The sequence below is a fragment of the Zingiber officinale genome, chromosome 3A, assembly GCF_018446385.1.
Source record: "Zingiber officinale cultivar Zhangliang chromosome 3A, Zo_v1.1, whole genome shotgun sequence".
Lineage (NCBI taxonomy): Eukaryota > Viridiplantae > Streptophyta > Magnoliopsida > Zingiberales > Zingiberaceae > Zingiber > Zingiber officinale.
The window spans coordinates 163,399,290-163,466,601 of NC_055990.1; the positions used below are offsets into that span (position 1 = coordinate 163,399,290).

At 38.6% G+C, this 67,312-nt stretch overlaps 5 protein-coding genes and 1 pseudogene across 11 annotated transcripts; 5 read left to right on the forward strand and 1 right to left on the reverse strand.

Moving 5' to 3' along the window:
* The first annotated feature begins 1,551 nt into the window (after positions 1 to 1,551).
* Positions 1,552 to 6,376, forward strand: LOC122053278 (probable UDP-arabinose 4-epimerase 3). 4 transcript variants are annotated; one of them, XM_042615267.1, is made up of 11 exons: positions 1,869 to 2,099; positions 2,274 to 2,337; positions 2,808 to 2,932; positions 4,041 to 4,154; positions 4,253 to 4,360; positions 4,451 to 4,542; positions 4,632 to 4,773; positions 5,245 to 5,339; positions 5,410 to 5,539; positions 5,618 to 5,762; positions 5,851 to 6,376. In XM_042615267.1, the coding sequence occupies exons 2-11, from the start codon at positions 2,313 to 2,315 to the stop codon at positions 6,075 to 6,077; spliced, it is 1,203 nt and encodes a 400-aa protein (XP_042471201.1). In that variant the 5' UTR covers positions 1,869 to 2,099; positions 2,274 to 2,312; the 3' UTR covers positions 6,078 to 6,376. The 4 variants fall into 4 exon arrangements, with proteins under 4 accessions (XP_042471200.1, XP_042471201.1, XP_042471203.1 ...); XM_042615266.1 differs by lacking the exons at positions 1,869 to 2,099; positions 2,274 to 2,337 and adding an exon at positions 1,552 to 1,779; XM_042615269.1 differs by lacking the exon at positions 2,274 to 2,337 and having other exon boundaries at positions 1,874 to 2,099.
* Positions 6,377 to 12,183: 5,807 nt separating this feature from the next.
* On the forward strand, positions 12,184 to 21,212 carry LOC122053279 (spliceosome-associated protein 130 A). Its single transcript, XM_042615270.1, has 3 exons — positions 12,184 to 15,297; positions 20,193 to 20,684; positions 20,882 to 21,212. Exons 1-3 carry the CDS (start codon positions 12,280 to 12,282, stop codon positions 21,017 to 21,019), a joined length of 3,648 nt encoding a protein of 1,215 aa, XP_042471204.1. The 5' UTR covers positions 12,184 to 12,279; the 3' UTR covers positions 21,020 to 21,212.
* A 495-nt stretch (positions 21,213 to 21,707) lies between these two features.
* Positions 21,708 to 28,756, forward strand: LOC122053280 (protein PUTATIVE RECOMBINATION INITIATION DEFECT 1). Of its 2 annotated transcripts, XM_042615272.1 has the most exons (10): positions 21,708 to 22,339; positions 22,543 to 22,655; positions 22,740 to 22,921; positions 23,980 to 24,288; positions 24,380 to 24,991; positions 25,178 to 25,343; positions 25,413 to 26,109; positions 26,449 to 26,729; positions 26,797 to 27,466; positions 27,644 to 28,756. In XM_042615272.1, the coding sequence occupies exons 1-10, from the start codon at positions 21,857 to 21,859 to the stop codon at positions 27,866 to 27,868; spliced, it is 3,738 nt and encodes a 1,245-aa protein (XP_042471206.1). In that variant the 5' UTR covers positions 21,708 to 21,856; the 3' UTR covers positions 27,869 to 28,756. The 2 variants fall into 2 exon arrangements, with proteins under 2 accessions (XP_042471206.1, XP_042471205.1); XM_042615271.1 differs by having other exon boundaries at positions 24,380 to 25,343.
* A 9,118-nt stretch (positions 28,757 to 37,874) lies between these two features.
* On the forward strand, positions 37,875 to 38,047 carry LOC122054277 (annotated as a pseudogene).
* A 1,923-nt stretch (positions 38,048 to 39,970) lies between these two features.
* On the reverse strand, positions 39,971 to 42,283 carry LOC122054225 (terpene synthase 10-like). Of its 2 annotated transcripts, none has more exons than XM_042616038.1 (7): positions 42,082 to 42,283; positions 41,690 to 41,969; positions 41,228 to 41,615; positions 40,933 to 41,151; positions 40,776 to 40,866; positions 40,419 to 40,664; positions 39,971 to 40,323 (listed from the first exon to the last, which is right to left on the reverse strand). In XM_042616038.1, exons 1-7 carry the CDS (start codon positions 42,259 to 42,261, stop codon positions 40,027 to 40,029), a joined length of 1,701 nt encoding a protein of 566 aa, XP_042471972.1. In that variant the 5' UTR covers positions 42,262 to 42,283; the 3' UTR covers positions 39,971 to 40,026. The 2 variants fall into 2 exon arrangements, with proteins under 2 accessions (XP_042471972.1, XP_042471971.1); XM_042616037.1 differs by having other exon boundaries at positions 39,975 to 40,323; positions 40,728 to 40,866.
* A 3,716-nt stretch (positions 42,284 to 45,999) lies between these two features.
* LOC122053282 (probable galacturonosyltransferase 10) lies at positions 46,000 to 48,016 on the forward strand. Of its 2 annotated transcripts, none has more exons than XM_042615273.1 (2): positions 46,000 to 46,428; positions 46,563 to 48,016. In XM_042615273.1, the coding sequence occupies exons 1-2, from the start codon at positions 46,258 to 46,260 to the stop codon at positions 47,994 to 47,996; spliced, it is 1,605 nt and encodes a 534-aa protein (XP_042471207.1). In that variant the 5' UTR covers positions 46,000 to 46,257; the 3' UTR covers positions 47,997 to 48,016. The 2 variants fall into 2 exon arrangements, with proteins under 2 accessions (XP_042471207.1, XP_042471208.1); XM_042615274.1 differs by having other exon boundaries at positions 46,338 to 46,471; positions 46,539 to 48,016.
* Positions 48,017 to 67,312: the final 19,296 nt, after the last annotated feature.

The following is a 67,312-nucleotide window of genomic DNA, read 5'->3' on the forward strand; positions in this document are numbered from 1 at the left end:
CGTCTCTCCGTCAACGCCGACGCCACCTTCGCCAGCCTTCATCTAACTAAATTTTTGGACAGGATACGAGTACAATAATATTTATTTTTTGAAAAATAGCAAACTCAATTCAATCAAACAAAAAAAAATATAACACTCCTTAGGAATTTTTATTAAAAAAAGTTTTATAAACACTTTGATAATCTCTACATATTGTTAATTATATAATATAAAAATAAAAAAAAAATAGAATAGAATAATTTAGGAAAACAATAGATTTGTTTTTCATTTTTTTAAACCTTAAGGCACTCCTATAATTGTTCGCATATGATATTAATAAATTCATGTCAAATGGAAAAGCAACAAATCACCTATTCTTCCTCAATTACCATTATATTATTTTTTTCATTACAAATATGTAAACTACAACAGAAATTATATATTTTTTGAGAAAACATATATATAAATTAGTGAAGGAGAAGAAGATGACAAGACCAATCACTTTCTGAGCAAAGTGCACGGGCTCAGGGCTCAGTGCTCAGTCAGTGCTCAGTGCCCTCTTTCTTCCCAAGTCATCTTTGAATTCTTCTTCCACAGAATCCTATTCACTTCACTTCACTTCACTACCAGTAGTAGTTGCAGCAACTCCAGTCTCATAATTCTGCATTAATTATATATTCGTGTTTTAAATTTAGTTTTGCTAGAACAAAAACTACATAATTTTTTTAATATATTTTATGTTTCTGTGTCAGTACTGTGACTTTACAACTCAGGGGAAAAAAAGGAAACAATGATGTAGGAAAAGGGGGCAAAAAATGCACACTTGCAGTAATCTCGCAGCCCCCCTCCATCAGTAAGCTTTGGCATGGTCACTTGTGTTGTGCCTCAAAATATATGAAGGCACGCATTAGGCCAGCATCCACTCGCCATTAATGTCTCAAAATTTATTGGACGACAAAACACAAAATTTGGAGTACTGAAAGAGAGAAAGAGTGTGGCAACAAATGGTGGTGGAATGAAAAAGTTTCATGGCCACTTAAATGAATGGGCCACTATAAACAACTACTAGTCCTCGATCATTCAAGGTGTGCTTTAGGTTTTTGACCTCTTCTTCCAGACAAGTAAGCAAAGTTTCTGCTCTGTTCAAATCCATGGACAAGCCAAGCCCAGTGATTGATGTTTGTCTTCATTCTATTTCTATCAAGCTGTGTGGGCCAAAAAGATTTGATTAATAATAAAAAAAGGGTTAGATATATATTGAATGGTAGCTGTATGCGTGGCTTGTGGTTGACCAGAACTCATCTAGTTTTATCTAGTCTTCGTTTGAGTATAGTAAAGTTTAAAAGAAGTAAGAACTGATTACACTGCGAAATCCTTTTCAGATCATACTTGCAAAAGTTGCAGGGTGACACAATTCCTCTCCGTTCATCGCCGAACTCCTAAAAGCTCGCAGAGTACCATAAACTACAATTTTTCTTCTTCTTATGCATGCAGTAACACCAAGAACACTACTGTATGATTTGATCTGTAAAAAAAAAGGAAGGATTTTGATGCGTGCCCTGCTTCTTGTTGGCTTGTGATGTGAGCCAGAACCTACTCCAAAGAGGTGCTTGTGGATGATGCTTCGCCTCCTCAGCTAGCAACGCTATCCGATGACTGCTACTGCAAGGACGGAAGCTTTGCTTCACATACAGGCATCGACTGTGGAGGCCGCTCATCAACTTCCTGACGTGACACTGAAAACGAGGCGTGAATTTAGTGGATGGATTTTGAGTCTTAGAGGAGAAAAGAAGGATGAAGGTTAGGCCATCTCCTTTAAGTTTTCTGAGTGTTTTTGATTTGGATTTTTATATTCGTATAGCTTATGGAACAGAGACTGGATTTCTTTCCATTTTAAGTAATTTGTACGTATTTACTGGAGACCCCAACTAGGCCCACTCAAATTGAGAGTTGAAATCATCGCCGTCGAGTCTTCTCGCACGCAGCGGATCTCCTCCCATTTCTCCTTCTCCCCTTCTTCCTGAGGTCCTCCCAGATTCGGCTTAACCTCGACCGCTTGTTCGTTCCGCTTTCCATTTCTTTTATCGTCCGTCTTCGCCCCCTCCCCCTTCCGTTACCAGGTACGAATATTCGTTCTTATCGCTCTTCGATGGGGTATTTTTTGGTCGTGCGGCGTCTGTCGGGGAATCTGGAACTTGGATTTAGGAGTTTTTCTTCGGTTTCGTTTTCTGTTTGCTATAGGCTTTGATTCATTTTTCTTCTTCTTCTGGGTTTCACCGGGGATACGAATGCAGTACTCTTTCTAGTTTATCCCCGGATTCCTGTGAGATCATATGTTGTCGGCATCGCATCCTAAAGGTGTGTTTCTTAAAGGTGTTGTTTTTGGCTGTTATTTTGGCGCATGCTCTCTAGATATATCTTGTTCTTAACTTCTTTGGCTTTCCCTTCTGTTTATACGATTGCAAATCTTTTCCGCGTAATTTTGTTTGGATTCCCTCGTTACTGGTTCTTGATCAAAGTTCAATTTTTCTTCATGTTGTCGTATGGTAGGAGGAGTTTTTAAAGACTCTTGGTTTTAGCATATAGAAATAAACTTGGTTCTATCTGTCAGAATTAGAGAAAGCAACTTTTCTTCTTATCTACTAACTGACCTCCAAGATCTTTCGGTGTCAATTTATTGCTTGCAATGCTATTAAGGTGAGTTGGGCAATGATTAATGTATGGCTTAGATAACAAGGTTGTCATAAGTCACAATTTTTGTTTTTTTTTCCACACTATCTTTTCTGAATTATTCTTATCTACAATATCTAATTGCATCTGAATTGCAGCGATGGACTACTCAGATTTAAGGCACAAGCCTCGCATCTTCGAGAGAATTGCTATTGCTGGCTTTCTAATAGTCTTGTGCACACTGATTACCAAACAGTCCCTCGGCTCCAATGGCACTAATGTGGTGAGGCTGTAAAAACTTAATTAGTTAGACTATATCAATGCTTCACAAGATTTGTTAACAAGTGGATAGTTGTGAGCTTCAAGCAGTTGTCTTCCTTTGGCTGAGTTTTAGTATCAGCACTTTTAGTATCAACATGTTGCCATTTTCACACATTTATTGTTTGACTAACCTCTAAGAAGATATTGTCTATAGCAAGTTAGAAGTTTCGGTCTTTCTGATGCTTGTCATGGCAATTTCTAGTCAATGAGACTGTGAGAGACAAAAACAATTTGCAGTTTCAATGGTACATTGTATGCATGAAAGCACATTTCAGATGAATGTGTCATCTGCATTACTGGTGTATTCCAGATCTGGAGATGATTCTAATATCCAAAAAAAAATTGTTCTTTAAACCTACTCTGACTATATATCTTCTTCTTGATTCTGTAATGATCATAATCTTTGAGATCAAATTAACTCAATTTAATGGCGGATTGTCGAGATTCATAATTATTAATATATCCATGTAATGCCGTTCATACTTTTTTTTAACTAATTATGTTGCCATGTTTGAAATGTGATGTTCAGGTCCTTTGGATCTCCTGTTCATTTGATATTTCATAGATTACTTGCTTTTCTGAAATCTTCTGTGTTCGTGTCATAACGTACTATGAAAAGGTTAAACATGCTACCTAACATTTTTCTTGATAAAGATCAATAGATCACATTTCATATTTTACCTTTAGTAAGTGAAAATGTTATATTGCTTGTTTATTCATCCACTAAAATCTCTTATAAGCTCACTTTGTGATGTTTTTGGCTCAAAAGGCCAGAAATAACTTGTGAATTCTCTTTCTGAATTGAACCTTTTGGAATCATTGGCATAAAAATTCATACTTATCTCACGGATCACTTTGGTTGCAATTAAACCTCTTTATATATTTTTCTGGTTGCAATATTTTGGTTGTTTTCTGCTCTTGTATTGAAGTTCTGTATCCCTTTAACCAAATCCTGTCACCATTCATTTAAAATTGATGTTTACATGCACCGTTAAGAGAGACTAAAGGTGTTCTTTCAGCTTCGTTGTCTCACACAAAACTTTTTTGAAATCTTTTTTATCATCATACAGTTCTCTCGTCATGAACTTGGTGTGACTCATGTATTAATAACGGGAGGTGCTGGCTACATTGGCTCACATGCTGCACTCCGACTCTTGAAGGACTCGTACCGAGTAACAATAGTGGTGAGCCGATTCAATTACAGATTTACGAAAGAACAATTTTCATATAATGCTGTTCTGCTGCAGGAGAGTAACAAGTGTTTCTCTCATGTTTTTTGTAGGATAACCTTTCAAGGGGAAATATTGGAGCCATTAAAGTCCTCCAGTCACTTTTTCCTCAGCCTGGGAGGCTTCAATTTATTTTTGCAGATCTAGGCGATGCAAAAACTGTATCCTAATCGCCTGTGTTATCGAGTTACAATTTTATCTGGGATCTCTGCATAAACTAACCTTTATGTTTGTCTTTGACTCCGAAAAAGGTCGACAAGATATTTTCAGAAAATGCATTTGATGCTGTTATGCACTTTGCAGCAGTTGCATATGTGGGAGAGAGTACACTAGAGCCTCTTAGGTAGCTGATTGAGTTTCCTATTGTAACAATCATATGCGGACATTTTTTTCTTGGGATTATGTATTTAATAACGAGTTCTTTTGTAACAGATACTATCATAACATAACAGCAAACACTTTGGTAGTCCTTGAGGCCATGGTGAGGCATGGGGTTAAAACTCTGATCTACTCAAGTACATGTGCTACCTATGGAGAACCAGAAAAAATGCCTATTACAGAAGAAACTCCTCAGGTTAGAATAGAGCAATATATTAGTGGTCGATCACTAGCCATGCCGTTCAAGCCAACATATTGTAACGAATGTTCTTTTATCATTACGGCAAACAAACTTTCAAAGTTCAGACAAAGCTGCCTTGCCTTGTTTCATGGCCTCAACTTTCTTTCATTTTCACTTTGTTCAGCATTATATTGCAACATCTATCTTGAGTGAGCCATTGACCTTGGAAGTTCATACCTCTTGTACAAAGCTTTTGTCTTACTTATTTGACCATATCGATCTATTCCTCTTATACTGTTCTAGATTGAATTTTACTTACAGTTGCTCTACTCCAGTGACCTTTGGTAAAACGAGAGTACCAGTCTCATATATGATTCGACCAAAATTCCTCACCAGTTATGTCTTACTTGTAACTATAAATTGGTAGAAAGTAACATCTCATGAAATTTGTGCATTAAGGATATTAATACTGATATACAAATGCAGTTTCCCATCAACCCATATGGGAAAGCCAAGAAAATGGCAGAGGACATCATTTTGGATTTCTCAAAGAACTCAAATATGGCTGTTATGATTCTAAGGTCTGTTTTTAATAGCAGCAATTGAATTATTAAATCTCACTGAAGGAGATTGATAACCTGTCTTCTTCAGATATTTTAATGTAATTGGGTCAGACCCTGAAGGACGATTAGGCGAAGCTCCAAGACCCGAACTACGGGAGCATGGACGGATTTCTGGTGCATGCTTTGATGCAGCATTAAGTATCATACCAGGTCTGAAGGTACACAATGCAGCTATTCCATGCTGACCGATCTTCAAGTAGCTGCGAAATAGAACATAAAAAATGTTCTTTTTATAGGTTAAGGGAACAGACTACCCAACAAGAGATGGAACTTGCATAAGAGATTACATCGATGTCACTGATCTCGTGGATGCCCATGTCAAAGCCCTCGAGAAAGCGAGGCCTAAAAGAGTTGGAATATACAATGTTGGGACTGGAAAAGGTATTTTCCTCTTCAAGACTGGTCACATACTTGATCATGCTGTTATGATAAATCTGTCATTCACCAAAGTAGATTGGTGCCAATGCAGGTAGATCGGTGAAAGAGTTTGTAGACGCGTGCAAAAAAGCTACAGGGGCAGACATCAAAGTCGAGTATCTCAGTCGCAGACCGGGGGACTATGCTGAAGTTTATAGTGACCCATCGAAGATCAACCGCGAACTGAATTGGACAGCACAACACACCAATCTGCTGGAGAGCCTTTCCATTGCTTGGAGATGGCAGAAATCACATCGTAACGGATACAGTTCACCTTGAGAAATTTTGTTTGGTTCAAATCTTTTAAGTCATCCAGAGATATGAGAATGGGAATTCCATGACCATTGTTGCTTTATCAGGTAGATTAGAGTTCAGAAAACACATTTTCTGACATGAGTGATGAAGATCTTGACTGTGAGACCATCCATTGTTTTATTCTGTACTTTTGTAGGAATGGTGAAGCAGGTTCGACTCAAATGTATGTTTTAGTCTTGTGAAGTGAAATGTTGCACTTTGTGTTTATTCAATGTATTATATATATTGTACAATATACTACAGAAAATTGAGCCTCTTATCAATTGTGAAGTTATAATGTGATATCATTTCATCTTATCAATACTTAAACTAAGTTATATACTTAAACTAAGTTATAGAGCAAATGAGTCATTCTTTTTAATTCTATTACCTAAACTAAATTAAAAGGGATAGTTTTTTCGTTCAAATGCATACTTTTGTTTTGTATTGACAAATTTTTTTAATCATTATATATATTTAGCCGATATTTAGATCTTACAATTCGATTAATTTTAGGATAGATAGTCTAATTTCATATTTAGTTCGCAAAGTAAATTAGGAAGTATTCATGATTAGAGATAGATCCACATATGAGATGTCTCGGACTATAATCCAGCCTAGTAGAGCTCTTATGTTCATGTTAAACTTGAAAAGAGTCTAGATTTAGAATATTTTTTAAATTTTATATTGATTAGTCAAACAAATTATTTCATATAAATCTATACATATTTTTTCTTATTTTTTTTAAACAAATTTCAACCCTCAATCAAATAGATATCATTTTATCTTCTTGATCAAATTTATTTTTGAAAAATATTTGTACTACTTTTTATCAATTTGATTCAAGGAATGTCGTTCTCTTTTCAATCCTTTATTATTTTTTATATTTTAGTCCAATAATAATAATAAAATTTTATTCTATTATATGGAGTCGACTATATATATATTTCTATGTTATTAAACTGTATTCCTTATTATATCATCATCTATATTTAAATAAATCTTATTTTATTTTATTTTTACTAACCAACGCTTTTTAAACCATCATTTTTTGTATATTTGTCATGATTTTACATCACTTAATTAAAATTTTATTAGTCATTTAAGTACATGTTCATACCTTCTTAAACGCGTCTCTTGAAATTTTCTCTTCAATGTTATTATTTCTTATTTTATCCATTCTCGTATGTCCACGTATTATCTTCACATTTTTATCTTTGTAACTCTCATCTTCTTATGTAATTAAGTCATAATTAAACAGTTCGCTCCATATAACATAGCTGATTTAAGCATCATTTTATATAATTTTTCTTTAAATTTTAAAGATATTTTATTATCATAATATATTTTTTCCTAATTTAATCATCTTAAATATTCTATCTAAGAAATCAACCGCTCAAGTACCTAATCACTCCATGGACAATTATTTTATATTTATTATAGCATGATAACAAAGCGTTTTTTTCCCATATATATATAAATATTGGCTCCAATTTTAATATTGGCGGTCCAGACCAAGTTTTTTCCCCGGTTCGATCGAAGTTTTTATAGGCCGATTCAGTTTGTACGTCAAACCTTGCTTCTTCACGCAGTAAAGATCCACCGAAGGCCCTAACTCTAAACCCCGATCCCGCTCACGCACAGCACAAGGAGAAGAAAAGGAAGAAGAAGAGGAGGTACTGAGGAGGGATGTACTTGTATAGCTTGACGCTGCAAGGCGGGCGATATGTTTTGATCTTGTGAACTGAAATATTGCACTTTGTGTTTATTCAATGTATTATATTGTATAATATGCTACAGAAAATTGAGCCTCTTATCAATTGTGAAGTTATAATGTGATATCATTCATCTAATCAATACTTAAACTAAGTTATAGAGCAAATGAGTTATTCGTTTTAATTTTATTACTTAAACTAAATTAAAAGGGTTAGATTTTTTTGTTCAAATGCATACTTTTGTTTATTGACAATTTTTTTAATCATTATATATATATATAGTGCAAGTATTCGGATCTTACAATCTCATTAATCATAGGATAATTAATCTGATTAATCCTAAGATAGATGATCTGATTTTAAATTCCAATTACTAAGTAAATTAAGAAATATTAGAGATTAGTAATGGATCAACATATGAGATGTCCTGGACTATAATCCAGCCCAGGATAGCTCTTTTGTTCATGTTAAGCCGGGAAAGAGTCTAGATTTAGAATATTTTTAAGACTTTATATTGATTAGCCAAACAAATTATTTCATATAAATCTATACATGTTTTATCTTATTTTTTTTTAAAAAAATTCAACCCTTAATCAAATAAATATCATTTTATCTTCTTGATCAAATTAACTTTTCAAAAATATTTTTACTGCTCTTTATCAATTTGATTCAGCGAACATCGTCCTCTTTGAATCCTTTATCAATTTTTAGATTTTAGTTCAATAACAATAATAATAATAAAATTTTATTTCACTATATGAAGTTGACTATATATATACTTGTATGTCATCAAATTTTATTCTCTACTTTATCATCATCTATATTTAAATAAATTTTATCTTATTTTATTTTTATTAACCAAGTCTTTTTTAAATTATCATTTTTTTCATTTGATATGTATATTTGTCATAGTTTTACATCGCCTGATTGAAGTATTTATTGATCATTTAAGTACATAGTGATACTTTTTTAAAACGTGTCTCTCAAATTTCTCTTTAATATTCTTATTTTTTATCCTATTTATTCTTATATGCCCACACATTATCTTAACATTCTTACCATTTTATCTGGAATCTCTCATACACTAACCTTTATGTTTGTCTTTGACTCCGAAAAAGGTCGACAAGATATTTTCAGAAAATGCATTTGATGCTGTCATGCACTTTGCAGCAATTGCATATGTGGGAGAGAGTACACTAGAGCCTCTTAGGTAACTGATTGAGTTCCCTATTGTAACAATCATATGTGGACATTTTTTTCTTGGGATTATGTATTTAATAACAAGTTCTTTTGTGACAGATACTATCATAACATAACAGCAAACATAGGATAATCTAATTATTCGGATCTTACAATCCCATTAATCATAGGATAATCTAATTAATCCTAGAATAGATGGTCCGATTTTATATTCCATTTACTAAGTAGATTAAGAAATATTCGTGATTAGAAATGAATCTGTTGGTGCAATATTCCTCAGGTCAAGGTTGACCAAATTGACTGAGCTTGAATTGAGTCAAGCTCGAGTCTTGATGTTTGAATTTCGATGTTTGACAATACATATAAACAATATATATAGACAACACATGAAGATTGCAGGTGCAATTGTTCATGTGGGGAAATTGTGAAAGAGAGTCAAGTAGGTCAAGGTTGACTGGATACTTGACTGGAAAATCCTAGTGAGTGAAACTAGGTGAAAGTCCTGGTGAGTGAAGTCAGGCAGAAGGAAAATCCTAGTGAGTGAAGCTAGGTGAAAATCCTACTGAGTGAAGCCAGGCAGAAGGAAATCCTGGTGAGTGAAGTCAGGTGAAAGACCTAATGAGTGAAGCTAGGTAGATGGGAAATCCTGGTGAGTGAAGCTAGGCAGATGAGAAGTCTTGGTGAGTGAAGCTATGCAAATGGAAAATCCTGGTGAGTGAAGCCAGACAAATGGGGAGTCCTGGTGAGTGAAGCCAGGCACAAGAAATCCAGATGGATCAAGGCTGATCAGACATCTGTGTTGGGAAGTCCAAGTAGGTCAAAGGGATTGACCGAATACTTGGCACGAGGAAATCCAGATGAGTCAAGGTTGACCAGACATCTGGTAGAAGTTCAAGTGGGTCAAAGGATTGACCGGACACTTGGTGAGCGAGTTCTAGCAGGTCAAGGGTGACCGGATGCTAGGCACAATGTACCAACAGGTCATGGTTGACCAGATGTTGGTGTGAGGGACTTGGGAATTGGTTTTGGGCAAAAACCAAAAGCTGGATCGATCAGTCGATCGATTGGCTCATGCCCAATCGATCGGCCGATCGATCGGGTGAGTCCCCGCCACAAGCATCCTCCCAATCGATCAGTGGATCGATTGGGGAGAAGTGTCGCGCGAACAGAACCCCTCTGGATCGATCCAAAGGTCCCAATCGATCAGTGGATCGATTGGGAGCTGCTGTTTGTGCGCGATAAGCCTTAGATCGATCAGCCGATCGATCCAGGCAATTCCTGAGAGCACAGAGGCGCTCTGGATCGATCAGCCGATCGATCCAAAGCCTCCCCGATCGATTGGGAGCAATCCAATCGATCGGAATCCGACCGTTGACGTCATATTTAGCTGCAGGCGTTCGATTCCTTCGGTATAACTCACGACTTCTTCTCCAGCGAGCACAGCAACTCCACAACTTCTCCACAAAGTTCAGATCGCCAGTTCTTGAAGGTTCTTGGAGGTTTTTCCAAGTCAAGAGACGGATCTACAGCCGAAGAAGAAAGTTAGGGTTAGGGTTTCCTTGTGCAAACTTGTAAGCTTCTAGCTTGTATTTTGTTCCCTTTCCCTTTCTTCTTGTAGTGTAAACTTATAGGGCTTCTCCGCCTTTGGTAGTTACCATAAAGGAGTATTTTCATAGTGGAGGGTGCGTGAGTGTGTGGATCATTGGATTAGTCACCTCTTGTGAGGTGGATACCAAGTAAATCCTCTTGTTAGCGTTGTGTATTTTGTTTCTTTGTATTTTTCGCTGCATATCTTGAAGAAACAAGCAACGAAAAGCAAGACGAACACACCGAGCTATTCACTCCCCCTCTAGCTACATAATCGGTCCCAACAGGATCCACATATGAGATGTCCTGAACTATAATCCAGTCCAGGATAGCTCTTTTGTTCATGTTAAGCCGGGAAAGAGTCCAGATTTTGAATATTTTTTAGACTTTATATTGATTAGCCAAACAAATTATTTTATCTAAATTTATACATGTTTTATCTTAGTTTAAAAAAAATTTTCATTTAAATCATCATTTTTTTTCATTTGATATGTATATTTGTCATGGTTTTATATCGCCTGATTAAAGTATTTATTGGTCATTTAAGTACATAATAGTACTTTATTAAACGTGTCTCTCAAAATTTTCTCTCAAATTTCTCTTTAATGTTCTTATTTTTTATCCTATCTATTTTTATATGTCTACACATTATCTTAACATTCTCATCAACTCTTATATTTTACTCATGTAATTGAGTCATAGCTTAATATTTTATAACATAGTTAGTTTAAAAATCCTTTTGTATAATTTCTCTTTAAATTTTAAAGTTATATTATCATCACATAAATCACACTTTTTTTTTTTCAACCATCTTTCTTTATTCTATCGAAATCTCTCGTAATTTTAATACTTACTTTTATATATTTTTTTACTTAGTCTATTAAAATTCAACCCTTTCGTATCCAAAGACTATATATCATGATTACTCCTCCATAGTCATCCGCGTCTTTAGTTTTGTCATACTTGATTAACTATTAGAGTATCTGATCACTTTATCAAAGCCGGAGCAATTTTTTTATATTTATTATTATTTAGTGATTATTTATAATTATTAATCTATCCCAATTGAACCATTTTTTTTCAAACAAATCAAATCGAATCGATTTTTCATAAAAAACTAAATAAATTGAACCAAATTTTAAATAAAACTAAACTGAATAAATTGATTTTTTATAAATTTGGTTTTTTTTAATAAAAATTTAATTCCATCTAAAATTGATGGTCTAAAAATTTAATTCGGTTTAAAAATTTCATCTATTCAGTGTATTTAATTTAATCAATAAGAAATTTTAAAATCAAATTCGAACCAGATTAATTAATTAAAAAAACATTAAATTTATAAATAAATTAAGAAATTTTAAATTCCATCCATTTAATTGATTTAACTAAATTTCTACTGCAAAGCATTTTTTCCCGAATGTATAAAAATATTGGCTCGAATTTTATTGGTCCAGGCCGCCAATATTTTGCTACATAAATATTGGCGGTCCAGACCAAGTTATTTCCCCCGGTTCGGTTGAAGATTTTGTAGACCGAACCGGTTTGTACGTCAAACCCTTCTTCACGCAGTAAAATCCACCGAAACCCTAACCCTAAATCCCCAATCTCCCCAATCTCGTTCGCACAGCACTGGGAGAAGACAAGGAAGAAGAAGAGGCGAGGAAGAGGAGGTACGGAGAAGGAGGATGTACTTATATAGCTTGACGCTGCAGAGGGCGGGTGGGATTGTGTGCGCTACCAATGGGAACTTCGTCGGCGGCAAGACTCAGGAAATCGTGGTGGCTCGGGGCAAAAACCTGGATCTCCTCCGTCCCGACGAATCCGGTAAGCTGCAGACCCTTCTGTCCGTCGATGTCTTCGGCGCCATCCGCTCGCTCGCCCAGTTCCGGCTCACCGGTTCCCAGAAAGACTACCTTGTAGTTGGCTCTGACTCCGGCCGCCTCGTTATCCTCGAGTACTCCCGCGAGCACAATATGTTCCACAAGGTTCACCAGGAGACGTTCGGCAAATCTGGCTGCCGCAGGATCGTCCCCGGCCAGTTCCTCGCTGTCGACCCCAAGGGTCGCGCTGTCATGGTTGCTGCCTGCGAGAAGCAGAAGCTTGTCTACGTCCTCAACCGTGATGCTGCCGCCCGCCTCACGATCTCCTCCCCCCTCGAGGCCCACAAGTCTCACACTATCACCTACTCGGTTGTCGGGGTCGACTGCGGCTTCGATAATCCCATCTTTGCCTCCATCGAGTTAGATTACTCCGAGTCTGATCTTGACCCGACCGGACAGGCTGCCGCAGACGCTCAGAAGCACCTCACATTCTATGAGCTTGACCTTGGCCTCAACCATGTCTCTCGCAAGTGGTCCGAACCTGTTGACAATGGTGCAAATCTCCTCGTTACTGTGCCGGGTGGTGGTGATGGCCCCAGCGGTGTCCTTGTATGTGCCGAGAATTTCGTTATCTACAAGAACCAAGGCCACCCAGATGTCCGTGCTGTCATTCCTCGCCATACTGACCTCCCTGCTGAGCGTGGAGTACTTGTGGTTTCTGCTGCCACCCACCGCCAAAAGTCCATGTTCTTCTTCTTACTGCAGACCGAGTATGGGGACATCTTCAAGGTCACTCTTGAGCATGAGGGCGACCGGGTAACTGAGCTCAAGATTAAGTATTTTGACACCATTCCTGTCACCACTTCCATGTGCGTCCTGAAGACTGGCTTTCTGTTTGCAGCTTCCGAGTTTGGCAACCATGCCCTCTATCAGTTCCAGGCCATTGGTGAGGCTGAGGATATTGAAGCTTCATCTGCCACTCTGATGGAGACCGACGAGGGATTCCAACCGGTCTTCTTCCAGCCACGTGGCTTAAAGAACCTAGTCCGGATTGACCTTGTTGAAAGTCTCATGCCCATCATGGACATGAAGATACTGAATCTCTTTGAGGAAGAAACTCCTCAGGTATTCACACTCTGTGGTAGGGGCCCACGCTCATCGCTGCGCATTTTAAGGCCAGGTTTGGCAATCAATGAGATGGCAGTGTCACAACTTCCAGGCACACCCAGTGCAGTCTGGACTGTGAAGAAGAATATCAATGATGAATTTGATGCTTACATTGTCGTCTCTTTTGTGAATGCCACACTTGTGCTCTCCATTGGTGAGACCATTGAAGAAGTCAGTGATAGTGGGTTTCTTGACACTACACCTTCACTTTCTGTCTCTTTGCTAGGAGATGAATCTCTAATGCAGGTCCATCCCAATGGAATTAGGCATATCAGAGAGGATGGCCGTATCAATGAGTGGAAGACACCTGGTAAGAAGACCATTGTGAAGGTTGGCTCCAACAGGCTCCAGGTGGTTATTGCTCTGAGCGGAGGGGAACTTATCTATTTTGAGATGGACTTGACTGGACAATTGATGGAGGTGGAGAAGCATGAGATGCCTGGGGATGTGGCGTGCTTAGATATTGCACCAGTTCCAGAGGGCAGGCAGAGATCTCGTTTCCTTGCAGTTGGATCTTATGATAACACAATAAGGATTCTGTCATTGGATCCTGATGACTGTATGCAGATCTTGAGTGTTCAGAGTGTGTCTTCACCACCTGAGTCACTCCTATTGCTTGAGGTAATGGCTTCCACTGGAGGAGAGGATGGAGCTGATCATCCTGCCAGTGTTTTTCTTAATGCTGGTTTGCAGAATGGTGTTCTCTTCCGGACAGTTGTTGATATGGTCACTGGTCAGCTCTCTGATACCCGATCCCGGTTCTTAGGATTGAGAGCTCCCAAGCTATTCTCAGCTACTGTAAGAGGCCGACAAGCTATGCTTTGCTTGTCCAGTAGGCCTTGGCTTGGTTATATTCATCAAGGTCACTTTTTGCTGACTCCTCTCTCATATGAGGCTCTTGAATATGCTGCATCTTTTTCTTCTGATCAATGTGCTGAAGGAGTTGTTGCAGTGGCAAATGAAGCTCTGAGAATTTTCACAGTTGAGCGACTGGGAGAGACATTCAATGAGACAGTTGTACCTTTGCGATATACTCCTAGGAAATTTGTGCTGCTGCCCAAGCGCAAGCATTTAATTGTCATTGAGAGTGATCAAGGGGCATTTACTGCAGAAGAGCGAGAAGCTGCTCGGAAGGAATGCTTGGAAGCTGCTGGGATGGGCGAAAATGGAAATGCAAATAATGGTGAACAGATGGAAAATGGTGATGGTGATGATGAGAAGGAGGATGCTCTTCCAGATGAGCAATATGGCTATCCAAAGGCAGAATCAGATAGGTGGGCCTCTTGCATCAGAGTTCTTGATCCCAAAACAGGAAATACAACTTGTCTGTTGGAGCTTCAAGACAATGAAGCTGCATTTAGCATTTGTACTGTGAACTTCCATGATAAGGAGTATGGGACACTTTTGGCTGTTGGAACTGCAAAAGGATTACAATTCTGGCCTAAAAGAACTGTTGCTGCTGGGTTCATTCACATATATAGATTTGTTGAGGAAGGAAAATCTCTTGAGCTTTTGCACAAGACACAAGTAGAGGGAGTTCCACTTGCTTTGCACCAGTTTCAGGGGAGACTCCTTGCAGGTATTGGTCCAGTACTCAGATTGTATGACCTAGGAAAAAGGAGGTTGCTCAGAAAATGCGAAAACAAGCTCTTTCCCCACACTATTGTTTCTATCAATACATATCGTGATAGGATTTATGTTGGTGATATCCAGGAGGTATGCTTTCTTTATTGTGTTATAACACTTATCTTTATTCTGATCTTTGTCACTTTAATTTGTTAGTTATTGTGCTGATCATGAAGGAACTCTTGCAAATTGTGGTTTGACTAAGCCAATCGTTTAGCTCCCATCAAAGTTTTTTTTTAGTTGAACCATCAAGGCTCTTTCTAATGGCCTAATCATGTTCATTTTTGAGCCTTGATTAGAAGAATTTGCCATATATAATTGCCCATGCTCGACAATTTTCAAGCAGAGCTAATTTATTGTTTTACTTCTGGTATAATATCTTTTGAACAAACTTCTCAATGTTTGGACCTAAAATAACTTTTCTTACATTAATTAGAAGTTCTGCTAAGTTATTATTAGAATCACATAAGATATTCAATCCACATCAATTCCAGTTACTAAATATAATCCTACTAATTCGTTGATCTTCTAAATGTTCTTATAAAATTACTTATCCTTAACACATTGGGCTTTTAACAAAAAGGAATCTTGGGTGGATAAGAAATCCTATGAAATTTTAGAGAGAATCTGTAAGGTTGCTTATGTGGAGTTTTTTTTTCCCACTGAAAGTGGGTCAGTATCTCATGAACAAATTATATAACAATCATTCTTTTGAATTATCTTTCAAAGGATACATAGAAATTTTTCTCCTGAACACATTTGAGTTTTTAGGGAAAGATAGGTTGGATTGACAAGAAATCCTATCAAACTATAATGAGATCCTAAGGTTGCCAGTGTGGAGTGTTTTCTTTCTTTTGCTGTCAGATAACAATCATTCCTTTGAAATATCTTTAGAGAGGACACCAATAGTATTGATGGCAAAATTTTAAAAGCATTTCTAGGACAGAGTGGCAGCTCATATGTTGCCGGCATTAAAAAATATTATAATAATTTTTAAATTGATAACAATAAATATGATTATCATATAAAACTAACAACAACAACCGAGCTTTATTCCACTATGTGGGGTTGGCTATATGGATTCTTCTATACCATTGGGTTCTATTCCCTATTATATCATTATTTATACTTAAATAAATTTTATTTTGTTTTATTATTGCTAACTAATTTTTTTTAGTCTTCCTTGTTTGAAATGCGTATTGGTCATAGTTTTACATTGCCTAACTAGAACATTTATTAGTCGTATAAGTATATATGTCCATACTATCTTAAACGCGTCTCTTATAGTTTTCCCTCAATAGATGTAATTTCGACTTTCTCTCTAATGCTCTCATTTCTTATTCTGTTAATCCTCGTACGTCCACACATCCACCTTAACACTTTCATCTTTGCAATTCTCATCTTTGCTTATGTATTCGAGTGATAGCCTAATATTTAACGTCATATAACACAACAGATCTAATTGTCATTTTATAGAACTTTTCATAAGTTTTAGAGATATTTTATTCTCTCATAAAATAATCGACGCTTTCCATTTCAACCATCATGTTTTATATGTAAGACATCTTTTTCAATTCTTTCATTATTTTGTACAAATATCCTAAATATTTAAAGCTTCCAAACAATTCGTCATCTCTTATCTTAACAATTGTCTCATTTCATCTAATATTGTTAAATTTAAATTCTATATATTTTACTTTTACTCTACTAAGCCTAAAACCATTCACTTGTAGTGTTTCAGTCAAGATTCTAGTTTAAATATATCATCTGCAAACAACACATACTATGAATACTAATGTGTTCAGTGAGTTCATCCATGATTAGTGTAAAAAATAAGGATTTAGAGCTGATTCTTGATGTAATCCTATTTTTATTGGAAATACGTCGTTACATTCTCGTACATATTCTTTATTAGTTCAATATATGTTATGCTTATATTTTTTTTTTTAATTTTCTATATAATTTTTCTTGAAATCTTGCCATAAGTTTTTTTAAAGTCAATTAATGCCATGCATAGATTTTTCTTTTACTCTCGATATTTTTCAATTAGTTGCCTAAGAAAATGTAACTTCTATTGTCGACCTTCTAAGCATGGACCTAAATTGATTTTCGATCACCGTGGTCTCTTTCCTTAATTTTATTTCTATTGCTCTTTTCCAAAGTTTTATTGTATGGCTAATTTTAATATCCCTATAGTTTGCACAATTTTGTACATCTCCTTTGTTCTTATATAAGGGAACTAGAGTACTTACTCTCATTTTTTTTTTTCATTTTCAATATCATGTTAAATAATTTTGTAAATCATTTAATACCTTTTTTCCTAGGCACTTCTATACTTTATTTCCTAGGCATTTCTATACCTCAATCGGAATATGCCCAACGACTTTCCATTTTGTATCTCATTTAAAATTTGTTCTACTTCTAAAGTTTGAATCATACAATAGAAATTTAAATTTTTATACTTATTTTATTTACTTAAATTATTGGTCACTTATACTTTCATTAAAAAGGTGATGAAAATACATCTTCGATTACTCTTTTATTTCTCCATCATGTACTAGTATTTTATTGTATTTATCTTTAATATATTTTATTTGGATAAGATCTCTTGTCTCCCCCCCTCTCTTTAGCTATTATATAAATGTTAATTTCTCTTTCTTTTGTCTTCAATTTTTGATATAACTGTTGAAAAATTTCATTCTTTGCTTCATTTACTCTTACTTTGCATCTTTCTTTGCTATTGTATTTTTTTTTTAAATTTCTCATTCTTACAAATATATAATTTCTTATAAGCTGTTCGTTTTTCCTTCACTTTCTTTTACTTTCTCTTCTCACCACTAAAATTCCTTATTTAAGTGGTGCATGCCCCTTTGACTCATCAAATACACTGTTGACTACTATTTGTAATTTTGATATTATCTTATCTCATATCGTATTAGAGTCACCATATATTTTACCTAATGCTTGTACTTTTATCTTCTCCGTAAATATATTTTGTTTTTCATTCTTTAACTTTCATCACTTAATTATAGGAACCATTTATATTTTCCTTCTATTCATATTATGATTGAGGCGTATATCCAACACTACTAACTTATGTTAGGTAGGGATGACCTTGCAATCTTTACAAATCTTTTTATTTCTCTTCCTAATCATAAGAAAATAAATTTGTGATTTATTATTCCACTTTTGAACATGATTCATCTCTTTTCTTAAAAAAACGTATTAGTTAGTATAAGATTGTATGCTATTGTAAAATCCAATATAGTTTTTCCTTTTCATTTCTTGTTCCACACCCATAACCCCATGTATCCTTATTTTTCACTTCGATATATCCATTTTTATTCTTTTCTGTGTATCATACTTAAAACCCAAGTTCTCTATTATTTTTGCCTTCTTGCTTATCTACTTTGTTTCTTATACATACAACATACTAATTCTTCTCTTAATCATCAAATCTACTATATTCATTGTCTTAAGGGTTCCTATGTTCCATGTTTCAAATCTTAGACTATTAATTTTCTTATAATATTTGTTCTTATCTAACATATGATGGGAGAACTCTTGCCTATTTAATACTACACATTACACCGAATTTCTTATGAAGATATAACGATCCTTGCCAATACGTTACAGTCGGACCTTACATTACGAACTCTTGCATATTTAACACTATTTTGAAGATGTAGTGATCTTTGCTGAGACGTTACAATCAGACCCTGCAACGTGTTCCTTCTGGGGAACAACCTACATTAACACAATAATTTAATGAATCAATTCATTAAACATTTGCCTTAGTTTAACGTTGGAACATTGGTTGATAGCCTAACGCTAACACAATCCCCCTTCTTTATCTGGGCTTGAGACCGACCATGACGGGTAGGTTTAAGTCTATCATCTCATTTTATGTCGGAAGATTCTGAATGTTAGTTCTGTGGTCATCCCTTCCAGATATTTCAGCGATCTAGCCCTATAGTCCAGAAAAGCATGTCTCAGAAACCATCCTCTTCTTAATTTTGACGTGGGAGTAATTGGAGTGTTAAAATCGTCCGCCCAAAGGCTTGATTTCACATTGAGGACTAATGCTCCATATTTGGCCTAAAATGAGTAGGTGTGCAGCTATTAGTCACTCTGTTGTCTGCTTCTTACTTCAGCTACTTGTTCCAATTCAGGCTGGATTCCAATGCTAGGTTGCCCAAATGGGTTAGATAAATAATTTTAGAGATTTGCAAAAAATTTTCAGAATGTGGTTAATCTGTAATGCTATTGTAAAAGGTATCGTCTGTCCAATGGACCATTATGAAGGCCTATAGCTTGGTGTACATATTTGGCAAATAAACTTATTTTAGCATTCAATCAGTAGTTTGATATGTTTCTTTGCAAATTCGAGCCTTTCTCTTTGTACCAGACCAACCCTTGACATTATCCAAATATAATTAACTATCATAGCCTCTGCCACCTTAGATATGCAATTAATCAAGATGTCATTGAGGCAATAATATGCCATATGACCTTTTGCTGTTCCAATTAGTCATATTGAGTTGATAATCCTTCTTAATGGCAAGTTTTACTGTCAACTGCTTACTATATGTGAGTTTTTATAACTTGTTGCGAGAATATATATGTATGTGGTTCTTGCCCGATTTATTCCAATAGTACACAGTTAGAGAAGACCTATCTTGGTGATAGTGTTCTTTCACTTTAGTTGATTAGTCTTTTCACATGTTTCAACATCAACCAGTTTGCTTGTGTTCGATTCTCCCCAAGTAAACGTGATCATTAATCAGAAATGCTGGTGAATTTGTAGCTTACGTTTGCATCTTATGGATGTGTTTGATCATTTGATATTGTATTTCCATGCATGAGTTCTTGTTTGGATTCATTTGAATAATTGCACATGGTTCTACTCAATTCAAGCAGGAATTTTCCCTCTACATATATGGCTATTTTTGCCAACTTGTTCTCATTTAAATCTTTTCTTGCAGTCATTTCATTACTGCAAGTACAGAAGGGATGAAAACCAACTTTACATATTTGCGGATGATTCTGTCCCAAGGTGGCTCACTGCAGCACATCACATAGATTTTGACACCATGGCTGGAGCTGACAAGTTTGGAAACATATACTTTGTTCGACTGCCACAAGATTTATCAGATGAGATCGAGGAAGATCCCACAGGAGGTAAAATAAAGTGGGAGCAAGGGAAATTGAATGGTGCTCCTAATAAAGTCGAGGAGATTGTGCAGTTTCATATAGGAGATGTTGTGACATGCTTGCAAAAGGCCTCTTTGATACCTGGAGGAGGTGAATGTGTTATATATGGGACTGTGATGGGAAGTGTAGGTGCATTACTTCCATTTATCTCCAGAGAAGATGTGGATTTCTTTTCCCACTTGGAAATGCACATGAGGCAAGAACATCCGCCTTTGTGTGGTAGGGATCATATGGCCTTCAGATCTGCTTATTTCCCTGTCAAGGTGAGTCTTCGAATTTATAGAGATGTTTTAAATGCGCCATTTTTTGCGGTATGGATTTTTCCCTCAAGTAATTGAACTGGAATGGGACCTATAGGCTATAGCTAATAATTTAGTTAGCTTTTTTTTTTTTAAGATACAGAATACAGACTGATTATTTAATCCTCATCTCATGTGATTTTGCTCTATTTGTTCTGCAGGATGTAATTGATGGTGATCTATGTGAGCAGTTCCCAACTCTTCCTCCTGATTTGCAGAGGAAGATTGCTGATGAACTTGATAGAACTCCAGGAGAAATATTGAAGAAACTTGAAGATGCCAGAAACAAAATCATTTAAAAGCAATGCATCAATGAGGCGAGCAAGGATTATAGCTAGGCCAGTTTTCGAGTTCCTGCTTGAAGAGACCATTTGAGTTCCTACTTGTAGGTAATGGTGCCTCCGTCGTGTTGTATTAGGAATCCTACTTTTACCAACCAAGTTGAACTAGATCAGTAGGCTGATATATATTTATATTTTTCCGTTGTTGTTTTGTTTTTGTTTTTTTTCATTACCTTAGAGATCTTCAATGCTCATTCTAGGTGTTTTTAGCACTTTTTCTTAGTTGCTAATTGCTTTAGTAATTGTATCTTATTAATCATGAAGTATAAAAATCAATGCGGCTAAGTTTTGATGAGAGGTTTTGGATTTTTTTTTTATATATTTATATTTAGGTGTCTAACTTTCGGTCCAATTAGTTCCGGAACTCGGCCATCTTCGAGGTTTTGTTTTTCAAAGAGGCTCGCTAAATAAAAGAAGTTAAAGAAAAATTTTCATTCATTATAATGTAAAATTTAAGAATAATAAAAAGTTAAAGATAATAAAAATGTTAAAATAATTGATATAGTATGTAATGAAGTATACTTATTTAAATTTAATAAAATGAAATTATTGTGGAGGTTCAATTTAAATTTAGTTTTTAGAGACAAAAAGCTACAACCGTGAGATTCTCGCGTCGTTGCTGACGTGACAGGTCTGTGACTCGGCACCGGGACGTTCACTGCCTTCACAACGAGCGCGGCGGCGCCATCAGTGAATTATTGTTACCCGAGGGGCCGAAGTGAATATTTTGTCCCACTCAAAATTGCGCCATTTCTATTCTCGCTCTCCACTCTCCACTCTCCACCAATCTCATCGATGCGCCGCGACGGAGTAGTCTTCCAAGAAGAAGGCGGAGAAGGATGGCAGATGGAGTTGTTCGACGAAGATGCTGACGAGGATCGTGAGATGGCCGGGTGCGGGAAGGGGCACCGGCCGTCGATGTCGGTTGCGACGTCCGAGGGCGGCGTGATCTGCCTCGCTTGCCTCTCAGCGCTGCTCTCCGATCCACGCGCCCTCACTCACCACGTGTCCTACGCCCTCTCTCAGCTGTCCACCGCAATCCGTTGCCCCGACTTCGTTCGCCGCCTGGCCGGCCGTCAGCCTCACCTTATCGTGTCCCCCCTTGTGCGGGCGCTCGCATCCTTCGATGACGAGCCTCTCGCACGCCAGTTGATCGACCTTGTCTCCGATCTTTCCGAGTGCGGACTTCCCCGCTCCGTGTTTGGGGATTTTGTCTCTCGCGTCTCGGATTTCATCTCATCAGGCGGGCTTGCTTGGAGCCGACGGCAATTCTTCATGGTAACCGTTTGTTCTCCTCAATTTGATTTTGTGCTTCGCTACGCTAATTATTCGATTTCTCAAATTTATGAGACTAACTGTGCTACCAACCTTTACTAGTATTACTGAAATTGGACATTCCAAATATCTGATGCTTTCTTCTATGCTATTCAATTTTCTCTGATGCTTTAAAGTCATTTCTATTTTGTACCCTCTTGACGCAGCTGCATTGCTTGGGAGTGTTGCTTAATTCTCGCCAGGACTGTAACCCAGCAGCCCATATTAGAGATAAGGCCGCCCTTTTCTCAATACTTGTCACGGGTCTTCAGTTGCCAAGGTTAAGTAGAAAGGATTCTGAATAATCTTAAGATCTTCACCTCATCCAAAAATTAAAATAATTGTTTATTTCGCTTTGCAACAGTGAAGAGATTCGGGGGGAGATCCTGTTTGTGCTTTATAAGATGTTTCTTCAACAGGTTATGCCATGGACTGATGAGAGCAACTCTGAACATGATTACTCATTAAAAGAAGAATCATTACTGAAACTTGCGCTTGAAACTTTGCTCAAGGCCCAAAAGGACGATGTTCGCACAAATTGCATAGGTTGGTCATATCCTTTCTCTTTTTTATTTTGATATGGGACTAGCTTCTCTATTTTTCAGTCTTCTATTGTAATCGTGAATAGCACTTTCGTCTCAAGTATTCAAGGATTGATGACTATCGAGAAATTAGCAGATTGACTTCGTAAATATGTTATATCTTGAGTGGATGTTGACTCCGAGTAGTTATGCCATAATTGGTTAAGTAGACTCATCGACTTTGGTGTCATTTAATTGTATCCATTTTTGGATATAAATCAGATCATACTAGTTATATTTGCATCTGTAGATTTCAAGTTTTCATGCCAAGTACTGGTCATACACAACTTCTGTCAGTTGCTACTGGCCTATCACCAATGTACCCATCTTCTTTTGTGTTTGCTGGAAAAAGTCTTGTTAACTTGGGAATGCCCCCAATGATGCCTAGTTTTATCAAGAATTCAGATATCCTTTTCAAAATGTCCAACATGATCCGTCTTCTCCAAATACTCCCACATACTAAAATACAATTCAAAAGAGCATTATACCCCCCAAAACTGGTAATCATTTAAAAATGTGGATTTCCAGATAATATAACATATATAGGTTTTTGAATGGTTTTAGTTTCTTCATCAAAACATCTAGATACCTCAAATTGGGGTTATTTGGTAGTGGAAAAAATTGCTAGGCGCCTGCCCAAGACAATTTGCTAATAATCTGTTCAATTACTTTACCTCCTCAACTTATCTAGTGATTTGAATTCTCTTTATATTTTCCGGGGAACATCGTTAGAGGATGGGGGGTAGTGGGCTGATGCTTATGGAGCACAATAATCTATCAAAACTTGTTAGGGTATGCCTGAAAATGTGTTATTTAAAAGTTTCACTTTGTTTGCTGATAAAAAGCTTCTTTCCATTTACAAATTATCAATCAGCGTGGGATTCTAGTCTCCATTTTTCTTGTAGATTAATTAGCAGGTTAATTACTTGACATTGTCAACTTATTTGAGAATATATTGAACTCTATCCATCTTTTATTGGCTTTAGTATCTCAAATTGGAATCATCTTCATGTGCATATCCAGCATTGCTTTTGGTGTTAGCTCAGCGGGGTGTTTTCGAGAACTTGTTTGGAAATAGCCGATTGCTTAGTTTGAACAGTGAAAGGGTTAAGCCAATGAAAGAAGATGGATTGCTCCTGTCTTCATCTCTTGTTGACATGTTTGCTGATGCTATTAAAGGTCCTCTGCTTTCTTCTGATATCCAATTGCAAACTAACACCTTGGACTTGATCTTTCACACTGTCTCATCTGGTTTTAGTTCTGTGAAACAAATTCAAGCTCTAATTGAAAAGGACATTGCAGATTATGTTTTTGAAGTACTCAGATTGTCAGGTAGTATCTTTGAATTTAGTATACATATCGCATATCCAGATGGAAAAGTTGCTTAGTATTTTATGTTATGATGTTAATATGCAACCTGCAGGAAACCAAGATTCTGTCATCATTTCTTGCCTTCATATTCTTGATATTTTAGCAACTGCTGATGAAGCCTTTGTACATAGACTTGCAGTAGGTTTTAATATATTGCTTCCAGTCTTACGGTATGTAATTGAGATACCTCTCCATCCAGCTCAAAATCATGCTCTAAAACTTGTTTGGACTTGCATCACACATTGCCCAGGAATTATGTCCATTTCTCAAGTAGAGGAATTAGCAGGGATCTTGGCACAACTTTTCAAAAGGAAAGCTACAGTTGAGCTTCCTATTGTTTCTGAAGCTTTCACCTTGGCCTGCTTGACATTTGTGGAGCTTCTTAAATCACCATCTTCCTGCAATATAAATCAATTAGCACCCTTGATACAAGAGGCATCTAGAAATGCCATCATTTCATCTATTTCATCTCAGGAAGATTCAGTCATATTTTTATACTCACTCTACCTCGTAAAAGAATTGTACTCGTCTATTGTTGAAGAATGTTCCATAACATGTGCTAAACAGGAACTGGAGAAGCAGATTACTGAAACTTGTGAAAAATATCTACTACCTTGGCTTGCAAGAGTCATTGATGAAATGCAAGATGAGGAAATCGTACTGGGTATTCTTGAAACTTTTCATCTAATATTACTAAAAGGTTCTGAAATTGTAGCCCGATGTTTTGCTGAATTTTTGGTTTCATCATCTTGGTTCAGTTTAGCATTTGGTTGTTTGGGATTCTTTCCCACAGCGAAGATGAAAACAAGAATATATATGATGCTAAGTTCAGTTATTGATCTACTTTTAGGCCCTGATCTTGGGGAACCTATCAGAGATTGCTATCTCAATCTTCCTTGCGATCCTCTAGAACTGATATATCTACTTGGTCAGAGCAACTTACAAGATTCATTTCTTGCTAGCTGTCAGAGTGCTGTTCTTATGTTGCTATATGTCAGCTCATTATATGATGATAGGTAATGTGATGTCACCCCATCTATTGTATAGTGTTTACAATTAGCTTATGGTGTATTTTGTTCTTCCAGGCTTACTGATGGGAGTCAATTATTGGCTTCTTTGGAGCAATATATTCTTGTTAACTACAATAACTTGTCATCTGGAGCTACTCATCCTATGATAGGTTCTCAGTTGGTGCATCTTTATGCTCTTGTCAGAAGTGATACATTGAACTATAAAATACCATACAGTGCAGAGGTAGAAAAGTCTATCTTCAATTTGATAGCTCAAATGAATTGGGATTTGCTCTCTATAGACCTACATCCAAGAGCATTAAAATGGCTTTTCCAGCAGGAAGAAATCTCGACACCACTCTCTTTCCTGATCTTGAATGTCTGCCGATCATATAGCACAAACAAGGATCAAATTTGTCTGCGAGCAAATTCTATTAAACTACTAGATATCCAGATGATAGCAGAACTAATAGTTTCTGGAGATAACTTTGTTATCCAATTGATGCTATCATTACTAGTAGAAGGGTTAGAAGAAGACAGGAAAAATGATATAGTACATTTGATAACTGCCATGACAGACATCCTAAATATCTTTCCTAGGGCATCTAATGAGTTCATTTTGCATGGCATTGCTGAAACACTCCGGAAGGTCTTTTACTCTGTATACTTCAATCAGATTGAAACCTGCAGCCTCTTAATTTTCAATGTCCTTTATTTGGCAGATCATGCAGCTCTTTGCCAAGATGAAGATTGGCGTGGAATCATACTGAAGGTATTGCTTATCTCATTTTGTGTATGGGATCATATATGCAGTTTCCTTCTTACCCTGCTCAAACCACTAGATATATTCCATACCCCGTCATAACTCCGGCATATCCTAATATGATGAAATTAGCTTTTGCAAGTCCAAAATCATTTTGTAGCATACTATATAGATTCTGGAGGCAACAGAGCAAAAGTCTTCTAATATATGTTGCATGGTGAATCTTCAATTTTTTTAGTTTGTTTTAGGAGGACCTATTGATTTATATAGGTAGAGATATTTCTCTTTCAAGCCAGTTTGAAACAACCCATAATTGCGAAAATCTTATTGGAATATCTGTTTGGGCAGTTGCTTGAGCATTTGAAGGCTAAATTAACTTCCTCCACGTTTGGCCAAGAAGAGATCCTGATAATTGCTATTTTTAGTCTCATCCTGCACTATTCCACCAGACAAATACTTGTGGAAGCATCAAAAGCTATACTACTGGACAAGTCACTAGCCTTGGCGCTTGAGAGAATTGTACATACATCATGTGGAAAAGGTCCGACATTAGTTTCTTGTGATGAGGATACGCCAGCAGGAGAGACCTTAATTTTTGTTCTTTTACTATATTTTTTCACTTTGAGAAGGTTAGTGGTCTTAACTGTAGTGGTTTATACAAATCATTTGATGTGTAATTAATCAATTTTCTTTCAGTTCTCATATCATTTTCTCGGGAGCTATGAATTGGCAGGAGTTTTTTCAATCATCTGATGAAGTTCATGGATCATCAGTCTTCTGTATCAAATGTCATGATATATGTAGGCTGTTGCACTTCGGACCTACAGTTGTGAAGTTGGTTTCTTCACATTGTCTGATGGAGCTGCTGACCAGAATTTCGGATCAGAGGGGAAAAAGTAATAATAATCTAAAGTTATCTATGAAATATCTAGAATCTATTATGACTGTTACAGAAGGCTTGCTTTTCTATGAAGACTTTTCAACTGCCACAGCTTGTCGTGTTTGTCTTTCAAGACTTTTAGGGTGGGAAAAGTTGGGGGTGCTGGAGAAGAAGGTGATCAGAAATTCCAGATGGTTTAGGATTATCATGGAGGAATTAGCAATGGCTTTAGCTGCACCTAGTTTAGCATCAAGATCTTTCATAAATCAACACAAGCCTGCAGCTCATGTCGCCATCATTTTACTCCAACTGAATGAATCACCTCCATGGTTGAACTCAGTGTTCAGTAGTTCATGTATCTCTGGGATACTTGGCAACCTTTCAGCATGTAATTTGACGCCAGATATGGTTAAGCTTTTTAAGGAATTGACTATAAGGAAATATATGAACAAAGAGCAGGTCGATACTATTCATCACTTGTTCCAGGTCCGAGTTCTCTCTTGTGTGATGTAGACATTTTCTTTGATTTTTAAACATCCTATACTTCTGAAGTAAATTCAGATATCCTCCTTTATGAGTTTTTCTTGGTCATACCCTCCATGAGGATTCATCCGTTAGAATTTACTTATCCTTTTGTTTGTTTTTCGTTTATAATTCTGTCAGGTTTGCAGAAAGCAAGTATACACAGATAGCTTTGGAGAGCAGACTCCGAAGGAGGATCTTCCCAAAGCAATAAAAAACCATGACGATATGGGTGATATCTGCAATGTGCTTATCCAACTTATGCTGTCGTCGAATAAGTACTGCAATGAGAGTAAGCCAGAGCATGAAAAGTTGTTAGAAGAAATAGATATGTTCTTTCAAATTTCAACTACCGTCATGGAATAGATTCCAGGTCAGCCTCTCCGTTTTTCTTGTTTCTTTGTTTGTAGATTGCAAGTTCCCTCACTAACCTTGTTTGTCACATTAGGCAACCATAGAGAATCTTGTCTTTGACGCAAAGATCTAATTTTTCTTTCCTTTTGAAGAAAACAAAAATGTGTAGAGGAAGCATGGTAATTTTTATCATCATACCCATAAATTATACGGACCTACATCACTTTTGTCTTTTTTTTAAAAAAAGAAAAAGTGTTAGAAGCGCAATCATAAAAGTTATTGTTTTAGATTTCATCTAATGTGATACGAAATCTAATGCTCATGTGATCGATCTCCCCTCTCTCACCCTTCGGCAATCTTGTCTGACATCCGTCCATGGCATCTCTGGCACGCTTCATCTCCGGCGCGTCCTCTCCAACTAGTCCTTCATGAGTTCTCCGGCGTTCCTTCGCGTGCCCTCGACGGTGACGTCCTTAGCCTTGTCTCTAGTGGCCCCAGCCTTGTCTCTGTCCTTAGCACTCTCTTTGGCGTTCCTAAGTCATTGGTTCTCTTCGATGTCTGTGAGTTAGTGTGCCTGAGCTCCTTCTCTTCGGAATTCAGCTTCTCTCCTGCGTTGTCATTGTGCCCTAGCTCTCCGCCATCCACGATCACTCCTTCGAGCGTCGTTTGTTCGCTCCTCTCCATCACAAGGTAAAACTTTCTCCTTCGAGGTCGTGTATTCTTGCAAGGCTGTGTATTCTTGCAAGGCTGCCTATGATCTCGCATTGCGCTTGTAGGCTGGATTTGCTTCTAAGGCTATTGTGCTTTCGAACCCACTGTGCTAGTGAGCCTCGCTAACCTTGTAGTGTCATTTAATGATATTATGTGTATGTTCCATGTATATTTGGATTTTTAGAACAATTTTTCTGTGCTAAGTACTCATATATATATATGTTATTTTGATTGCCCAATTATAGTTTTCCGTTATTATACATCCTAATTGTGATGTTTGATTGCAATATAGCCTTAACCTAATCAAAGTAGACCAAAATGATTTAAATATAAGCATGCTTAATTTAACATGATTAACCAAGTTGGGAATTTTATTCTCATTAAGATATAATGTATATGAATAAGACTTGAATGTACAATAGGTTAGACAATAGATTTATCAGTTAAGAATTTTTGTTTGGTTGAAGAGTTTGTGAACTTTGTTAAGTCTCATCCAGAATAATTAAATGATGTTGAATATAAGTGTTCATGTAATCAACACAGATGTAGAAATACAACTTTCCATGATGAAAATATAGTGAAAACATATATATGTAGGTATGAGTTTGTTCCAAATTATTATAACGGGTATTATCATGAAGAATTGTATGTATTTGACCAAATTGGGTCTTTTGTCGCTTCGTCATCCTTCCTGATTGCTCTAGAGGAATCATCAGGTCCTATGAATGCAATGCAATCAATAGTTTATGACGTAATGAATGCATATTATCAATTGAATATAGAGAAAACATCTACGCTTGAAGTTCAGAAAATGTATGATATGTTAAAGGTTAGTGAAAGAGAATTGTGGGAAAATATTCATTCTGGTCATTCTAAGCTATCAGCTACTGCAAAATTATTAAACATAAAAGCAGAACATCATTTCTCTGAACGATGTTACGATGACATGTGTCAATTGATGTTAGAATTACTCTCCGTTGATATCTACATTACTGATAGATTCTACAATACAAAGAAATTGATTAGAGATTTGAGTTTGTCAGTAGAAAAGATTCATTGTTATATCAATAACTACTTGATCTTTTGAAATGAAAATAACAAACTGATGGAATATAGAATGTGTAATCATCCTTGTTATAAGTAGAGTAATTGTATACTGGGGAAGAAGAAAAAAAAATATTCTCTTGAAAGTCATGTATTATTTTCCGTTAACTGCTAGGCTCCAACACTTATATACATTTGCCGCAACAACAAACCACATGAGGTGACATCAAAATCATGTACATGAAGGAGATATAATGTGTCATTTGTGTGACTCCCCTGCATGGAATCATGTAACGTGAGACTTGGACTTTTTTAGATGAATTTTAAGTATTTGGAAGCTATGAACAACAATATTCATATTTCTCAATTATATTAATATCATATAACTTATGTTCATTGATGTTCATAAAAGATAAATTCATGTTTCTTATTTTGCTTATTCCAAGTCCTCATAATCCAAAAGGGCAAATAAATATTTTTTTTTTATAACTTTTGATTGTAGAGTTGAATCATAGCGTTGATGACTTATGACATTGCAAGTAAATTAAATTTTACAATCCATGCTACTTTGTTACGGGCGATTAATAATTTTTAGCATACTTGATGTTGTTAAGATGAAGTACGGCTGATAAATTAGCATGTCCATATTGTATGAGGGAGTCTGATGTATTTTCATTGCTTTGCAATGGAAAGATATCTTGGTTTGATAATCATCATAAATTTTTACCAATTGATCTCTCATTTAAGTGAAATAAGGAAATTTTCAAAATGAATGAAATGATTAGGAAACTTTTTCCAGTATAGAAGTTAGGTGAAGGAGTTCTTGATGAAATTGACAGCTATAGATTTCTACCAATATATCAGGATGGTTCTGATGACATAAATGTTGGTGCAATCTTCTTTGGGTCAAAATTGATCAGGTTGACTAAGTTCGAGTTGTCTCAAGCTTGAATTTCGATGTTGGGACAATATGTATGAATGAGAAGTCAAGTAAGTCAAGGTTGACTGGGGACTTGATTGGCAAAATCCAAACTGAAAGTTAAGCAAACGAGCAATTCTAACTAGAGGTTAGGCAAATGGAAGTCCTAGTGGGCCAGACAAACTTAGTTGGGAACTAGGTTAAATCTAAGGTGGCCTAGCTAGGAGTTAAACACTTCGCACAAGGGACGTCTTAGTGGGACTAGACAAACCTAATTGTGGATTACCTGGGAGCTAAACACTTAGCACAAGGAAAGTCCTAGTGGGACTAGACAAACTTAGTTGGAAATTAGGTTAAGTCCAAGGTGAGTTAGCTGAGAGCTAAACACTTAGCACAAAAGAAGTCCTAGTGGGATTAGACAAACCTAGTTGAGAATTAGATCAAGTCTAAGGTGGATTAGTTGGGAGCTAAATGCTTGTCACAAGAGAAGCACTAGTTGGGAACTAGGCAAAGGAAAGTCCAAGTTGGTCAAGGGTTGACTAGACACTTGGTGAAGAAGTCTTGGCAGGTCAAGGTTGATTGTATGCTAGGCAATAGGAAGTTCCAATAAGTCATGGAAGGCTTCGGGTTGGGCGGAGGAACCCTAAAACTAGGTTTAAGGGATTAGGGTTGAACAATTGATTGGATAGTCGATTGGTTTAAAGTCAATCAATTAGGTGATTGATCTTTCTTCATGAAACAGAAGAGCTCTGGATTAATTGGGTAATCGATTAAGGCTAAAGTCAATCGATTAGGTGATCCATTAGGAGCCTTTCTTCGCAAAAAGGAGAAGGGTGTTGGATCAATTGGGTAATCGATCAAGATCATTTCTAATCAATCAGGTGATTGATTGGGAGAAAACGTGAGTGAATAGTAGCTTCCCAGATCGATTGGGAAGACTTTTCTTCGCGAATGACATCACTCTCGATCGATTGAATGATCAATTAAGAAGCATATACTATGACTTAATTGATTGAGGAAAAGGGGAAAAGAGCCATTGAAAGGTTTAGATGGTTGTATTTGATTTGATCCGACGTGGTAATCGATGTTGGTGCGGGAAGCATCCGACGATCGAACCGTTGTTTTGATAATGGCAAAGGAATTCAAAGTTAAGGTTATGTTGTTATCTAACAAGGTTCATGGAGCTTGCAGGAAAGTCCTAAGTGGTACTTAGGCAAAAGTCCTAGTTGCGATTAGGTAGGTGGAAAACCGTAGGGGGTGGTAACCCTAGGTCATAGGGGGCGGTAACCCTATGCGGAAAGTCTTGGCAGGTCGAGGGCTTCAGGCAAAAGTCCTAGGGGGTGGTAACCCTAAATGGAAAGTCCTGGTATCGCGAACCAGGTGGAAGACTGGACGAGCCGGGAAGCGGGAGTCCAGTAGAAAGTCCGAAAGCATCGAGCGCCGAGCAAAAGTCCAGTCGATCTGGAGGATCGTACTGGCAACAGGTAAAACTCATGAGTGGAGTAGGTGAGGACGCGTTCCTCGCAGAGGGAACAGTAGGCGACGGGTCGACCTAGGACTTCCGGTCGAAAATCCGAAGTCATACCCGGACAGTCTGAAGACTGTCAGAATATTCTATTATCATGATTAATATCTGTGCTAACTTGGTTTTGCAGGATGTGTTTGTAGTTGTAGACTAACATGTTTTACAGGGCCAAAAACTAGAGTTTAGCCTCGGATGAACAGTGTCCAAGGCGCCTCCATGGAGCTTGGAGGCGACCAGGCCTGTGCTGATCCACCCGTGCGACTCGGCGGCCTGGAAGCGCCTAGGACAGGCTTGGAAGCGCCTCTAGCACAGTATAAAAGAGGGGTTCGAGGCAGCACTCAATATATCTTCATCCAAGCGATCCTTCTGCAACAAGCTGCTAACGACACGATCCCAAGTGCTGCGACAACCTCCCGACGACCCGGAGCTTCATTTCTTCATCTCTTGTTGTCGGTATAAGATCATTATTTTAATTTGAGCTGTAATTGTTATACTTGTAAACTTTATCGATTCTATAGTTGTTGCCCACCGAAAGCGGTCAACGACCGTGGACCTTGGAGTAGGAGTCGTCACAGGTTCCGAACCAAGTAAACGACCTGTGTTCGCATTGTGTGCCTTTTATTTCCGCTGCTTTATTACTCTTATTACTCGTCGAGTTTTACGAAGTCGATTCCGAAACGCGAAATAGCCACGAGCGCTATTCATCCCCCCCTCTAGCGCTTTCGATCCAACAATCGATTGAGGGTAAGATCAATCGATTATGTTAAATACAACAATCAAATAATAATTAAATAATATGGTTAATTGGGAAATAACCTTGTGAATTTTCTGAAAATTTTTAAAAAATTTTCAGGATTTAAACTAAAGTCGTATGATATATTTAAGGGGATAGGTCTATTGGACTTGGAGGAGGTTTGTTTGGAATACCTATTTAAGTTGAGAGTTATTGGAATATAAACTTAGGTTTTGATTGATTAACCTAAGTTATATATATAAAAGGAAAAAAACCCTAATCTCCCCTGTCTCCTCTCTGCGTCGCCACAGACCACCACGACTCGACGCCAGTCGCCAGCCGCAGTGAGCCCCGACCATGAGCGAGGGCTCCGATCTCCCTCTCGTGTCGCCCCTTTTCTCCCTCACTTGTGTCGCTCGCATGTTGTCACAGCCGCTGTCGACGCTGATCGGCGAGATGCCTCCGTCCACACCAGCAAATGACACCGATGTTGCATTTTTCTCTTGACCCAACACCATCACCGATTGTCGTCCGGCTTGTGTAGCCCTGTGAGCAATAGCTGCCGAGCCGTGCTCTCCTCGATGGGAAGTTGCTATCATGCGTCGACGCAGACCCTGGTCGGTCATCGCCGCGTCACTCTCTCCCCCATTCTCCACCCTCCCGACCACGGTTGGCCAGTTGGTTTGCTAGCCCAGAATCCGAACCCATTGTTGACCCTCTCCAACAACCGCTATTACCACGTTCATCACCTGTGACCAGACACCATTGTGAACCATCACCGACAACCGAAAAAGAGAAGGTAAAGGAGATGGAGTTATGCAATCTGTTAATTAGTATTGAATAATTCACAGATTGATTAGTTAGTTAAGTTCGATTGAAAATGTAATTGGGGTGATTAACTTCAAGTAATGGTTGTTAGGTTAGCAAGTGAAGGCAATTGTGAGACATTAGTGTTCCTAATCAGGTTTAGGGCTTATTTTATCTATGTTAATCTATGGTGTTGATATATATTTTGTGATATAGGACTCTGACCTGAGACGAGCATTTCAATGTGGAGAAAGTTTAGGATAATTTATAGTTAAATGCGAGTACTTTTTGACTTATTTCTTTAGATCTTTTTATTGCATGATTTATTTTATTGATTTGGCAGTACTTATTTGTTTATCTTGATTTTACTCTTGATTGATTCCTAAGATTGATATTTATTTTGCTTGTCCTTATGTTTAGTCTATTTGATATCTATGTAATCTTTTTTGTTTTCATGTATGTATTGTATGAGTATTATCGTAGTATAGTTACACATTTATGCTCGGATATTTACACCATATCATGATGCACTTAGGCTTGTAACCATGTGTTAGCGATATTATAGCATAGTTGTATACTGTATAGTTGTATACTATATAAGTGCATATATGTTAGCGAGACTATACCTGTTTATACGAGATAGATATCTTACCCTAGCAGAGTGATATAGTATTTCCGCTGGGTTATCTCCTTTGGACTGACCCCCATAATTACTTGATTTCAAATCTGTTGGTTTATGGTATTCATGATGATGCAAGGGAGTTAGATAAGATATTATGACTAGATGACTAGTATTCTCTTGATGAAATTGGTTGACTAGTATTTTAGGGACGTGATTGTTTGTGTTAGGCTCATGCTTATACATTAGTAAGATTATACTGTATGGTAGGATATCGAGTATCCTACTAGACCTTTGCTTGTTATACATTAGTAAGATTAGTAATTTTTTCCCTTACAGTGCTACATTGGTGTTCATTTATATATTTTGTAATAGTAAACTCCAAATCACTCTCCATGTGCATGGTTGTTTAAAGCAGATTGCTTTCACTTTATTTAGATTGCTTTCACTTTATTTATCTGGGTTTCAACTGGGTTATATTTTATATTTTTATTCATGGCATGCTTCACAAGTGCATTCTTATACTCTTGTTGAGAAAAAAATCTGTCCAACAAAAAATTCATCCTCATCTCTTGCCTCTCCTATAGGCCTTTGTAGCAATCGAGAATTCAGAATATATGGATCATCATCAATTGTAAACTCCTCTAAGTCACTGTACTGCTCTGGGGGAAATTCATTTTCTTCAATTTGCATATCATCAGTTAAGAACTCTTGTACATCTATATTACATTGTAATTCTTCTAAAATCTGATATGATGCTCTTCCTCCTCACTCCAAGTAGAATCAAAGTACCAGGATTTTGAACCTCATATTCTAGGTGACTTCCTTCTTCAGTTAAATCAAAGGTCAAATTGCTTGTATTTCTAATTGTGTTATCCACACCAGTATACTCAGAAGTAGATGGAATGTTAGTTCTAGATAGTTCTACTATATTAGCTCTCTGTTCCATAATAGAATTTGTATAAAGCGTATTTCATATTTCAGAGAGAATTTCTTCAGTAATAGGATCATCCCTGAAAAATCGATTCCAAACTAAGTTAGCAAAGTTACAATATAAAAATTAGTGGTATTAAAATTCAAAAAGTAACCAACAATAGAGTAAATGTACATACTAAATTTTTATAATTGATTAGTGGATTTTGACCAAAACATACTGATGGGCCAAGGGTATTTGGATTTCAGCAAAATAGAAATCAATAGGAAGGGTTGAGCGAGTAGAAGATAGATATGATATCAAACCTTGGTTTTAACTACTGTCAATTAAGGTCTTATATCATGTCATTTGTCATAAAGGAGTGCAGTTGTTGGATTTCAATCAACTGCTCCATGTGGCCTTAAAATTTCTAAGTTCAACAAAATCTATTTTTTTAAGTCAGAACTTACATGTCTATATGTTATTCATATAATAATTCATTATACAGTTCTCATATCAGGATTAAAAATGATATGATATGACACCATATTAGGACCAACATAGGCCTGATATACTCTCATATCAGGACCAACGTGGGCCTGATATACTCTCATATCAGGACCTATGTGGTCCTGATATGATGTCATATCAAACCCACGTTCTAGCTGAAAATTTATCAGAAAATAATGTAACTATATAACTCTCATATCAGGATTAAAAAGAGCCTGATATGGGATAAATGATTCCATATCAGGCCCATCGTTGGGCTTGATATGATCTCATATCAGGCCCATAGTGGGCCTGATAGTATCCCACATCAGGTCCACTATGAGTTTGATATGGGAAATATCAAGTCCACATTCTGACTGAAATTTATCGTAAGATTAGATCAGCTCCAGAGGTCTAAATCATCAATAGACGGCGCCGTTAGAGTCCTTGATGCACCAAAAAGTCACAGAAATTGATTTGGGTGCAATTTGATATCTCTAGGCCCATCAGTAGATTTTGAATAAAATCCACTAATGGACCTAGGATAGTCAAACTTAATCGAAATATCAATCTGTTGAGTGAGGAAAAGTTAGATATGGTGTCAAACTTAGATGCTAATCGTTGTCAATGAAGTTCTTGTGACATACCATTTGCCACGAAACAATGCAGTTGGTGGAATTCAATGAACAACACACATTTTTGAGTTTTAATTTAGAGTTGAAACTCAATTTACAACCTTATTTATTATTATTTATTATTCAGAAAATAATTCAACTATACAATTCTCACATTAGAATTAAAAAGGGCTTGATATTTTCCCATATCAGGCCCATCTTGGGCTTGATATTTTCCTACCATGTTCTGGCTAAAATTTATCGTAAGATTAAATCGGCTCCTAAGAGATGTAAATCAATAATAGACGACACCGTTGGAGTCCTTGATGCATCAGAAAGTCATAGGAATTGATTTGGGTGCAATCTGACCTTTTTAACTTCATCAGTGGATTTTGTCTGAAATCCATTGATGGACCTTAGGTGTTTTGGATATCAACAAAATTGTAATTAATAAGAATGGTTGAGCGAGGTTAAAGTAGATATGATGTCAAACCTTCATTTTGATTAAAAAAAAAATAACATCCTAGTGTTTCTTGATATTATAGACTAATTTGTAGCAAATACTATACATACATAATGGAATCATATCTCTCTTCTTCTACCAAATATAGTCTTACTTGAAATTTATTCTTCCACGTCGATTTTCTTCAAAGCAATAATCCTTCAAAGTAGCACTCTTTAATGCTTCTTTAATGCCTTGTGACAAAACCTAAGCTCTCTACTCACTCTATTGCAATGTCACATAAATGTAGGAAGATATATGATAAAACTAGAAGAGATTTTTGTTGAAGTTGTCAATATAAAAGAACATGAAGAAGAATGAGAGAGATAAGGTAAGACCTATCTGAGGTGACGTGCATCCGAATCATACAAATACCTTTTGATTTATAAATCTTAAATTGTGACTCGGATGTATTAAAAATGATGTCTAGAAAGAGAGGATTTAGGAAATTAACAGAAGAGATAGGAAGGGAATTATATTATCTTAGTTTTAAAACTACGATATTTGTTTTGATAAATAAAAAACATGTGGCATCTCGTTTTGGTAAAAAAAAAACCGATGTTGGTAATTTCTTTTGATTTCTCAAGCAATAATAATAATATAATAATTTACTTCTATATTTTTTAAAAAGAATGAATAAAAATTCTCCCTATTGTTACATATGTGTATATATCAATTAATTTGCTGGAGCAATTTCTGAATTCATCTGATGCATAGTCAATTTCTTTAAATGGAATTAATACGATTACGTACATTGAGAGATTTAAAAAATTTGATAACTTTCGTCAATGGAGGAGCAAGTTGCAACCACCATTTTTAAATATATTTCCTTTAGTTAAAATTATAAATAAATATAATATTAATAAAAAAAATATTAATAAATCGATTATAATTCTCTTTACTATTTATTAAGAATGTCAGTTTTTACTAACTAACTTATAAATTTTAAATAAAATTATGTTAATATTTTTATTTTTTTTTTCTTTTAAGACTTATTAATAACTTTTTATGATTATTTTTTATATAAAAAAAATATGTACTTTCATGATTTTTTTTAATATCACATCTTAGGATTGATATATAACACCATAAACAGAAAAAATTTTCTAAATACTTTGAGCTGACCACGTTAGAAAGTATATCTTTCTTGACCTTTTGGTTAATTAGTATAGTATCTGTTTTTATTAGTTTAATATCTGATATAAAAAAATTAAATTAATTTTTTATGAGGGAGAGTTGGTTATAGTAATTTACTGTTGGAGTTTTCGAGTATCACCCTTGGATTATACTATTGCATGAGCTTAGTGCATTCTTACTAAGTCCAAATTTATGAGTCTTTTATATATATATATATATATATTAAACTTGATTTTTAATAGGTTTGGACAAAATTAAGACTTGATTATGATCGATTTTATTATCCTAGCTAGTTTACTTTAAATGTGTAAAGAATAAATATGGCCATATATTTATAATAATATTTTGACTCTTTTGATATTTACAATTTTAATTTCAAATGATCTATTGTAAGAGTCAATGACAATAAATGTTTAATTATTAACCATGTCGTTAGTGCAGCTCGCTTGAATTTAATAAATTTTTTAATGAACAAACGTAAAATTCACTAACTTTGCTTTTCTGTGCGTGTTCTGTTCTTTCTAATTTTGTCTTTCTAAGTTTCCTAGCAACAGTTTTTTAAGAAAATTTAAAATTATTATCTGCATTATACGGCATTGAAGTTTGTTCTTAAATAGCAAATAATGTTACAATTTTCAACGACAAACATGTCTCAAAGAAATAATTTTATGGATTTCCACAGTGTTAAACTGCACTTCTATCATAATCATAAATTTAAATGATTCAACTCTACTATTTATGTGTTGACTATTGGATCATCTTTATTAATTAAATTATGTCTATCTTAACCATTATAATTTTACTATTGAGTTATAACTATCTTGATTAATATTTTAGGATTGCGTCTAATTAATATTACAAGCAAACTCTTTCTCGATACTTTTGCGTCCTTAACCAGGTCGTTAGTTCGCTTGAATTTAATTTTTTTTAATGAACAAGTAAAATTAACTGACACATTTAAATAGTATTGATGTCCGACGCCACACGTTGTCACTAACTTTTTTTTTTTATTTTTATTTTGGTGTGTTATTTTTTAAATATTATTGATGCCCTACGCCACACGTTGTACGTCGCTAATGTAGCATTATATATAATTTGTCTCTTCTTTTTTTTAATAATTTTCTTTTTGAAGTCCTTCAATTTTTAAACTGTATGATTTCTTGAAGATTTGGTTTTCAGTATTATTTCAAGGATAACCTAATTAGTTAGGTTGGAAATGTGAATAACATAAATAGGTGGAGATTAACAAATTTTATTGTACATGGATTGTTAGTTCTATATTAGAATTTTTTTTTTTTTTTTTTTTTTTTTTGTCCCCGGGGTCATGGTGCCGCGGTAGGACATCTAGGTTGTCTATCAAGTACCCGCGGTTCGAACCCCAGCTACGGCGTATTTACAGGAATTTTTCCTCCAAATGAGGGGCGTAATCAAATTACCCTGGTAGTTGGTGGGAAACTTCCGTGGGACCGGGCCGGTCACCCCCAGAGATAGTCAATGAGGTTTTACCGTGTGCGCTTCTCGATTTATCCGAGTGGTCGGTGGGAAACTTTCGTGGGGCCGAACTGGTCACCCCAGAGATAATCAATGAGGCTAACTGGGATTATCATTTTTTTTATATTAGAAATTTTTTAATTTTTTTTGTTGGTTTAAATTAATATACATATATTGTTATTGTAAACATATGCATGACGAAATACTCTCTCACGCGTGGATATATAAGGATAGGTACAAATTCAAGACTTAAATTGTGCTAAACTAAGTTAATTCATGTGTAAACACGACCTACACGCGTAGAATATTGGACTGATCGACTACATATTTCTGTTAAAAAATGTTTAATTTTTATACTATTTCTAATTATCCACCTTGTTTAAATTGACAGAATTGTTCCCTTTTAAATTTAGAAACAAACAATCATATAGTATTATTTTATGATTTTATAATTACTTCGAGATCTTTAGCTATGATATAATATTAAAAAAATTATGGTAATGCTTAAAATTAAGATCTATGTCTTAGTTTAATATCCAACATGGCTTTGGCATTTTTGTATAACTTTTAAAATATAATCAAGTGATTGAAATCATGACATTAATGTATTAATTACCATAAGAAGATAAAATATATAAATATATATATATATAGTCGACTGCTATATTACAATAGGATAGGGTTGATCAACAATGAAAAGACTTGGTTCTCGGTTTCTCCATCAGCTTTGCCGTATCTATCCTCGTCTTGGTAGAAGAACTGGAATGTGCGAATCATATTGACCACCAAACGTTTCATGTATTCCTCGAATGAAGAAGACACCGAGCCACGATCTCCATTGACGCTCCTCCAATTCGCCTTGATCGCTTCCTTCATCTGTCCACGAGCCACATCTTCCGAGACACCTCTCTCGAGCATGCAACACTGAATGCATTTTTGCACATCACCTCTTTTAAGTTCATCCTACGTACGCACGCCGCATTACAAATTAATAAACAAGAATGGAGACTTGATCAATTTACCATTTCAATTTCTACATTGGAGCTGAGCTAGCATACCTTTGAAGTGGCTAAATCGTCGTAGAGCCGGGCAAGTCTAGACTTGGGCAGCATAATGGCAGGGTAATCTGAGAAACGTTCCAAGTCGTGTTTGGTTAACTCTTGGGCCATGCAGTAACCGTATGTCACCATCACATTGCTCGATATCGACATCCTCCCGTTCTCTAAATATTCATCGAACTTGGGCGTGTGGCCTTTGTGGTACCACTTTGCTTCCACTAGATACGCTTTGCACAAGTCTGCCCACTGAAATTATATTCAAGCAAATCAGAATAGCACTGAAATGGATCGATATTATCGCTTACGTACAGCTCTCTTGAGATAAGGCATCGTGTTCAATCCCTTCTCTTTCATGACCTTCAAAGTTGCTTCATTCGTCGTGTTGAAGACTGCAAGAAATAAGAGCTTCATGTAGTCTGGAAGTCCGTCGATCGCATTAATGTCCCATCTGAAATTCATATATATCCAGAATTATATTAATCAATATATGTATCAGCAAATTCATCGTACGTACCTATCGATGGTATCGGTGAAGAGTTCGAGTTCGTCCAAGGTTCCATAGACATCATAAACATCATCGATCATTGTCACGAAGCAGTTTGCTTTTGTTTGCTCCTCTCTGAATCTCCAGTGCTCTGGCTCAGATGCCCAGCCCACAGTCCACAAGTAGTTCTCTGTCAATCTGTCCCTTGAGAACGGCAATTCCCGAGCGATTCCAAGTTCTGTCCACCATCTGCATGATGATTAATTACCACTCAAATTCACGGCATTAATTAAGCATTGCGAACTTGATTAATTAGTCTAATTACCTCGAGACTTGTCTGAGTTCCTTCTTGTGGACGCTCTGAGTCGCATTGAAATCGAGCTTAGCAAATTCAAGCAGAGCACGATTCACGTTCGCGGCCGCTTCTCTCTGGCATGATTCGATGAACCATCTCGTGTGCAACCTCTCCATCCTCCAATTCAGCGGCAGTTCCAGGGCGTGAGCCACCTTCTCCCTAGTCAGATCAGAGCTTTCCATGCCTTCTTCTAAAACATTCTTGAGGTGTTCAGTTGCGAACTCCATGGCTTCATGCAACGCCATCTCTTCGTCCTTTTCATAATAAGAAGCCTCGTACAGACTGAGCATTCCTTGGGTGTTCTTCCCAAGGCAATCCCTCAACTGCCCTTTCTCATCTCTAAACTTGTAGAAAATATCTTCATTTGGCAGACAAAATTATTAATTAGTTTCTGACAATTACGGTAAATGACAGTACTGATGGATTAATTACCTTCCGAAACAGAGAAGCCATTTTCCCTGAGCAGCCTGAAGAGCACTGCTGAGGCATGAAGGTTATCCTTAAATTTCAAGCTTATGTCTTCTAAAGAAGCATGAAGACTGCTCAAAGAGTCTTTAATGTCGTCTTTGAAATGATAAGCCACTCCGAGCTGTTGCAGCTGGTCGATAAGTTGAAGCTGCTCTTCCACTTCCTTGTCGTCGTGTATAACTTTTCTGACTTTCTCCTTCAGTAATTTTATCCTCGCAGTCGCAGTGCGGTCCTCCTCCTCCACCTATAGATGATAAAATTAACTAATTTCAGTTAAGTTTATAATTAAGAACGGAAATTTAAGAGTTAAAAAACAGGGTGCTAGCTAGCTGCTGCTGACTGGAGAGTTGACGTACGGTGAGTGATCGTATGCGGTCATCGCCCCATAAGTTGGGCTGGTAAATGGCCGATCGCCTCGACGCCGGCGTCTTCTCGGCGGCGCATCGGATGACGGTGGTGGCGCATCGCCGGAGGAAAAAGGGGCGTCGATCAAAAGACAAGTTCAATGGAGCCAGTGATGCTGCGAAGAGCGCCATGATTAATATAATGGCTTTTGTTTTAGCCCTCGGTTGAAAACGGTTGATATATATAGAAAGTGCGAAGGGGAGTCCCATAGTACAGTAGTAATCGAGATTATCACGCTAATTATTTAATTATAATTACACGTTTATCGGGTGTGAAATTTTGCGTGTAGTTTGGGTGAGAACATTCTCCATGCGCGATCTAGCGTGAAAAATATTAAAAGGCGTTTTATATTTTAAAAATATCTAATTTTATTAAAATGGAAGGCTCTTTTGACGATAATAATTAATAAAATTATGGAATGTTTTTTCCTACATTTTTTTTAAATATGAAGGATCTTTTTGATATTTTTTTAAAAATAAAATACCCTGATAATAAAATTAAGAGATACTTTTTTAGTTTTTGCCCTTATATCAAAGAAAAATATGAAAAAAAAAAGAGTTGTAAAGCCTATGATTTTTTTTTGTTATTCATGTTCCAACATTTTCCATGCAGAATTTGAATATCTCAATGTTTTTATTAATTGTACAAAATTAATTTTTAATGTAGATATCGGAGCAAATAGAGGCCCTCACTCTAGTAGAAGACGGTCCCAAATCTTTTTAGAGATATTTATTTTAGTACAATGACATTTTATATTGAAAATATTAAATATCTAATAAAATATTTTATATCCGCTAGCTCTAAAATTTATCGAAATAATCATCGATATAGATACTAAAAATGTCAATTAGTGGGGTAATTTTTAAAGTAGTTATTGATTCAATTAAAATATGGTAAATTTTCAAAAAGAAAAAAAATTAAAGTACGTCCTGCTTTAGGTAGCATCCGATGTGACGAGAGAATAACATTCTCCTCTAAGAAAAATGCATCACTTTCATCCACAGGATAATTTGATTCCATAATTTATTTCTATAAAAAAAATTCAATAGAAAATATAAACTCCAATTATTGTGACAGATGGATGAAATTAGCAAGCAAAGAACAATTTTACAAATAGCCCGCTCCAGGTTAAGAATCACTATAATTTTTTATTTTTATCTCAATATTTTATCATTATTATACTACATTATATTATTTATATACAAAAAATATTTTAATTTTTAAAATAAATTTGATTTAATCTAAGAAATCTCTAAATCCTAAATTTAGATCAATTTGGATCCAATCTAAAACTAAAATCAACCCAAGAACTTCCACTCCGAATCCGACCAGAACACAAAAACTCTTACTTCGAGCTTGATTTTTTTTTTTTTTTAAATCAACTCAGGTCGAGTTGATATATAGATCGATTCACTTTTGACACCCTTAAAATTCATAGATGGTCGAGTTGATAGATCGATTCATTTTTGATACCCTTAAAATTCATAAATGAATATAGAGAACTCTAATTAAACTCATCCAAACTTTTGTAAATTATTATTGTGCTTCTAAATCCAAATATTTCCTTCTTTACTAGTTTAAAAAAAAAAATCAACATTTAAATTGCGGCGCTTTTTATTTTATTTTATTTGTATCAATAAACTCAATTCTCATTATTATTATTTTTATTTTATAATTAGATATTAAAAATAGAAAATATATTTTTTTTATTGTTTATTAATTTTTTTATATATTTTTTATTAAAGTTTTAAAATTAAAAAATAAATAAATTTAGAGGATTATATATTAAAATTATGAAGTTTTTTATGCTTTTTTTATGCCTTTGATTAATATGTATAAATGTGAAATTAATAATTAGACATTTTATTAGAGATTTTTTTATTTATGAAATGCTAAAATTTAATGATTTTTTTTCCTCCTTCCCCTCCACCTTCCTCTCCGCACCTCCAAGTAAACATACCTTGAAGCGCACGTAGAAATGACCCAAGCAATTCAACAAGGAGAAGAGGGAGAAAGGGGAGACTTCCTTTTCGGGAAAACTCTTCTCTTGAAAAGTTAAAGCAACTTGAAAGCTCCTTTGCTGCCTGCTGCAAACGCTTAATTACAAGGATTTTTTATTATTGTTAATCTAAACAGCCAAAAGCAGGTTTGAGCCTACCTTTCTGCTTCCTGTTTCAGTTTTAAATTTCTTTATCCTAAAAAAAACTTTTCTTTTTTTTTCCTTCTCAATAAAAATTTCATTTTGAGCAAGAATTCCAAATATTAACAAGTTTCGCCTGATTTATTGTAGTCCAATGGCCATGACTTCGCTGTTGCTTGGCCAGCAGCAGAAGCTGGCAACTGCCAGAGCTTCCCCGGTGAATGTTGGAGCTCCTTTCACCTACAACTCTACCATCGGAAGGGCGGCCACGCTCGGGATCCAACTAGCCGTCGAAGATGTCAACGCCGACCCGACCATCCTGTCAGTGACTAAACTGAATGCTATTACACAAGATACAAACTGCAGTGGTTTTCTTGGCACAATTGAAGGTGAATTATACAAACTGAGAGCAAATTGATATCTAGCTAGTAGGGATTTGAGTTATATTATGGACTAATTATCACACTTAAGAATACCATGAATTGTATTTTTGCTGTTTAATATGGATTTGAGTTAGATTATGGACTAATTATATACTTAAGAATACCATGAATTATATGTTTGCAGTTTGGCTTATGCACTACAGACTTCAGAGCTTTTAGAATGTTTACTATTTGATATAAACAAAAACTGTTCACATTTGATATATATTAACAAAAAAGTTGTATAAAAAGATAGAATTCATATATACATTCTATAGCCTACGCAAGTTGTATGTATCAAATTGATATGTAACTTGTGGTACCAATCAAAATCTAAAACCTTGAGAATGCCAATGATTCTGCACACCAAAAGAAAAATGGTAGAATGCTAATGGATTTGGGGGGCTTAAATTAGATTGATTGTCTGCCTAGTCTGTTTAACTCCGTCATTTTTTTATTGCACTAATATAAAGACTGTATATGATTGGAATCATACAAGGAATGCAGCCTTGCAACTGATGGACAAAAATGTGGTGGCTGTTGTTGGTCTTCAATCCTTCATCATAGCCCATCTGCCCATGTCATCTCTCATGTTGTTAATGAACTTCGCGTGCCACTATTAGCTTTTGGTGCCACAGATCCAGGCCTTTCTCCACTGCAATATCCGTACTTCGTTCGAACAAATGAAGGCACTGGCTGATCTGGTTGAATTCTATGGATGGAGAGAGGTAACTGCCATCTACATCGACGATGGCTATGGAAGGTGAGGAGTAATAGCCCTTGGCGATGCATTAGCAAAGAAGCGGTCTAAGATCTCCTGTAAAGCAGGTTTCCCTCCAAATGCTGGCTTGAATGTGATTAATGACCTGTTGGTGAGAGTCAACCTGATGGAGTCTCGAGTATACATTGTCCATGTCAATCCTGACTCGGGGTTGAACATTTTTTTCCCTTGCAAGAGGCCAAGGGATGATGGGCACTGGATATGTGTGGATAGTTACTGATTGACTTGCTTCCTATTTGGATTCATTCCTAACAGTTGATCCAAACATCATGAGCCTTATACAAGGAACCATTGTTCTTCGCCACCATACCCCAGATTCTGCCCCGAAGAAGAGATTTATATCTAGATGGAATGACATGATTCGCGAAGGAGAAGCTACTTTAGGATTGAGGATGGAGTCTAAAAATTAACATTAAATATATTGTTATTTTCTTTTCATATTTCATTGGTTTCCTCTGTTTTGACCCCTGCAATTTGCGCTGCCAAACTATAGGGACTTGTGCCTAAACGAGTAGCCAACTTTGATGACTAATTTGTTGTCTGGCAGCCTAACTCAACTTACCGACTGCATTTGGATTTAGATCCGATAATGCAACTCCAACTAAATAACACAGGCGACATGGGTGAACCATGGATAATGGATCTCAAAAACAAGATCCGCCACCCGGTTCCCATCTGTCGGGCCAGATGTGACGCGTGAATATTATTCTAACTTTCGGTTTGGACCGCGGTGGTGCCGGCGACGCGTGGGATCGGACCGGTTGTCTTCGTTGCTGAGCGAGGGATGAGGCGGAGACCGCTCGACCTCCGGAGGCCGGCGAGGCGGAGGTCGAACGGCAGCAGCGTGTGGCTCTGGATGGTCGGGGCTGGCCTCGGCGTCTCAGTTCTCCTGCTCCTTGTGCTGCTCTGCCGCGAGAAGCTTTCGTCGCGAGCCGCCCCGCCGTCGGTCGCCCAGGTGCATCATATCTCGACCTGCTATCTCTGTTTCCGTAGTAAAAATATGTTCTCGCTCTCGCTGTGTGGCCGCAGTGAGTTGACGATGGATTCGTTCGTGTTCGTACCAAATAATTCATTGGTGTTTCTCTGCAGAACTTTGATCGCTCGAACACTAGCGAGGGTATGAACATTACTGGCGATGTGCTGTGCCCTTATTCATGCACGAGGCAAATGATGGATCAGATATCCATTGCCAAGGCATTCGTCGTCGTCGTCTCTGAGGGTAGTAGTAACGCCCAGTTTGCAGCAGAGCTAAGTGCTCAAATTCAGAAAAGCCAAGCCCTTCTCACCGCAGCATCAGCAATATTAATTATTGCAGAATGTGAAACGGCAATTCGTGATATGGCTCTCCTGCTCCATAAAGCTCAGCAATTCCACTATGACAGTGCGACTCTGATTATGAAGATGAAAGGCCAATTCCAATCTTTGGACGAAGTGATGAAATCTGAGGCTGAAAAGAGCAGCAAATATGAGCAGATAGCCGCCGAAGAACTCCCGAAAGGATTATTTTGTCTTAGTATCAGGCTAACTATCCAGTGGTTTACAAATTCAAATCTTAAACGAGATCTATCAGGAGGGAGGCAAATCACAGAGAAGCTCAGAGATAATAGTCTTTACCATTACTGTGTCTTCTCGGACAACATCCTTGCTGTGTCAGTGGTGGTAAACTCTACTACCATGAATTCAGATTATCCTGATAAGGTGGTATTCCACCTGGTCACTGATGAGGTAAACTATGCACCTATGAGGGCCTGGTTCTCCATGAACAACTTCCGAGGCGCAACGATCGAGGTCCAAATGGTGGAGGATTTTAGCTGGCTGAATGTCTCGTATTTGCCTGTCCAAAAGCAACTCCAGAACTTCAACTTCTCTGAAACTGGTGATAACAACCGAACACCAAACAAGTTATCGATGCTTAAGCACCTAAGGTTTTATATCCCAGAAGTCTACCCGGCATTAGAGAAGATCACGTTTCTTGACGACGATGTGGTGGTTCAGAGGGATCTTTCAGAACTGTTCTCGATTAACCTCAACGGGAACGTGATGGGTGCTGTTGATACTTGCCGGGAGACCTTCCACGGGTTCCATAGATACTTGAACTACTCCCACCCGCTGATCCGTGCCCATTTCGATCCGGATGCGTGTGGCTGGGCATTCGGAATGAATGTCTTTGATTTGAGGGAGTGGAGAAGAAGGAATGTGACTGAAGTGTATCACTACTGGCAAGAGAGGAATGCCAATCATACATTGTGGAAGCTTGGCACCTTGCCTCCGGGACTCCTGACCTTCCATGGGTTGGTTGAGAATTTGGATGCTGAGTGGCATGTGCTTGGACTCGGACACACAGACGTCGACCCATCGCAAGTAGAAAATGGTGCAGTTTTGCACTACAACGGGCGCAGGAAGCCATGGATGAAGAATGGAATGGACCAGTACAAGGGGCTTTGGGAGAAGTATGTGGACTACTCTCATCCTATGCTGCAACAGTGCTTCATGCGAGGACATAGCAAGGAGAGACTGATGTAAACTATGTTCTTATCATCAATTAGAAAGATCTTGTAGTGATTTGATACTAAGTTTTACAATATTTCTCTCTAAAAGTTTTTTGTTTGAGCTTTCCTTGAATCACTGTCGCCTAGATTACTTGTATTATTGGTTCATGCTGCAGAGGTGAACCTTATCTGAGTGACTAGTCTTTGAAGGGGAATACTTCCTTGTCCATTCGGTAGATATTCATAATCTTTCAGCACCAACACTGCAATCTCAACTTCATAAAAAATGAAGGAAAAAAGAGTAGAAGACAATAGCCAGCCACGATGTGACATTACTCATCAGCTAGTCTGCCTGGCTATTCATTCCCTCAGTCAAATACCAACAAAAATATCCATTTGTGCCATATGCATCTGCACCTGTGCTACTGAAGCTTTCACTCTTCGCTCAGTATTCAAAAACTTCATCCTCGTTTAAGGAGAGGAAGCCCTGCCAAAATGATGATTTGATCAAACATAACGAGAGAATCCAATCATGATCACATGTCCCATACTTAAGTCTGATGAAAGCAAAAAGTAAAGAGAGATATACAGTGTCTTTTCAGACATCAGAATCTGCACACTTTATTCTCACTTACACTGAATTCCTTCCGGCTTGTGTTTGTTTGAACCTTCATGGAATCCCTGGTCTCCCCAACATTCTATAAATGACCCACTTAAAGGATGGATGGATACTCTTGATCCATCCTTTCTCTCCACTTTCCATTCTCATCCTCATCCTCGAGTCGTGTTTGTTAATTTGGAGATGGGTTCGGCCAGCAGGGTGGCATGTGTCGAACATTGCGGTCGGAGGCCACGACCTCGAAGAAGCTTCGTGTGGAGAATAAAAGCAAGGATCATGAGAGCTTTGAGTAAAAGAAGGATCAGGCTCCGGTATGAGTATGACCCTCTTGGCTACTCCCTCAACTTTGATGATGGCTGCCACAGAGCTACTCAGATGAATTTCCTAAACATGGAGGGCCAAAATATGAAAATGTAGCTAATTACTAAGATTATATAAGTGCAATTGCAAAGCTAGTGTGGCTTTATTTTCTATGTGATAACTAATTACTAAGATTATATATATATAGGTGCAATTGCAAAGCTAGTGTGACTTTATTTTATATATATATATATATTCTATCCGAGAGCTGAGTCGATGGACGCTGAAGATGTGACGCTCCTGTTGGCTAGCTGAAGATTGAAGATGTGGATTTCCTACGGACGTGGACCTGCAAACACAACACCGAATCGGGGAGGGGTTCCCCGACGATAACCTTTCGACGCTCAAGTAAGATATCCGGTGGGAAGAAGTAAAGCAAATAGGAAACGAGAACTGTAGCTACAGTAAAGAAGTGAGCATACCTCCGTCGAAGTCGGGGGTCCTTATATAAGGCTCCCCAGAGACGCGCACACGCTCCCCGAGGTGTGCACGCTCCTCAAAGCATACCTGGAATTAATGTGTCAGAAAAGCATGTCTGGCAACATACCTTAGTAGCACGAGCATATCTCTGACGTGACAATGGAAGTTTTCACCGTACGATTCCCTGTCTGACCATGCCGCTGACCATGCCTCTTGTCGGTGGCACTAGTTCCTAGGAAGATATCGCCAACTGCCTCTTTTGTCCTTTATCAGGTCGAGCGTAAGAACCGCTCGGCTAGCGTCTTTCCCTGGCCGAGCGAAGGAACCGCTCGGCTAACGCCCTCCAGGTAACACCAAGGTCGGATCGACTCGGATGCCCGACTTCGCCCTGTCAGGCGAGGGAGCCTTAACTGCCGGGTTGATGTCGTGTTCCTAGTTAGCCGAGCGGGATGTCCGCTCGACCTTCGTCTCTTCCTGCTTTATGAACGTCGAAAACTGGGCACCAGGCCGAGCTGTCGAGATGTCGGGTCAGGTATTCTTCTTGTCGCTCGGGAAGGTATCTCGCCCGATCGGCTGCCTACCCTAGATGTTGACCTACTTTGACTTCCTACCGAGCGAGTCTCGTCTTACCACTGGATCATGTGCCTCCCTCTCAAGTCTAGTCGAAGGAGGCTGCAAGTCCGACTGACTGGACAAGTAGCCTAGTGAGCGGTTGGTCGGTCAGCTAATAGATGAGTTGGATCCCGCTCGGTCTCCGTAGGACTGATCTTTCTCCCCCGGTCGGTGCTTTTGTGTTTTTGTACTTTGGATATTTTGGATACCTTTCCTTGCCGCTTTCGAAGGGGCGCAAGCCAGTCAATTGATGCTGACGCTGTCCGAATCTTCTCGTGATACGCGTGAATCACCTCCATTAAGGCCGAGCACGCGCCCATTAAATGCTGCCCTATGGGAGGACGACACGTGTCGTCGGCACAGTCATCGCACGTCCGAGGTGGCAGCTGATGATGTGACGTTTGGTGGTTTGAATTCAACGGTCGGATGTGCACCGCCGATCCCCGTGCCCTAAATCAGACGGCTCCGCTCAGCCAGACCTTATCTTTATAAAGCTGCTTCACTGACTTTAGCTCCATTGTTGCTGCCTTCATGTTAGTGTGCTCCGGCGATTGTCCACATTTAGTGTTCCGGCGATCCCCAACTCTCTCCTCCGACGCTCTATTTCCTTGTAAGCCTCAACTTTTGCTCCTTCGTCTTCCTTTCTCGTCCTTTAGCATTTTCCAGTGTTCTGTCGTTCTGTTTAGTGAACTCCTTGTCGATTCTGTTTCGTTTTTCCGGCAGTCCCCTTAGCGAATCCTTTTGCTTCCTTGTTTTCCGATTATGGTCAGTTCCTCCCAGCCAGCCGACCCGACCCCTGGTCTCTGGTATACCACCGTGGAGACCAGGTTTGATGCGGGCGACGCGGCACACCTTATTAACGCTTTTGACATTCCGTCCGACCACGAAATTGTCTTGGCCGGCCTGTCCGACCGGCCACACAACCCACCGACCAACACTATTTATTTCTTCCGAGACCAGTTCGTGGCCAGCCTCTGGTTTCCCATTCATCCGTTCATATCCGAAGTTTGTAATTTTTTTCGAATCTTGCTCGCCCAGCTCATCCCCAACTCCTTCCGCCTGCTGTGCGGCGTGGCGGTGCTGTTCCGCGTGCACAATATCCCACTGACCCCTCAGGTCTTCCACTACTTCTACTACCCTAAACAATTCGAGCTGGTCACCTATCTGTTTCAATCTCGTATTGGTCTGGTTTTCTTCGACAAGATGCCTTCTTCCAACAAACACTAGAAGGAACACTTTTTTATTTAAGACTCCCCGAGCGGCCCCACTTCCGAACTCAATGGCAGACTGCCCTGCCACCCCCGCCCTAGCTAAAGAGGTACAAGACTCAACCGGATTACCTCCACGCCGCTAATATGTTGGTCGGGCTGAAGTTCAACATTCACAAGTTGTTACCAGAAGGCGTGATGTACATGTTCGGGCTGAGTCCGAGCCGAGTGAAGCTCCCTACCACCCCCGACCGAGCTGAAGAGGTACAAGACTCAACCGGATTACCTCCACACCGCTAATATGTTAGTCGGGCTAAAGTTCAACATTCACAAGTTGTTACCAGAAGGCGCAATGTACATGTTCGAGCTGAGTTTGAGCCGAGTGAAGCTCCCGAGCAGCATAGGTATGAAATTTCTCAATTTTCTTCCTTTGAGTCTAACTGATTCTGTTCTTCTCTTGCAGCCGACATCATGATGCGTGCCTGGGCGACTGGTATAATGAAGGCCAAGCAGGCCAAAATCGAAGCAGCGACAGCTAAGGAGATGGAGCGACTCGGCTTGCCTCCCGTTGGCTCACAGGAAGACACAGCTGGGGAAACAGCAACTGCGAGTGATGAGACTGCTGAGCGGGCACCCAGTGTAGGAGGGGCGACCAAACCAGGGTCGGTTCGCGATGCACCACCCGTCATTCTTGCTGAGGGTTCGGGGTCCTCGAGCGACGAAGTGCCGCTCTCCCGTAAGAGACACCGAACGGACGCACCATCCCGCTCTGACACTTCAGCGATCCAAGCTTCTACGGGGGGAGGCGTACCGTCCCTAGCTCTCGTAACGGTGGAGGCTACCTCCTCCGATTAGACTCCGTCCGTGGCTGAGTTGCAGGAGTCGCTCCCTGTTCAGCCGCTCACTTCCTTGTCGCTAGCTAAACGGAAGGTGGCACGGTCAGCCATCCTGCCGGTACCTTCTGCTCCAGCTTCCAGCCCGTCAACCTCTGCTCAATCGGATCCGAGCGGGTGTCGGTCCATCACTGCTACACTCCGTCTGCCGACAGAGGACCTCCTTGCGCCGAGCAACCAGCCTAGCTCTCCTCAACACCAAGTCTACATCCGCGGCCGACTCGCTTGCATCTGGGAGGAGGCGAGGGCTAGAGCGGCGTTGAAGTCCCCTGGTGAGCTGGCTGATAGCCACCTGGAAATGTCCACCAGGGTTAGTATTCTCAATTTCATCAGATTATGCTTTTCCTCCGGTTGGCACTAATGTCTGTTTATAGTTCTGGGTGGAGAACATTGTTATGTGCTAGCGACTGGCATAAGTGGAGGATGAGCTGAAGCAGCTCAAAATTTCTGGGAAAGGCTCTTCCCAAGGGCCACCATCTGCTCGGCTTAAAGTCGAGTTGGAGAAGACCCAAAGGCTTCTCACTGAAGAATAGCAAAAGTTGGCCAAGCAGACTAGCAGGGCGGGCCAGATCGAGGCGCAATCGAAGACATATGATCACAAACTCGAGCTGGCCTCCAAAAGGAAGCAACGAGTCATTGCCGACTTGGAGCAAAAGAACCAGGATGCCCGACAGCTGGCGGAGAAGCTAAAGAAGGTGGAGGACTTCTTGGTGGTCGAGTGGGAGAGCCGCTGGGCTAAGGAGGCTAAACTTCAGGGCCAAGTGAAGTGCCTTGAAGAGGAATTAGAGGTTTCGCACGCCGCTCTGAAAACCTATCAAGAGGCTGAGCCGGGTCGCTTTGCTGTCCTGAAACAACAGTACCTCCGGTCGGAACCATTCTTGGAGAAGGCGGCCAATTAGATTGTCCACTTGTTCGAGCTGGCGATCAACGCCATGCTCGTCCAGCTGAAGGCGAACGAACATCTCCCTGAAGCTTTCTCCGACAGGGATGTCAACCGAGTCCAGTTTCTCAAGGCAATTCCCGACGAGGCCTTTGACTGTATTGAGTGAGCGAGGGGTCGCTAGAGTGTTTTTTGTAAGTCTTAACTATGTTCCTGTCGTTCGGCAGCGTCTATTAATGAAATCTTTTTGCGTCTTTTTCATATGCTATTTGTTTGCTAAGTATTTGGTTGCGCAGTTCCGATCGGCTGTGGCGCCCATGCTTATTATTGAAATACTCGCTTAGGATCATACCTCGGGGTTTATAGCCGCCGCTCGACTCCAGCTTTAGCGTCTCCGCTAGACGATTTTCTAAGGTCGGGGTTTAACGTCATCGCTCGACGGTCTGTAAGGCGGGGTTTTTATAGTCGCCGCTCCGACTCTAGGGTTTAACGTCACCGCTCGACTGTCTATAAGGCAAGGTTTTTATATTCGTCACTCCGATTCTGGGGTTTAACGTCGCTGCTCAACGGTCTTCAAGGCGGGGTTTTTATAGTCGCCGCTCCGACTTTGGGGTTTAACGTCGCCGCTCGATGGTCTTCAAGGCGGGATTTTTATAGTCACTGCTCCGACTCTGGGGTTTAACGTTGCCGCTCGACAGTCTTCAAGGTGAGATTTTTATAGTCGCCGCTCCGACTCTGAGCTTAACATCGTCGCTCGACGGTCTTCAAAACGGGGTTTTTATAGTCACCACTCCGACTCTGGGGTTTAACGTCGCCGCTCGACGGTCTTCGAAGCGAGCTGGCCACTCAGTAAATTTTGTAAACCCTACTTTTGCTTTCAATCCTGCAGCCTAAGGATGCAGAAAACAGAGATTACATGACATTAATTACATCAACGCACCTTTCATCCAACTTGATACGGCTGGAGGTGGTTTGCACTCTAGGGACGCTCTAGCCTCTGCCCATCCTCATCCTCTTGGTAATAAGCGTCCGACCGGAGCTTCTCCACGACCCTGAAGGGTCCTGCCCAAGGAGCCTCCAGCTTAGTGACGTCGCCGACCGGCTTTACCTTCTTCCATATGAAGTCGTTGACCTGAAAAGATCTGGGTATTACCCGCCTGTTGTAGTTCTAGCGCATCATCTGTCGATAGGCTTTCAGTCGGACGGTTGCTTTGTCGCGTGTCTCGTCCACCAAGTCCAGCTCCAGGAGTCTCCACTCGGCGTTGTCCTACTGTACTGCTGCACACGATCGGATTCTACTCCGACTTCCACAGGGACGACTACTTCGCCCCCATAAACTAAGTGGAACGAGGTCACTCCCGTCCCCTCCTTTGGAGTTGTGCGGATCACCCACAGCACGCCCGGAAGCTCATCCGCCCAGCTGCCTCCGACGTGGTCGAGCCGAACTCGCAGAATTCGCAGAATCTCCCGATTGGCGACTTCAGCTTGTCCGTTACTTTGGGAATATGCTACGGAGGTGAAGGCTTGCTGAATCCCGTACCCTTTGCACCTTTCTCTGAGATGTTGCCCGACGAACTGTCTTCCGTTGTTAGAGACGAGCCGATGCGGGATTCCGAACCGACATATAATATGTTGCCAAATGAATTTTTTAACCATCTGTTCGATTATCCTCCCGAGCGGCTCAACCTCGACCCATTTGGAGAAGTAGTCCACTACGACGAGCAGGAACTTTCGTTGACCGGTCGCCATGAGGAAGGGCCCCACTATATCCATGCCCCACTGATCGAACGGATAGGATATTGTGGCCGCCTTCATCTCCTCCGTGGGTCGGTGCGAGAGGCTGTGGTACTTCTGGCAAGACAAGCAAGTGGACATTATCCGAGCGGCATCTGCTTGGATAGTTGGCCAAAAATATCCAGCCAGCAATATCTTTCTAGCCAATGACTGACCGCCTGGGTATCCACCGCAAGCGCCCTGATGCACCTCCCGTATAATGTAGTCGATGTCTTCTGGCCCTATGCATTTGAGAAGGGGTCGGGAGAAAGCTTTCTTGTACAGCTGATCCCCAATAAGTGTGAATCTTCCTTCCCTCCTTCTCAATAGGTGAGCTTCCTCCCGATCGAATGACGTGGTTCCCGAGCACAGGAACTCTATCAGTGTTGTCCTCCAATCGCTCGGGAAGGTGAGTCCTTCCATTCGGTTGATGCGCGCTACTAGGGACACCTGCTCGATCGGATGCGATATAACAATCGGCGATAGGGAGCTGGCTAGCTTAGCCAGCTCGTCCATAGCTTGGTTTTCTGTTCGGGGTATCTTCTGAATAACCACTTCTCAGAAATTGGCCTTTAGCTTTTCAAAGGCTTCGGCGTAGAGCTTGAGTCGAGTGTTACTTATCTAAAATATCCAATGAGCTGTTGAGCGGCAAACTGGGAATCCGAGTGAATCAAAACCCTAATCGCTCCGACATGGCGAGTGACTTGCAGGCCTGCTATGAGCGCCTCATATTCGACCTCGTTATTAGTTGCCCGATATTCTAGCCGAACGGACAGAGGCATCCACTCTTTCTGAGGGGAGATCAGTAGTACACCGACTCCGCTCCCTTGCCGAATGGATGATCCATCCATATATATTCTCCAAGTGGCTTCTGGCTCGAAATTCTATATTTCAGTGATAAAGTCTGCCAAGAATTGTGCCTTGATGATCGTTCAGGGCTGATATCGTATGTCGAACTCACTAAACTCCGTTATCCATTTGATCAGCCGTCCGGATGCCTCTAGATTGAGGAGGACTCTACTCAGAAGGTTGTTTGTCATTACTTTGATCGTATGTGCGAGAAAGTATGGTCGAAGCCTCCGAGCGGTGAGCACCAGCGCAAAGGCAAGTTTCTTGAGACCAGTGTAGCGAGATTAAGCATCTTTTAAGATATGACTCAAGAAGTACATTGGTTGTTCCTCGCCATTCGGCCGCACCAACGTCGAGCCGACAGCGTACTCGGTCGAGGATAAATAAATGCGAAGCGGCTCGCCGGCAGCTGGCTTAGCCAATACAGGCAGAGAATTCATATATGCTTTTAGTTCTTCAAATGTCTTGTCGCACTCTTCGTCCCATTGGAACTTGGTAGTTCGGCGCAGTATCTTGAAAAAAGGGAGGCTCCGGTCGACAGACTTGGAGATGAATCGAGATAAGACAGTTATCCGACTGGTGAGGCACTGAGTTTCCTTCAGATTCCTTGGCGGCGACATATCTTGCAATGTCTTTACCTTACTAGGGTTGCCTCGATGCCCTGCTCGGTGATGATATAGCCGAGGAATTTCCCACCTTTTGCGCCGAATAGATATTTGCTCGAGTTCAGCTTAATTCCATATGTGCGGAGTGTCTGACCAGTTTCTTCTATATCGGCATAGAGGTCGGTCGCTTGGAGGGATTTGATGAGTATATCATCGACATATACCTCCATGTTACGTCTGATTTGTTGTCGGAACACCTTATTCATGAGCCTTTGGTAGGTGACTCCAGCATTCTTTAGTCCGAATGACATCACGTTGTAGCAGTATGTGCCGTCCGCTGTGATGAAACTCACCTTCTCTTGATCCTCCCGGGCGAGCGACACTTGATGATATCCCTGATACGCATCCAACATGCATATCAGCTCGCACCCCAGCTGTGGAGTTCACCATCTGGTCGATCCTCATGTTAGAGTGTATACTAAAAGCCTAACTTTTGTATAAACATTTATTTAGAAATAAAAGAATCACATTGGTCAAATGTCTACATTTATGATAAATGTAGTTGTTCAATTAATTTATATTATAGATAACATGGTGTGTGGTGTCACACACAGAGGATCATGTTATCAACACCTTATAAATTATAAATAGTAGCTCACGACCAAGATGGAAAGGAACAAATCATTGGAAGGTCGTAGTGTAATTAGGTATTAGTTTATCTTAACTATATAATTACACTAGTACACTTAGAGTGTATTGAGTAGGACCATTAGAGGTCGTTTTTTTTATACTGACTTTATAAAGGAACAAAAACCTTAATTATTATGGAAGTGTGTGCTCTTAATCCTAATATAATAACAAACGCATATATTTGATATTTATTTCTTTAATTTATCAATGGTGAGATTTAGTTCGATAAATCAATAAGCCCGATAAGTTGGGAAATGATATCACTTATAGTGTGTGTTGTTGATTATAGAAGGAAACTGTGTCCTAGTGATCTAGGTTGATAATGTCCCCAAGAGGAGCTCATAAGGATTGTCATGTTTAAACCCTGCAGGTGGACTTAGCCCAACATGACGATAATGTTGAGTGGTACTACTCTTGGAACTAGATATTAATTAAGTGAGTTGTTAGTAACTCATTTAATTAATGGACATTTGATATCTTAAACACAGGGAGACTAACACACTCATAATAAGAAGGAGCCCAAAATATAATTTGGGATTGGTGCGGTAGTTCAATAATAATTCTTTAGTGGTATGAGTTATTATTGATGAAATTAAGTTGTGTATTTGGGGCGAACACGGGAAGCTTAATTTCATCGGGAGACCAAAACCAATTCATCCTCTCGGTCCCTATCGTAACCTCTTGTATATAGAGATTTATACCCATCTATACCCACCTTTCTACCCACCTTAAGGTGGTCGGTCAAGCTAGCTTGGAGCCCAAGCTAGGGCCGGCCAAAGCTATTGGTGGAGCCAAGCTTAGGTGGCCGACCACTATAAAATAAAAAGGGATTTTTATTAAAATTATTTCTTATGTGAATATCATGGTTTTAAAAGAAAGTTTGAAATTTAAATTTTCCTTTTATAGCTTTCTACAAAAGATTAAGAAAAGATTTGAAATCTTTCCTTATTTGTAAATTGAAAGGTGGATTTTAATTTTAAGAACACTTTTCTTTTTTAACCATGTTCATGATTTAAAAGAGAGTTTAAAAATTAAATATCTCTTTTATAAATTTCTACAAAAGATTAAGAAATGATTTGATATCTTTCCTTATTTGTAGATTGAAAGGAGATTTTAATTTTTAGAGATAACTTTTCTTTTTAAAAATTATCCACACGTTTAAAAGAAAGATTTTAATTTATAAAATTTCCTTTTTATAATCCACCATGAAGGGAAAATTTATTGGAGAAATTTTTTATAAAATTTCCGGAAACAAATAAGAAAGTTTTAATTTGTGTTTAAAATTTTATTTGCTTGGAGATTTGGTTGTGGCTGGCCATGATAATAATGAAAAGGGAATTGATTTTTAATTAAAATAAATTTTCTTTTTCATGGCAAAAGAATTAAGGAAGTTTTTATTAAATTTCCTTATTTGCCAAGACCAAGGATTATAAAAGAGGGGATAGAGGTGCCTTCAAGGCTAACGGCTCTATTCTTTTTCTTCCTCTCTTTTTCTCCTTGGTGTGGCCGGCCCTAGAGGTTCTCCTTCTCCTCTTCTCTTCTTCTTTAGTGGTTAGTTTCATCTTCTCTTGGAGCTCTTGTTGATGGCCGGTTCTAGCTAGGAGAAGAAGGAGAGAAAGGAAACTTTGTTTCTAGTATCCCTTGGAGCTTGGTGGTGGTGGTCGGACCTCTATTTCTCTTGGAGAATTATGGTGGCCGAATCTTGCTTGGAGAAGAAGGTGGATTAGGTGGATTCTCATCTCGGTAGATCGTTGCCCACACAACGTCCGGGATAAGAAGAGAAATGCGGTAGAAGATCAAGAGGTTATTTGCTTACAAAGAAAGGTATAACTAGTAATTATTTTTCGCATCATACTAGTTTTCTTTGTATAGTTATTTTTGGAAATACCAAACACAAGAGGCATATGATTCTAGAGTTTTCGGATTTGTTTCGAAGTTGTGTTTCTTTTCTTTTATTTTTCGAATTTGTGTTTCTTTTGTTTTATTTTTTGAATTTGTGATTCAATTGTTCTTTTTGGTTAACCTAGAGTTATTTAAGGAAATTAAATATTAGCTTTCCTTAAAAGGCTTTGTCTAGGCGGTGGTGGTTGCTCCCATATCCAAGAAGGTCATGTGTCTCGCCATGCAGTCTTGGAAGCTAATTTTGGAAATTAATATTTAATGAAATTAATAACATAGGTGGATTTGAATCAATAGTGTTAAGTTCCGCTTGCGATTCAAATCTAAACCATTAAGAACAGATAAGTTAAATTTGGAATCAATGATGTTAAGTTCTGTCTGCGATTCCTAATTTAACTTCTAAAGAATACAATAGGTTATTTAAGGAAAGGTTCGACACTTGTACAAAATTTTTTTGTACAGTGGAACCAGTACGTTTTCCTAGGACTAACCAACACCTCGGTAGCGGGTAGAAGTCCTTTGGGCAGACCTTGTTGAGGTCTCGAAAGTTGATGTGGACCCTCCACTTGTTGCCAGGCTTTAAGACTAGTACTACATTTGCGAGCCAGCTCGGGAATTGGACCTCTCTGATGTGGCCGACCTCTAATAGCTTCTCTACTTCAGCTTGGATGATCTGATTCTACTTGGCGCTGAAGTCCCTTTTCCTTTGCTTCACTGGCCTAGCATCCGGTCGAGCGTGAAGCTCATGCTGCGCTACCCTCGGGGAAACGCCGAGTGGTTCATGTGTGGACCAGGCGAAGACATCACTGTTTCGTTGAAGGCATCTAATCAACTTGTCCTTTTGCTCCACTTGCAGGTCGACAGCTATGAAAGTCGTTGCCTCTACCTGGCTAGGGTGTATCTGCACATCTTCTTTCTCTTCATAAACTAGAGTAGGAGGTTTTTCGGTTATGGCGTTTACCTCGTGTCGAGGAATTTTCCGAGCGGACTTAGCCTCCGCCTTCACCATCTCGACGTAGCAGCGCGAAGCAGCCAGTTGATCTCCTTTGACTTCCCCAACCCGACCCTCTACGGGGAACTTGATCTTCTGGCAATAGGTCGAGATTACCGCTCGGAATTCGTTGAAGGCTAACCGGCCTAGGATGACGTTATAGGCTGATGGGGCGTCTACGACAATGAAGGTGGTGGTCCTGGTCCTTTGGAGCGGCTCCTCTCCGAGTGATATGGCTAACCTTGTCTGACCAATCGGTTGGACCTCATTGCCGGTGAACCTGTACAAAGGGGTTATCATCGGTAGCAACTCGACCCGGTCGATCTGGAGCTGGTCGAAGGCCTTCCTAAAGATGATGTTGACCGAGCTCCCTATGTCAATAAATATGCGATGAATAGTGTAGTTGGCAATTACTACGCGGATGATGAGGGTGTCGTTGTGCGACACTTCGATCCCATCGAGATACTTTGGACCAAAGCTGATTTCGGGCCCGTTCACCTTCTCCTGGCTGTAGCCTACAACATGGATCTCTAGTCGTCTAACATATGACTTCCGGGCTCGGTTGGAATCTCCGCTGGTCGGTTCACCGACTATGATGTTGATTTCACCCCGAGCAGCGTTGCTTAAGTTTTCCTCCTCCCGAGCCGAGTGCCCAACTTGCCTGTGTGAGGCTAGGGCGCGGTCGTCACTCCTTGTTTGATGATGATGCCGCCGCTCGGGTGATCGCCTGATCTTCTCTCGCCGTCCGATACTCGGTCGTTTATATCGCAGTTCAGGGGAAGGTGATTGATGACGATAACTCCTGGGAGTCGGTTGGGCGACTGCAGGGACTCCGCGACAGTCTCGAGTGTTGTGGGTCACCGATTGATGGAAGACACGGAACATAGGAGTCCATACCTTGCCCTTGGGCCTTGGCCGTTCGACTGCCACGTGTTGGACAGCGTGTGCCCTTTCTTCCTGATGTGGTCGTGCCACATCGGCTCGGGGCCCTCTTGGAGGCTGGTGGCTGGTTAGCGGCCTTCGTTCGGCATGCACAGTTGGTTTTGATGGCGCTTCTTTCTTTCGGGCTGCCTGAGCTTCCTCCACGTTGATATACTCGCTAGCCTTCTTTAGCATATGGTCGTAATCGCGGGGCGGCTTCCTGATGAGCGAGCGGAAGAAGTCCCCGTCGATGAGTCCTTGGGTAAAGACATGCATCATAGTTTCGGATGAGACCGTGGGGATGTCCATGGCCGCCTGGTTAAAGCGTTGAATGTAGGCCCGTAGAGTCTCTCTCGGCCCTTGCTTCATAGAGAACAGACTGATGCTGGTCTTCTGATAGCACCTGCTGCTTGCGAAGTGGTGGAGGAAGGTCGTCTTGAAGTCCTTGAAGCTCTAAATCGACCCGTCCGACAATCTTCGAAACCAACGTTCTGCTGAGGCGGACAATGTAGTGAGAAAGACTCGGCACTTAACTCCATCCGTGTATTGATGAAGGGTTGTAGCATTGTCGAACTTGCCGAGGTGGTCATTCGGATTAGTCGACCCATTGTATTCATCGATCGCCAAGGGTGTGTAGTGCCTTGGCAGAGGATCCCACATAATTGCTTTGGAGAATTGGTGGTTGATCCGCTCGGGAGATGAGTCGGCTTGGGGCGCTTTACCTTTTCTTGCGTCCCGAGCGGGAGCTTCGTCCGATGAAGACCGGTCCCGATTCACTTGCACGATTTCAGATGACGTCTGGAACAAGGCCCGATGGAATGGAATTAGGGCGGGTGGCGCCTCCACCTGCGTGCCGGTCGGACCCTTGTTTTGTCCCCATATGGAAAGCTGTTCTGGCCGGTCTTCTTGAGCCGCTCGACCCCTAGATGCTGAGGTTGCTTGTTACGCCATCCGATCGGCTAGCGCCTTCTGTTGCTGCTCTATTATCTTGGGCGCTCGCACCTGTATGAGCGCGTCCAATTCCTCTTGAGAGAGTGTCACAGTGTGCTGGCGTCCAACTTCTTCCATCTCCTTGGCTCGGATTCAGGTGCGTCTGAGAGCTGAGTCGATGGACGCTGGGGATGTGGCGCTCCTATTGGCTAGCTGAAGATTGAATATGTGGATCTCCTGCGGACATGGACCTGCAAACACAACGCCGAACCGGGGAGGAGTTCCCCGGCGATGACCTTCCGACGCTCAAGTAAGATATCCAGTGGGAAGAAGTAAAGCAAATAGGAAACAAGAACTGTAGCTACAGTAAAGTATTGGTGCGGTTAGCACTAACGATTTAACCCAGGTTTTGATGAATGACAAATAAGTTAAGTTAGTCTTGTTGTTGTCTGACACTTTGATCGAGTATGCAGGAGAAGTCCAGACAGGTCGACGGGCTGACCGGATGTCTGGCAAGAAGTCCAAGCGGGTCGACGGGCTGACCGGACGCTTGGCGAGAAGTCCAGCTAGGTCGACGGGCTGACCGGATAGCTGGCGAGAAGTCCAAGCGGGTCGACGGGCTGACCGGACGCTTGGCGAGAAGTCCAGACGGGTCGACGGGCTGACCGGACGTCTGGCAGGTAAGTGAGGTAAGTCACTGGAGGGGAGTGACTGTGAGGACGCGTTCCCGGGAAGGGGACATTAGGCGTCGATCCGGCTTAGATCCATTTCGGATGTCTAAGTCGAGATCGTGACTAGATTCCGGTCTCGAAAAGACGGAATCTAAGTCATACTCTTTTTTATCCATCTGTTAAACCTTAACTGTGCTAACAATCTATTTTACAGGATACATATTTGCCTCGGACTAACTTTGTTTTGCAGGAAAAGGGAGTTTTCTGAAACAAGGTGGTCCGGGCGCCCGGAGGGGATCCGGGCGCCCGGAAGGCGAATTCTATCCAGCCGAGTCGTCGCCACGTGGAGCATCATGGTTTGTGCAGCTACGTCACATTCCAGGCGCCCGGAAGGGATCCAGGCGCCCGGAAGGGATCCAGGCGCCTGGAACAGCATATAAAAGAAGCCCTAGACAGGAGCTTCAGAACAATCAATTTTTACTGAGAACTCTTCTACTGCTGGTCTTGCTGCTCGACGTTCAAGTGCGACGTCAACAACGCTCCGACAAAAGTACTCCTCCGGTTTTTATTTAATTTTCTTTGTCGGTATTGCTTTATTGTCACTAGCATTTCCTGTACTTATTCTGTAATTATACTTCGACTTGTTAGTGATTGCCCAACGAAAGTGGTCAAGGACCACGGGCCTTCGAGTAGGAGTCGTCACAGGCTCCGAACGAAGTAAAAACATCTGTGTCTATCATATTTTTCCGCTGCGTTTATACTCGTCTTTTTCGAATCGATATTCACCCCCCCCCTCTATCGAATCTAACGGTCCTACAAGTGGTATCAGAGCAGGTACCACTCTGATTTGGTGCAACCACCAATCAGACAAGGGGTGAATTTTCTTTTATTTTTTTTTTAAATTTTAAAACTGGTGTTTCGTTAACTTAATCAATTTATATTAGTGCAACACGAATCTAGATTTATTTTTCCTATTTTTCTCTTCCCGCACTACTAATCCAAGACCAAGTCTTGGGATATTTTTTTTGGTTATTTACCTGTGCACAGAATGTCTCAACAAGAAGGATTCAGCACAGTACGACCTCCACTCTTCAACGGGGACGACTTTCCATACTGGAAGAAGCGCATGGAGGTCTACCTCAAAACCGACTTTGACCAGTGGATGAGCATTACGAGACCATACAAAATTCCGACAGACACCTCCGGAAATATACTGGATCCTGAAGAATGGACAGCTGACTTGAAGAAGAAGGCGTCAACAGAAAACAAAGCGATCAACACTCTACAGTGCGGACTAACAAGAGAAGAGCTAAACAGAGTCGGTCCACACACAAACGCTAAAGAACTGTGGGACAAACTGATCGAGCTGCACGAGGGAACAAGCGACGCTAAGGTAACAAAACGAGACCTGCTTTTAAATAAAATTTTTAATATAAAAATGCAGGAAGGAGAAACAGCGAATCAACTCCACGCGAGGATCAAGGACATCCTCAACGGGCTTCATGCGATAGGCCACCAGATGGAGAATAGAGACTTGATAAGGTACGCATTAAACGCTTTTCCACGTAATAGTTTGTGGGCATCAATAGTGGATGCCTACAAAATTTCTAAGAATCTTTCTAAATTAAAATTAGATGAGCTTTTCTGTGAATTAGAATTACACGAACAAACTAATGCTGGAGTCGAGAAAGGTATAGCTCTATTTGCAGGTTCCTCCAAAGAAAAGAAAAGCAAGCCTGAATTTGAAGAAGAATCTGACCAAGACTCCGAAGACGAAGAACACCTGGTGAACTTGGTAAGAAAAATGTTCACCGGGAGAAAGAGGAGCTTCAGCAAAAAGGACCTTCAAAAGATCAGCTCTCCCTCAGAACAAAAGAACGTGACTTGCTACGGCTGCAACAAAAAGGGACATTACAAGAACGAATGTCCAAAACTGAAGTCCGACAAACCAAAGCCAACCAAAAAGAAAGCACTTAAAGCAAGGTGGGACGACTCCTCGGACGAATCGGAGGAAGAAGAGCAGAAACATCAGAGCCACCTCGCACTGATGGCCCAAAATGAGTCGGAAGATGAAGACGGGTCCGAACCCGAAACAAGCCACGAGTCCGTACTCGTTTCCGAAGGCTCGAATGAGGTATATTTTAATTTAAACAAAAAAAATTTTAGAATCATTTCTTGTTTAAATAGTAAATTAACCAAAGTAGAAAATGAGAACAAATTACTTCTTGAGAGAAATCAGAACCTCAAGGAACAATTAAAAAATTCGAATCCAACTCAAGATCTAACACTTGAGGAGGAGAATTTATCATTAAAAAATGAAATAAACAATTTAAAGGAGATGTTAGAAAAATTCACAACAAGATCAAAAAATTTAGACCTAATCCTAAATAATCAAAAAGCATATTATAATAAAATCGGACTAGGATATAAGTCAAATTCAAATAAAACCTTCAAATCATTAATAACCCAATACAAGTCAACCAATTTAGCTTGGGTTCCGAAAGCGTGTCTGACCACGCAAGTAGGACTTAATCAATATTATATACCTAAAGAAAAAATACATTATATAAAAGTGTATAAACCAAACCAAAATCCAAAATACAAACCTAAATCAAATTCAAAATCTAAACAGTTTAAAAATCAACAAAATTATCACCAAGTTAACTATAACTATAAAAAGAATCGACACAAGCCTAAAACCAAAATCTAAATTAATGGCCAATAATTTAGGGGGAGGCTCCAGAATAGCTGGCACCTTCAAAACTAACCTACCCGACAGGGTAACCCAAAACAAATTAACCCGGCAGGGTAATTAGGATTAGTTAAAAAGAGACCAAGTTTAACTTGAATCATGGTACTGGTGAAATTTTTGGATGATAGTACGTTAGGGAAGCTTGGGCATCGCATGTCTAGAAAGATATGGCTTCGATCTGGTGCATTTGGCCAAGTGGAACTGACCGAAGCTACCCTTAAATGAATCCTAACCAGTTAGACCAAGATTTAGTTCTAAGTTCCGTGGATAGGACTATTCGGAAAACCTCGAAAGGTTGGTTACTTCTAATGATGTCCATGTGACTCACCAAGCTTAGAAGTTTATCCGAAGAATGCTTATTTGTGGAAACCAAAACTAAATCTGAATCTAACACACGTTAAACCAAAACTCCTTAATTAAAAATCCAATTTCATCTCACGAAATCATAGGATTCCCTGATTGAAAATATAGATCGGGTGAGATGAATAAGGTTTTAATTTTAAACTTAAAAATTAATTTCAAAATTTTAATTTTAAACTTAAAAAAAATTATTTTCAAAATTTTAATTTTAAACTTTAAAAAAATTATTATTTTCAAAATTTTAATTTCAAACTTAAAAATTAAGTTCAAAATTTTAATTTCAAACTTAAAAATTAATTTCAAAATTTTAATTTTAAACTAAAAAATTAATCTCAAAATTCTAATTTTAAAGTTAAAAATTAATTTCAAAATTCTAATTTTAAACTTAAAAATTAATTTCAAAATTTTAATTTTAAACTTAAAAAAAAATTATTATTTTCAAAATTTAAATTTTAAACTTAAAAATTAATTTCAAAATTTTAATTTTAAACTTAAAAAAAAATTATTATTTTCAAAATTTTAATTTTAAACTTAAAAATTAATTTCAAAATTTTAATTTTAAACTTAAAAAAAAATTATTATTTTCAAAATTTTAATTTTAAACTTAAAAATTAATTTCAAAATTTTAATTTTAAACTTAAAAATTAATTTCAAAATTCTAATTTTAAACTTAAAAATTAATTTCAAAATTTTAATTTTAAACTTAAAAATTAATTTCAAAATTTTAATTTTAAACTTAAAAATTAATTTCAAAATTTTAATTTTAAGACTTAAAAATTAATTTCAAAATTTTAATTTTAAACTTAAAAATTAATTTCAAAATTTTAAACTTAAAAATTAATTTCAAAATTTTAATTTTAAACTTAAAAATTAATTTCAAAATTTTAATTTTAAACTTAAAAATTATTTTCAAAATTTTAATTTTAAACTTAAAAATTAATTTCAAAATTTTAATTTTAAACTTAAAAAAAAATATTATTTTCAAAATTTTAATTTTAAACTTAAAAATTAATTTCAAAATTTTAATTTTAAACTTAAAAAAAAAAAAATATTTTCAAAATTTTAATTTTAAACTTAAAAATTAATTTCAAAATATTATTTTTAAACTTAAAAAAATTATTATTTTCAAAATTTTAATTTCAAACTTAAAAATTAAGTTCAAAATTTTAATTTTAAACTTAAAAATTAATTTCAAAATTTTAATTTTAAAACTTAAAAATTAATTTCAAAATTTTAATTTTAAACTTAAAAAATTAATTTCAAAATTTTAATTTTAAACTTAAAAATTATTTTCAAAATTTTAATTTTAAACTTAAAAATTAATTTCAAATTTTTAATTTTAAACTTAAAAATTAATTTCAAAATTCTAATTTTAAACTTAATAATTAATTTCAAATTTTAAATTTTAAACTTAAAAATTAATTTCAAAATTTTAATTTCAAACTTAAAAAAAAATTATTATTTTCAAAATTTTAATTTTAAACTTAAAAATTAATTTCAAAATTTTAATTTTAAATTTAAAAATTATTTTCAAAATTTCAATTTTAAACTTAAAAATTATTTTCAAAATTTTAAACTAATTTCAAAATTCTAATTTTAAACTTAAAAAATTAATTTCAAAATTCTAAACTTAAAAAGAATTATTTTAAACTTAAAACTTAACTTCAAACCTAATTTCCAAAAAAAAAAAAAACCGGCGCACGGAGTCTCCTATAAATAAGGGGCAGCAGGCGCCCCCAATCTTTGCACCACTAATTCTCACTTTTGCCAAGGTTCACTCCGAACCTCAGTGCGAAAGTACTCTAAATCTAAATTTTCTTGCGGTGAAGACGCTGTTGCGATTCAACCGAGGTCGTCAAATCTATATTTTTCGATGGCTCCTCGGTAAAAATTCTTCCCCTCTCTGAAAATTTTATC

Excerpts from the sequence above, each read along its gene's own strand:
- LOC122053279 (XM_042615270.1), top strand. The coding sequence starts at position 12,280 with ATGTACTTATATAGCTTGACGCTGCAGAGGGCGGGTGGGATTGTGTGC. Across the intron at positions 15,298-20,192 it reads ATGTTGGTGATATCCAGGAG|TCATTTCATTACTGCAAGTA; the intron begins GTATGCTTTCTT and ends CTTTTCTTGCAG. Across the intron at positions 20,685-20,881 it reads CTGCTTATTTCCCTGTCAAG|GATGTAATTGATGGTGATCT; the intron begins GTGAGTCTTCGA and ends TTTGTTCTGCAG.
- LOC122054225 (XM_042616037.1), bottom strand. The coding sequence starts at position 42,261 with ATGGCGCTCTTCGCAGCATCACTGGCTCCATTGAACTTGTCTTTTGAT. Across the intron at positions 40,665-40,727 it reads TGCCTTATCTCAAGAGAGCT|TGGGCAGACTTGTGCAAAGC; the intron begins GTACGTAAGCGA and ends ATATAATTTCAG. Across the intron at positions 40,324-40,418 it reads ACGATTTAGCCACTTCAAAG|GATGAACTTAAAAGAGGTGA; the intron begins GTATGCTAGCTC and ends GTGCGTACGTAG.
- LOC122053282 (XM_042615273.1), top strand. The coding sequence starts at position 46,258 with ATGAGGCGGAGACCGCTCGACCTCCGGAGGCCGGCGAGGCGGAGGTCG. Across the intron at positions 46,429-46,562 it reads CCCCGCCGTCGGTCGCCCAG|AACTTTGATCGCTCGAACAC; the intron begins GTGCATCATATC and ends GTTTCTCTGCAG.
- LOC122053278 (XM_042615266.1), top strand. The coding sequence starts at position 1,632 with ATGACTGCTACTGCAAGGACGGAAGCTTTGCTTCACATACAGGCATCG. Across the intron at positions 1,780-2,807 it reads AGGAGAAAAGAAGGATGAAG|CGATGGACTACTCAGATTTA; the intron begins GTTAGGCCATCT and ends TCTGAATTGCAG. Across the intron at positions 5,763-5,850 it reads CAATGTTGGGACTGGAAAAG|GTAGATCGGTGAAAGAGTTT; the intron begins GTATTTTCCTCT and ends GTGCCAATGCAG.
- LOC122053280 (XM_042615271.1), top strand. The coding sequence starts at position 21,857 with ATGCGCCGCGACGGAGTAGTCTTCCAAGAAGAAGGCGGAGAAGGATGG. Across the intron at positions 22,922-23,979 it reads TGTTCGCACAAATTGCATAG|CATTGCTTTTGGTGTTAGCT; the intron begins GTTGGTCATATC and ends GTGCATATCCAG. Across the intron at positions 27,467-27,643 it reads CTATTCATCACTTGTTCCAG|GTTTGCAGAAAGCAAGTATA; the intron begins GTCCGAGTTCTC and ends TAATTCTGTCAG.